Source organism: Medicago sativa, chromosome 3, assembly GCF_051527215.1.
Source record: "Medicago sativa cultivar Bolivia chromosome 3, Bolivia_mono, whole genome shotgun sequence".
Taxonomy (NCBI): domain Eukaryota; kingdom Viridiplantae; phylum Streptophyta; class Magnoliopsida; order Fabales; family Fabaceae; genus Medicago; species Medicago sativa.
The window spans coordinates 98,156,542-98,228,630 of record NC_140751.1 but is presented as its reverse complement, the minus strand read 5'-3'; the positions used below and the strand labels follow the sequence as shown (position 1 = coordinate 98,228,630).

General features: G+C 30.8%; 4 protein-coding genes, 1 long non-coding RNA gene and 1 pseudogene across 31 annotated transcripts in view; 3 read left to right on the top strand and 3 right to left on the bottom strand.

Annotated features, from left to right (window-relative positions):
• Nucleotides 1–10,779, top strand: part of LOC146942659 (uncharacterized) — a 13,670-nt gene extending 2,891 nt beyond the window's left edge. For 2 of the 22 annotated variants that reach the window (XR_015032815.1, XR_015032817.1), the window contains 3 exons: nt 7,225–7,302; nt 7,441–7,498; nt 10,083–10,779. Coding sequence is in view for 1 of the 22 variants with exons in the window: in XM_085756723.1 (XP_085612849.1) it covers nt 1–1,515 (1,515 nt within the window). In the remaining 21 variants the exon portion in view is untranslated. Of the gene's footprint in view, nt 3,016–3,246; nt 6,565–7,224; nt 7,303–7,440; nt 7,499–8,008 lie in introns of those variants that run through there. The other 20 variants (XR_015032812.1, XR_015032814.1, XR_015032809.1 and 17 more) reach the window with 16 other exon arrangements.
• A 9,733-nt stretch (nt 10,780–20,512) lies between these two features.
• Nucleotides 20,513–22,172, bottom strand: LOC146942658 (tRNA (guanine-N-7) methyltransferase). Of its 2 annotated transcripts, none has more exons than XM_085756687.1 (2): nt 22,064–22,172; nt 20,513–21,539 (listed from the first exon to the last, which is right to left on the bottom strand). In XM_085756687.1, the coding sequence occupies exon 2, from the start codon at nt 21,522–21,524 to the stop codon at nt 20,757–20,759; it is 768 nt and encodes a 255-aa protein (XP_085612813.1). In that variant the 5' UTR covers nt 21,525–21,539; nt 22,064–22,172; the 3' UTR covers nt 20,513–20,756. The 2 variants fall into 2 exon arrangements, with proteins under 2 accessions (XP_085612813.1, XP_085612814.1); XM_085756688.1 differs by having other exon boundaries at nt 20,513–21,526.
• Nucleotides 22,173–25,234: 3,062 nt separating this feature from the next.
• On the top strand, nt 25,235–28,492 carry LOC146942657 (uncharacterized). 2 transcript variants are annotated; one of them, XR_015033559.1, is made up of 6 exons: nt 25,235–25,473; nt 26,056–26,307; nt 27,314–27,387; nt 27,495–27,552; nt 27,678–27,753; nt 28,123–28,492. It is a non-coding gene; the product is annotated as an uncharacterized LOC146942657 (long non-coding RNA). The 2 variants fall into 2 exon arrangements; XR_015033560.1 differs by lacking the exon at nt 27,314–27,387.
• Nucleotides 28,493–33,647: 5,155 nt separating this feature from the next.
• Nucleotides 33,648–38,146, top strand: LOC146942656 (protein CUP-SHAPED COTYLEDON 3-like). 2 transcript variants are annotated; one of them, XM_085756720.1, is made up of 4 exons: nt 33,648–33,884; nt 34,129–34,333; nt 34,509–34,780; nt 37,346–38,146. In XM_085756720.1, the coding sequence occupies exons 2-4, from the start codon at nt 34,129–34,131 to the stop codon at nt 37,946–37,948; spliced, it is 1,080 nt and encodes a 359-aa protein (XP_085612846.1). In that variant the 5' UTR covers nt 33,648–33,884; the 3' UTR covers nt 37,949–38,146. The 2 variants fall into 2 exon arrangements, with proteins under 2 accessions (XP_085612846.1, XP_085612847.1); XM_085756721.1 differs by having other exon boundaries at nt 33,650–33,884; nt 37,349–38,146.
• A 1,245-nt stretch (nt 38,147–39,391) lies between these two features.
• On the bottom strand, nt 39,392–45,668 carry LOC146942655 (uncharacterized). Of its 3 annotated transcripts, none has more exons than XM_085756718.1 (15): nt 45,378–45,668; nt 44,984–45,111; nt 44,748–44,819; nt 44,556–44,669; nt 43,802–43,870; nt 43,644–43,700; nt 43,253–43,306; nt 43,106–43,168; nt 42,894–42,956; nt 42,496–42,660; nt 42,266–42,421; nt 41,501–41,581; nt 41,343–41,404; nt 41,064–41,196; nt 39,392–39,716 (listed from the first exon to the last, which is right to left on the bottom strand). In XM_085756718.1, the coding sequence occupies exons 1-14, from the start codon at nt 45,526–45,528 to the stop codon at nt 41,112–41,114; spliced, it is 1,320 nt and encodes a 439-aa protein (XP_085612844.1). In that variant the 5' UTR covers nt 45,529–45,668; the 3' UTR covers nt 39,392–39,716; nt 41,064–41,111. The 3 variants fall into 3 exon arrangements, 2 of the variants coding, with proteins under 2 accessions (XP_085612844.1, XP_085612845.1); XM_085756719.1 differs by having other exon boundaries at nt 41,064–41,193; XR_015032796.1 differs by lacking the exon at nt 41,343–41,404.
• A 22,640-nt stretch (nt 45,669–68,308) lies between these two features.
• Nucleotides 68,309–69,176, bottom strand: LOC146942654 (nuclear/nucleolar GTPase 2 pseudogene; annotated as a pseudogene).
• Between the last annotated feature and the right edge of the window lie 2,913 nt (nt 69,177–72,089).

The following is a 72,089-nucleotide window of genomic DNA, read 5'->3' as shown; positions in this document are numbered from 1 at the left end:
ACTTCAAACAACAACTCCATAAATTGTCCCCCATCTTTCAATGGTGAAGGGTATGGTTATTGGAAAGAGAGAATGAAAATTTTCATTGAGGGAGTTGATTGTGATATTTGGGATGCTATTGAAAACGGTCCATTTATTCCCACTCATTTAGTCAATAATGTTGTGATGAATAAACCAAGATCTCTTTGGACCAAAGATGAAAAGAAAAAGGTTCAATATAATTTGAAAGCTAAGAACATTATCACCGCTTCATTAAGCATTGATGAGTTCTATCGTGTATCAAATTGTACAACCGCTAAGAAAATGTGGGACACCCTTAAATTGACCCATGAAGGTACTACCGAGGTCAAAAGGGCTCGAATGAACACATTGACTCATGAGTATGAATTATTTAGGATGAAATCGGGAGAAAGCATCCAAGATATGCAAAAACGATTTATCCATATAATAAATCATCTCAGAGCTCTTGGAAAATCTTTCAATAACGAGGATTTAATTAATAAAGTTCTTAGATGCTTGAGTCGAAGTTGGCTTCCAAAAGTGACCGCGATTTGTGAATCTAAAGATTTATCTTTTATGTCTTTGGCTACTTTGTTTGGAAAATTGCAGGAACATGAGCTTGAATTAAATCGTCTCATTGATAGTGAAGAAGGTGAAAAGAAAAAGAAAGCTCTTGCTCTCAAAGCTAGAATCGATGAAAGAACTTCCTTCAATCCAAATTGCAACAAGTGTGGTGAAAAGGGTCACATAAAATCCAATTGTCCTTTAAGTCAAAAGCGATATACAAACGGAAAGAAGGCTTATATCGCTTGGGATGACAAAGATACAAACTCATCTAATGGATCGAAAAATGAAGTAGCATATTCATGTTTCATGGCAAATCATGAGGAATATGAGGTAAACTCTATTGAATCTGAATATGACTTAACTTATGATGAGTTATTTACTATTTGTAAAGAATTAAATGATGAGTCAACTAAGCTTAGAAAAATTGTTTCTTCCTCTAAGAAAACTATTTCTACTCTTGAATCAAAAATTGATATTTTAAATAAGGAAATAGAAATTCTTAAAGAGAAACAAGTTTTTGTAAGTGAAGTTTCTTCTTGTATCTCTTGTGAAAATAAAAAGGAAAATATTTTAAAGTGTGATGATTGCAATATTTTGAAAATTGAAATTGAGGATTTGCAAAACACACTTGCAAAATTCACAATGGGAAGAGAAAACTTGAACATCATTTTGGCGAATCAAAAGGGAACTTATAATAAAGCCGGTTTGGGCTATCATCCAAAAAATCATGAAAAACTTTTTAGAAAATTCTTTCGTCCAAACAAAACATCAAGTTCTCCTTTTGTTAAATGTTTTTATTGTGGAAGAGAAGGTCATACATCCTCTATTTGTAATTTAAGAAAGAACAATGATATGAATGGTAAATGGAAGTGGATTCCAAAGGGCACTTTGCCTAATGCTAACTCTCAAGGACCCAAAATGTTTTGGGTACCAAAAGCGAAAATTTGATTTTGTTTTGTAGGTGTGCTTGAAGGCCAAGAACTAAAATTGGTACAATTATTGATGCTATTCAAAGCACATGAAAGGGGGGAGAAAAAGAAGTTCTCCTATTATTACAAGAATATTGGTTATGCATCATATGGTGACCTTATCAAAAGTTCTTCTCAAAAATGAAATTGCAAATTCAAGAGAAGCAAATATGGTTTACTCTTTTCACTTAATTCTTTTTTGCTTATGCTTTAAATTTTCTTGAATATATGCCTTGCCAAGATTATTTCTTTCCGGCTTTTTGATAATGCCAAAAGGGGGAGAGTTATGTGATTTGCATGTTTCAGGGGGAGTGGATTTTAATTGTTTGCATATAGTGAGGGGGAGCAAAATTTGCAGATATCTCTGTCATATATTTTATTATTTGATTATTATTGTACTAACCCTTTTATTGAGCAAATCACTCCAATAGATGTTTGTCATCATCAAAAAGGGGGAGAATGTGAATATATGCCTTGACAGGAATACTTTGGTTTTGATGATTGACAAAACAAGTCCTAGAAGAACAAAGATGCAAAAAGCGGAAAAGAAGATTCAAGCTTTCAAGTCTTGGATTTTATTTTTATTTGTATTAGAACTTTATGTAAGTAGTAGAAAAAGCTCTCATGAAAATAAATCACACACTCACAATGATTTTCATCTAAAGTGATTTTACATGAAAATATTTTTTGCATGAAAAGTCATATTTTATTTTGGAATTTGCATAATTATTTTGAACATAAAAACAACGTTAACATGCATTTGATTTGAACTCTATTTTTGGAATAACATGACTCTACAATGATTTATGTCTTTATGACTACAAGTTGACCGAGTTATAATACATTGTTTCATTTGGTAATAAATCATTTTCATACCGTTGGAAACATTTTGTTATGTATTAGTGGATTTAAAAGATTCAGCCTATTATTCATTTATAAGCAACGGCTAGTTTCTTTATGTTAAATGGCAATGACTATTTTCATTAAGAGTCCAACGGCTGAATTATTTTCAATGCATCTCATATCATTTTTCACTATAAATAGGTGCATTGTTTTAGGTCTTGGAACAACTCTCTTTTGCACTTAACATTGTCAAAAATATTATTCATCACTCTCATTATTTTCACACTTGCTAATTTATTTTATTGAGAGCTCTTTTATACTACATAGTTTATCTTGTAGTTCTTATGCTTCAATTTGTTATATCTACACATTTGGTGTATTATTTAATTATTGTAACTCTTATTTGTATTGGGTGCTATCCCAAGGTTTCAAGAGAGGTGATATCTCTTGGTTTTAGAGACTCTTCTACAAAGGATTGTTTTGTTTGGAGAGTGCTCGTTATTTGTAAAGGTTACCAGCTTATCCTAATTAAAAGCTAGAGCAGTGAAAATCTCAAGGGGCTTTTCCTTGGGGACTAGACTAGGCCTTGTTGTTTTAGGCCGAACTAGTATAAACTTCTTGTGTCTTTTCTCTCTTCCCTTATCTCTTTTATTTTTTGTTGTTATTTATTTTACCTTAACATCTTTATTTTTCGCATTTATTAAAAACTTCTATAAGCACTTTTTTTCTACTTTGGTTGAAATATTTTTTAGTGCTTATTTTTTAAAACTTTCTAAAGAACGCAATTCACCCCCCTCTTGTGTGTTTGAAGTCACTTGTTCAACAAGTGGCATCAGAGCTTGAACTCTTGTTAAGGACTAATCGTCTCAAGAGGCAAGATGACTTCAAACAACAACTCCATAAATTGTCCCCCATCTTTCAATGGTGAAGGGTATGGTTATTGGAAAGAGAGAATGAAAATTTTCATTGAGGGAGTTGATTGTGATATTTGGGATGCTATTGAAAACGGTCCATTTATTCCCACTCATTTAGTCAATAATGTTGTGATGAATAAACCAAGATCTCTTTGGACCAAAGATGAAAAGAAAAAGGTTCAATATAATTTGAAAGCTAAGAACATTATCACCGCTTCATTAAGCATTGATGAGTTCTATCGTGTATCAAATTGTACAACCGCTAAGAAAATGTGGGACACCCTTAAATTGACCCATGAAGGTACTACCGAGGTCAAAAGGGCTCGAATGAACACATTGACTCATGAGTATGAATTATTTAGGATGAAATCGGGAGAAAGCATCCAAGATATGCAAAAACGATTTATCCATATAATAAATCATCTCAGAGCTCTTGGAAAATCTTTCAATAACGAGGATTTAATTAATAAAGTTCTTAGATGCTTGAGTCGAAGTTGGCTTCCAAAAGTGACCGCGATTTGTGAATCTAAAGATTTATCTTTTATGTCTTTGGCTACTTTGTTTGGAAAATTGCAGGAACATGAGCTTGAATTAAATCGTCTCATTGATAGTGAAGAAGGTGAAAAGAAAAAGAAAGCTCTTGCTCTCAAAGCTAGAATCGATGAAAGAACTTCCTTCAATCCAAATTGCAACAAGTGTGGTGAAAAGGGTCACATAAAATCCAATTGTCCTTTAAGTCAAAAGCGATATACAAACGGAAAGAAGGCTTATATCGCTTGGGATGACAAAGATACAAACTCATCTAATGGATCGAAAAATGAAGTAGCATATTCATGTTTCATGGCAAATCATGAGGAATATGAGGTAAACTCTATTGAATCTGAATATGACTTAACTTATGATGAGTTATTTACTATTTGTAAAGAATTAAATGATGAGTCAACTAAGCTTAGAAAAATTGTTTCTTCCTCTAAGAAAACTATTTCTACTCTTGAATCAAAAATTGATATTTTAAATAAGGAAATAGAAATTCTTAAAGAGAAACAAGTTTTTGTAAGTGAAGTTTCTTCTTGTATCTCTTGTGAAAATAAAAAGGAAAATATTTTAAAGTGTGATGATTGCAATATTTTGAAAATTGAAATTGAGGATTTGCAAAACACACTTGCAAAATTCACAATGGGAAGAGAAAACTTGAACATCATTTTGGCGAATCAAAAGGGAACTTATAATAAAGCCGGTTTGGGCTATCATCCAAAAAATCATGAAAAACTTTTTAGAAAATTCTTTCGTCCAAACAAAACATCAAGTTCTCCTTTTGTTAAATGTTTTTATTGTGGAAGAGAAGGTCATACATCCTCTATTTGTAATTTAAGAAAGAACAATGATATGAATGGTAAATGGAAGTGGATTCCAAAGGGCACTTTGCCTAATGCTAACTCTCAAGGACCCAAAATGTTTTGGGTACCAAAAGCGAAAATTTGATTTTGTTTTGTAGGTGTGCTTGAAGGCCAAGAACTAAAATTGGTACAATTATTGATGCTATTCAAAGCACATGAAAGGGGGGAGAAAAAGAAGTTCTCCTATTATTACAAGAATATTGGTTATGCATCATATGGTGACCTTATCAAAAGTTCTTCTCAAAAATGAAATTGCAAATTCAAGAGAAGCAAATATGGTTTACTCTTTTCACTTAATTCTTTTTTGCTTATGCTTTAAATTTTCTTGAATATATGCCTTGCCAAGATTATTTCTTTCCGGCTTTTTGATAATGCCAAAAGGGGGAGAGTTATGTGATTTGCATGTTTCAGGGGGAGTGGATTTTAATTGTTTGCATATAGTGAGGGGGAGCAAAATTTGCAGATATCTCTGTCATATATTTTATTATTTGATTATTATTGTACTAACCCTTTTATTGAGCAAATCACTCCAATAGATGTTTGTCATCATCAAAAAGGGGGAGAATGTGAATATATGCCTTGACAGGAATACTTTGGTTTTGATGATTGACAAAACAAGTCCTAGAAGAACAAAGATGCAAAAAGCGGAAAAGAAGATTCAAGCTTTCAAGTCTTGGATTTTATTTTTATTTGTATTAGAACTTTATGTAAGTAGTAGAAAAAGCTCTCATGAAAATAAATCACACACTCACAATGATTTTCATCTAAAGTGATTTTACATGAAAATATTTTTTGCATGAAAAGTCATATTTTATTTTGGAATTTGCATAATTATTTTGAACATAAAAACAACGTTAACATGCATTTGATTTGAACTCTATTTTTGGAATAACATGACTCTACAATGATTTATGTCTTTATGACTACAAGTTGACCGAGTTATAATACATTGTTTCATTTGGTAATAAATCATTTTCATACCGTTGGAAACATTTTGTTATGTATTAGTGGATTTAAAAGATTCAGCCTATTATTCATTTATAAGCAACGGCTAGTTTCTTTATGTTAAATGGCAATGACTATTTTCATTAAGAGTCCAACGGCTGAATTATTTTCAATGCATCTCATATCATTTTTCACTATAAATAGGTGCATTGTTTTAGGTCTTGGAACAACTCTCTTTTGCACTTAACATTGTCAAAAATATTATTCATCACTCTCATTATTTTCACACTTGCTAATTTATTTTATTGAGAGCTCTTTTATACTACATAGTTTATCTTGTAGTTCTTATGCTTCAATTTGTTATATCTACACATTTGGTGTATTATTTAATTATTGTAACTCTTATTTGTATTGGGTGCTATCCCAAGGTTTCAAGAGAGGTGATATCTCTTGGTTTTAGAGACTCTTCTACAAAGGATTGTTTTGTTTGGAGAGTGCTCGTTATTTGTAAAGGTTACCAGCTTATCCTAATTAAAAGCTAGAGCAGTGAAAATCTCAAGGGGCTTTTCCTTGGGGACTAGACTAGGCCTTGTTGTTTTAGGCCGAACTAGTATAAACTTCTTGTGTCTTTTCTCTCTTCCCTTATCTCTTTTATTTTTTGTTGTTATTTATTTTACCTTAACATCTTTATTTTTCGCATTTATTAAAAACTTCTATAAGCACTTTTTTTCTACTTTGGTTGAAATATTTTTTAGTGCTTATTTTTTAAAACTTTCTAAAGAACGCAATTCACCCCCCTCTTGTGTGTTTGAAGTCACTTGTTCAACATTAATAATCTTCCATTTTCCTTTCAAGTTCTCCCTCAACTACAAGCAGTGCATGGTTGTCCAATAAGCTTTTATACTGCACTATAAAGGACTTTGTAGGAAGGTAAACAGAGAAAGTGATTGATAATGAAATGAATATATTTATGCATAGAGATAAAAGACATCAGGCATCCAAATAAACCAAAGGTTACATAGAAAATTTTACTAGCATAACCATTAACATATGATTCTAAACTTAAGAAGTGATTTTAATAATATCCAAGCTTGCAAAATCTTAGAGCAGCAGATTTTCATCAATAAACATAAGCAGTGATATATTGCAAAATATATTACAATACAATGAATTAATCAAAATCCAAGTTAGGCAAGGTTTGAACAAGATTATTAAAAAATACAAGCTTATGTCTTTCATAACATTGAACTTATCAAAGTACACAGCAGAGTATATACCCAACTATGACATTTGTGGTCAATTTCTCTATTCCATTCCAAAGATTATGAATCCTTTCATCTCTTCTTGATCATTTTCTTTCTTTAAAGCATTCTTTTTCTATGCAATCTGTCCAATAAAGAAGAAAACTTCCACTTAAATACTTTATTCATAAAAATATGTTATAACTAAATCTGTAGAGAACAAAAATTACTCATAAAGAGCTATATCTACACTTATATTGTTGGACATGTATATGTTATAACTATTGATTCAATTGCTCCTACAATGAAATTTTTACTATACATTTTCAATTGCTTGATTGTCCTGCAGGTACCATGAAAGATTAGATATGAGATCTTGCCATGAAATGACTTGCTCTTTCTACAACTTAAAAAAATGAAAGTATTGGTGAGATTGCTTACTACATCTAACTATACTATTTAACCTATTTAACATCTTCATTTTCTGATTTTTGCATATTCAAAGCTATTCATCAGATTTCAAATATACATCAAATTTCAATTATCATCCTATTCATTTATGCAGATGGAAGCCCGTATTATGAAGGCATATGATAGATCCTCTCTAAATTGACAAGTTTAAGGTATAACATCTTTTTTGGACAGATACTGTTAACTCTCTCTTGGTGATTGATTTCACATTTATCTTTTTTCCTACAAGTTTCCTCCCCCGAATAACCAAATCACCTAAGACAATACTCTACCATCTTTTCTACATTGAGAGTTACCTCTATTTTATCTCTTAATAATTATATTTCTAATTATACTTTGTAATTGTCTTATGCAAAGACTCATCATTCATAACATTCTTAGTGAAAAACAGAGTTATATGGCTAAATATGCATGTGTGCGTGCGTGTATGCGTATATTATTCAGTGCAAAAACATGACATGCATTATCCTGTTCTCCATAAAACAATCAAAAACCATATTCAAGCTAAAAATAATAAACTTTCTTTAAATTCTTAAGAACAACTTAAAGTTGAATGATAAAGTGAATGAATGAGAGAGAACTCAAAAGAGGAAAGCCAGTATTTTGTTTATCTAAACAAGAGATCAAGTTTTACACAATTGTTTTCATTTTTTTACTTACAGTGATACTGTGTATTTGGACAGCAGCCCATAACCAAACACTTTGACAGTTTCTCAAAGTGTTTAGATAGCAGCCAGGCAAGCATGTAAGCAAGCATGTCAACAGCAACATGATCACCCGCAAATTTTTATAGATTAAGAAAGTAGTATCAGCCATAAGATGTCTCGAGAAATTATGATTTAAACGATGTTACTAAATATTTATCTAAAATAAAATTAATTTTTCAACAAGCAATTATAACATATGACGTTACCATCTTACTTATCTTTGTAATACAAGCAGCACAAAGCCAAGAGCGAAACAAAGTACAGTATTAACAAGACTTTTAAAAAAACAAAAGTAGCACAAAGCCATATATCAAAACAAATCAAAAAGCATATCAAGTTATTCACAAGTTCTATTTGTCTTTGTAATTTTCTTGAAGACCAAAAAATCTCAATTGATAAAACAATTTCTACTTAAATCAAGTACAACTTAGATACGCATATTAATGCAAAAAAGAAAAGTAAAAGGTTTGACATGAAAAATGGTTACTTTGAACACAAGGAATTCACCCAACTGAAATTTACAAAGGAATTAGAATATTCAACATGTCATAGTAAGTTTAACCATTTCTCCCACATCAAAAAAAAAAAAAACAAAAAAAAAAACTTTCTTCAAGAATATTGCAACAAAGAAGAGAGAAAAAAACTTAATATGAGGGTAAATCATTATCATTAATACATACTAATTCATTTCCAAGTTCAATGGCAGTATCTTGATAGCTACTCGCAAGGACTACTTCCACAAAAACACCCACCCTCTTGAACTTTGTCTCATTATTTGTCTTCATTCGTATTTGATAACCTGCTAAAAGTTTCACAAAACAAAATTTAGAAATACTCATGGTAAAAAATTGTAAATGTTTTTAGCCAAAAGTAATTGAAAATAACACAACAAGATTTTTACCTCATGAAAGTACTTCCATTAAATTGTCGGGGTCAAAAAACTCTTCATGAATGGCAAGCGCATCTACCAAAACAATCTGATCTGGCATGTGGTAATCAGATCTGGCACGTGAATTTATTGATTGAACAAGAGTTTGCATGTCATATTTATATACAAATGGTGTTGTATTGCAAGCTACAATGCACTAACTAACAGCTAATGACTATTAAAATATTGTATGGTACTTACAGTTTAGGAAAACACAATGAACTAGCTAGCTAAGACCATATCCTCCTGCCACACACACACATCATGAATGACACAATGGACAAAATGGTGATCTTCCTAGCAAAGCGAGATGGCATGATAAGCTTGTGAAGACATTCCAATATGTTTCCAAGCTTACAAACCCTGGAAGCCACTCACCCATATATATCCTAGAGGTTCACAAGCCAATTAGTTAAGTATAAAATTCAACCCTAACTACATAACCTAATTTGAATCAAGCATAAAGAAATGCATTTCATCAACAAAAAAAAAATATTAGAAGTATGAAATGCATACAGTGAGTAACTCAGTTTTCCACCTACCATTATTTTCATTCTACAGATTTATTAAAAGAAATTGAAGATTAAATCAATTTTTCGATGCCTCTCAAATATCCAATTACAAACCAAAATACAAGTAAGTCAGTAAAACTAGCAAATCATAAGGTTGTTTTTAATATTTTCATACCTAAATCATACCAGAAGTTATATCTAAGTCAGTGACTAACCAAAGTTTGACATCATTACTTTTTCTTACTAATAATAATTTCACCTTTTTTCCCTTTCTATTATATATTGTAGTGTTACATAACCCAATAACACTCATAGATTGATCAAGGCATTGAATGTTTTATATTGAAAGACATGATTTAGTGTAGTCTATTCTTATACAAGATTTTACATTGCTAAAAAAATCTGCATTATGTATCTTAATTTTGACTCTCTTCCTGTAAGCATTGGTTCGACTCTTAACCTCAAAATCTTGGAACAACCGATTTCAGATTTCAAGGACTGGCTTACTTATTCTATTATTAATTTAAAAGAGGAAGTTCTTATTCAAATAGCTTCCGTTGTTTATAATATTTGGCAAGCTCGTAATCAGAGCATTTATGAAGGGAAATTCGTACCTGAGGAAGACATTATTCAGCGTTCAAGTAGATGCGTTAGTGACTTCATTCAAGCTAACTCTCCAGATCTGGATCTTAACATGCAACATCATCCTGGACAGCATCTTTCCCGACCGGTGCGTCTCTGCCGCTGGATACCGCCGTAAGCTGGGACTTTCAAAGCTAACAGTGACGCGAACCTTCAAGTTTCCGGTTGGTGGGGATTAGGTGCGATTATTCGTGATGCTCAAGGCTTGGTTCTTTCTGCTGCTACTTGGAGGACGCGAGGATCTGAAGATGTAATGATAGTGGAAGCTTATGCTCTTCTTCTCACACTTCGTTTTGCCGTTGAATGTGGTTTCAGAAAAATGACTTTTGAAGTGGATAGTGAGAAAGTGTTTCGTTTGGTTTACAATGAGAAGAATGAAGATAGATCATATTTAGGAGAGATTATACATGCAATCCGCAACTTGCAATGGCATTTTGACAGCTGTCAAGTTAGCTTTTATCTCTAGGAAATGTAATAACATGGCTCATACTATGGCCCAATTGGCTCATTCTAGCCCAGATAGAGTCTGGTTAGAAGAGATTCCCCCAGAAGCTTTAGGGGTGTATCTTCATGATATTTTGAATTAATAATGTTCAGATTACTTTCAAAAAAAAAAAATAATAAATTCCTTTTAAGAGACTAAACTGCCATAAACTACCAAAAAGTAACTTCAATAAAATTATACATAAACCAATTATTCTTATGACAAAAATTTGTATGCAAAAAGGATCTAAAATGCTTAGACTTGGGCAGAGAGGAAGGATATTATTTGATAAATGAACAAAATAACAGTACTTTTGATACCCAGCAGAAATTAGAGACAAAAATAATAATATTAATTACTTTCCAACTTTGGAGTTTCTAACACAAAATAACTTTATCAATGGTGTATTTACAGTCTAAAATGGAAAAAAGGGAGGAAAAAAGTCTTAAGTGCTCCTCTATGTTGGAGAAGCAATTTCAAAGAAGGTAAAACATTGAATAGATATTAGCAAACTAATATTCGATGCTAACATCATATCCTTGGTTTGATTGAACATGGGTTTTGACATTAATAAAAAATAATCCATTTTGATGTTATAGGAGCTATATAAGAACCTCTTTACTTGAGTGTCATATAGTGTACACTCTTTTTTCTTCAGCGTTCTGTCTCTGGAACATCAATTGTGCCAAGAACAATATCAAAAAAATTCTCTTTATAGCCAATCCATAATCATGTCACAGAATGAATAAATCAGACACGTTATACTCTTTTACAATTTTAAAAAACTAGAAAATAAATTTTGAAATAGAAGTTGCTTTTTTATTGATGGATTATCCTTTCCCTTCAAATTCAAAAATCAGTGAAGACACAACATAAATTCATCAAGAATGTGTTTTTAAGTGACCCGCAAAAAATACCTTAGAATAAAACCCTACTTTTATAGGTCTGAGCACGTGTTCTGATAATACCCGCAAATTTAAATGGGTAAGGGTACTATACTGCCCATCCCCGCAACCCCGCATATACATATTATTTATATAATATCATAAATAATTTATTGGGTTAATTATGTTTCTAGTCCCTATAAAATGGCGCCTTGTAAGTTTAGTCCCTACTTAATTTTAATAGCATTTTTAGTCCCTAATTTTGTTTTTCTGCACTGAGTATTAGTCCCTACTCAATTCAAATTTGTTTAATTTATGCTTAAACTCTTAAATTTTTGAACAATTTTTTGCAGACATGTTTAGAACATTACTAAAAGTTCGTCCGCAAAAAATTATCGCAAAATTTGATTTCTACATCCAGATTTTATTACTTTTTATCTTTAACTTTTGTCGTTTTAAAAAATTCATATTTAATTCATTTCATGTCAGAAAATTCTAAATTTTAGTAACGAACCTTTCATAGTGTTCTAATCTTGTCTCAAAAAAATCGTTCAAAAATTTAAGAGTTTAAGGATAATTAATCAAACTTTGTTTTAGCAGGGACTAAAATTATAAGTAATTTTTTTTTTATAGGGACTAAAAATGCTATTAAAATTAAGTAGGGACTAAACTTACAAGGTCGCTATTTTATAGGGACTAGAAACATAATTAACCCTAATTTATTTACTTTTGGTGTATGATTAATTTATTTATTCAGATATTTGAGCCTAAACCTAAACCTAAACCAAAAATCTTCTTAATACAATAACAACTTCATCATGCCGATGTACAATTTTTTTGGGATATTTTGGATGTTATCTATTTGACTAAATACTACGATTCGTAACATTTTATGAGCTAATTTTAAAAAATTTGAACCATAGTTTTATTTCAATTGTGATGTTTTTATTGTCTTTTCATATTTGAAGTGCTGGTAATGGATGCAGGTATGGACACTTAAGTACCTATAGGGTATGGGGAATGACACTAAAGTTATTGCCCACAAGGGTACGGGCACGAGTACGAGTATTTTTTACAAATGTGGGTATGGGGAAGGTCACTGTAGTACCCTACCCATAGGGTATACCCATTGTCATCCCTACATGTTTTTGTTGAAAAAAAATCACTATAAAAATGTTTTTTAAAAAATCACTATAATGATGTATATATAAAAAAAATGGAAACAATGTATTATAAGATATGTACCCAAAAAAAATTATATCTAAAATAAATAAAGGGTTAATTATGTTTTTGGTCCCTACAAAATTGCGACCTTGTAAGTTTAGTCCTTACTTAATTTTAATAGCATTTTTAATCCCTACAAAAAATTTCTGTACTCAATATTAGTCCTTACTCAATCCAAATTTGTTTAATTTATGCTTAAACTCTTAAGTTTTTCAACAATTTTTTACAGGCGTGTTAAGAACGTTATTAAAAGGTCCTCCGAAAAAAATCTCGCAAAAATTTGATTTCTACGTCCATATTTTTATTACTTATATCTTAAACTTTTGTCGTTTTAAAAAATTCATATTTAATTTATTTCATGTTAAAAAATTATAGATTTTAGTAAATGAACCTTTCATAGTGTTCTAAACTTGTATAAAAAGAATCGTTAAAAAATTTAAGAGTTTAAGGATAATTAAACAAAATTTATTTTAGCAGGGACTAAAATTATAAGTAAATTTTTTTTTTGTAGGGATTAAAAAAGCTATTAAAATTAAGTAAGGACTAAACTTAGAAGGTCGCCATTTTATAGGGACCAAAAACATATTTAACCCATAAATAAATAAATACTTTTGATTCATAAGTGTAGTTCAATTTTGTGTCAAAAAAAAAATAGCGTAGTTCAATTTGTAACTATCAGAGACATTATGTGCATAGTCTGGGGTTGAAGCACTGATTCCTCACTTCTCCACACTTAATATGTGTGAATTCAGTCACTAGACTGCTTGACCAAAACATAATAATTTAACCCTTCAATTCTAAAGAACGGTCTCCACTAATTCAGAGTTTGACTAAAAGGTAATTAAAGTTCAATTATAAAAAGATGGTTACTAAGGAAGGTTTTATCCAAAAATAAATAAAATTAGGAGTTAATTGTTGGTAAATTTTAGAATTGCCTACATGAAAAGCTAATTTGGAAAACGATATTAGTATGTCATGGGAGATTTTCTAATCCAAAAATATTTAACTAAGTGTTTGTTTGGTTAAGTGTTTTATGCTGTTAAAGAATGTTACGGAAAAATGGAAGGGACGCGCAGCAAGAGAGAGGAAAAAGATTTCATTTGATGGTTTTTTTGTTTTTTTTTACTATTGTGTTTGATTAGAATGTTTCTTTAAATGTCCCCGTGAGCTTAACTCAGTTGGTAAGGACAATGCATAAAATATGCAAAGGTTTGAGGTTCGAACCTCATACACCACCAAAAAAGAATCATTACACTTTAAAATTAATTTTGATTCAAACTATGTAAACACTAAAAATTAAAAGGATAACTTAATCATTACACTTTAAAATTAATTTTGATTCAAACTATGTAAACACTAAAATTAATTTTTTTTTTACTATTGTGTTGGATTAAAATGGTTTTGTCTTTTTAATGCATCCACTTGCTATATCTTCCCACAGTTCCGTATAATTTGGACCCATGCAAAAATTGGTCCAACGTGGACCAATTTTTTCCACCCTTAGATTAGATGGTTCCACAAATCTTATCATAGTCCACCAACACTAAATCAAACCTACATCACTTCCCCTCTCTTTATGTTCCTCAGTCTTCAGCCAAAACAACTGTCTTGTTCCTCACAATTACAACACCATAGGACTTATTTGATTGTTTAAAACTTCTGAATCAACTTCCTCACAATATATTTTTATTTGGATCTCAATCTATCTAGAAAACACTTGATGATGTACAACGTTGGTCTGAGAACGAGGAATCAAGGAGCATCTGACTACCATAGAGTTGGCAACTTTGCATTAACTTTTTTTCCTCATGTATTCTTTGAACATTTAGGGTTTAGGGCTGGGGATTAGGGTTTAGGCATCATTTGTCCAAGGCATCACTTTTTCAATCCAAACCAGTTATTAAAATTTAACATTTAAAGAATCATTGATCTTTTAAATTCAAATAGTATACCCTCTAAACATTTTTATATGAATAAAACAATTTTTAGGTTCATTGAATAACTAATGTATCTGGTCAATAAATTTGACAAGATATGTTTAATGTTTATTATTCAATAAACCTAAAAATTTATTTATTTTTGTTTATAAATGTGACTGCAGAGAGTACAAGGTATCTCTTTTTCCGATAAAGGCAGAATAATTTGATGATTATTAATTTGATTCAGCTGTTCTTTTTTGTTTGTATGCAAGAATTACTCCTCTATTAGGTTTTTGCTACACTTATTTACGAGTTTTAATAACGTTGATTTTTTTTATAGTGTTTCTACTTTAATTTTTAGATTAATTTTTTACTTTTTTATGTATTTCATTTTTGTACTAAACAACGGTTAGTTTTACCTTGTCTTTTTGTTCACTGAAAAACCAAAATAAATAAATTACTTTTTAATAACTATGTGAGTATTTTCCTTTAACTATAGCATTGGCCTTAGTGTTTGTTTTGATTTCCGTCTCTTTTACCCAAACTCACATTTAAAATTATAGCAACGCAGAAGTTGTATGTAGTAGCTTTAATCATTAAGCGGTTAAGATGCATTGGGACATGGTATTGACCCGAACAACACTTGTCCAAATATAACATTGGTGTAAATCAATTTTAGATGGTAGTCATTGTATCCTATGGTTCAATTCAAATTTATACAAATAAATATTGTTAAAAAAGATTAAAAAAAAAGATTGAGTCTTACGAATGAATCATTTGATTCAATATGATTTAGTCATATAGTTCCGTAAGTGAGTCAATGGTTCAACTGTTAATCAAGAACTCATTGATTCAAATTTTAAAAATTGAATGGTGTGTGAATTTAATGGTGATGATTTTTTTATATGTTGGAAAAAATGTAGGGTGTCCATTAAGTAGAAATGACTATTTTTTTAATATGTTACTCATTAATAAAAGATATACAGGAAAATATTTTGTCAATGATAAATGGCTTAATTGAACATCCGATCTCTTAACTTAATTCTCTGTTTTTTTTTTTAAATTGGTCACATAACCATTCAAATTTGCATTGTGATCCTTTACTTTTGTTTCCGTGAGTCAATTTGGTCCTTTGTTAATTTTAGTCCCTTAATAAAAGAGGTTGTTGGATAAAGGAGGTCTATCAGATCTAACAGTGTATCATCAAAATCTAATTTATTTTATTTTATTTTCTTCATCTTCTTCCCCATTTTCATCTTCATACAACCTTCATCATCTTAAAAAAAAACCCCAATTTTTTCTTTAAAAAATTCATCATTCCAACTTCAACAAAAACTTCATAATCAAACTCTTAAATCTAGAATTAACACCACCACCGTCATCTAACTCAAAATTAAAACTAACACTCATGTATCAAATTCATCACCTTCAACCATAAATCTAATCCATCTTAAGGAAATTGATGAATCTACACATTATATTTTGGTGATGGTAATGGCTTGGGGAGATCGATCACTAACTTAATAATGATAAATAAAAAGAAGAAGAATTGAAGAGAAAAATAAAATAAAATAAAAAAGAAAAGAAAAAAGGATAGTTAGTACAGAAGAAGTGTGGGACCAGAGAGTTGTGGGATTGTTCCAATTAGTTGGAGGTGGACTATAATTCATTTTAATTTTCGAAAATGTCATTTTGCATCTTATCCATATTTAATGTGTGGATACAATTAATGACAATTTAATTGTTGAACCTTATGTTTTATTTTCCACAATTAAGTTTGGATGATTTTCTTCATATTATGTATTGTAAACTTTGTCGGTTGTTGGTAGTTTGCGCTTTTGTGTTGCTGACTTAGTTTGTAACTGGAAGTTTCGACTATATTGTTGTTACGTTGAGTTAGAAAAAAAATTACGTGTTCTTATTCGTATTATTAACGTTTATGTTATAATACTTAATCTTTACGTTCAATGTTCATATATGTTTACGTTTGTCATTGTTGAAGAAGGAAAATTATGTTCAAATAAATAGATGTTCAGATACATGAGTCCTCACACATTTATTATCATTGATGTTGTTTCTTTATTCAATTTTAGTTAAGGAGTGTAATTTGAAGAAATATTGTTATTTTTAAACTCAAGATACCTATGTATTTTGTATCAAAATATGTATTTGAATGCGCATCACATTTTGAAAAATCACAACAAATAGCTTTTATTGTTACTTTAATTATGGAACTCAATTCCAATGTTTACACCCCAAATTGAGAGAAAGGAAAACACGAGGATTGAATGGAATGAGATGAAATGTGTTCCATTATGCTCCATGCCACTCAATTCGTTTTTTTGCAAATCCAAACAATAGAGTCAATTAGTTAACATTTCATTCCATTCCACTCCATCATTTTTCATCTATCCAAACATAACTTAGAAGTAAGATCGTTTGATGAAAAAAATTATAAAATCTAACACAACTTTCAAGTGTTTTGTTGTTATGAATCTACTATTTAAATTTAGAATAAATATACAATGTAATGTCTCGTAATTTACATCCTATTCATATTTAACATGTGAATATGGTATTTGTTGAAAATTTTGTATTAAAACTACAAAAAAAAATATATAAATATGATTGATGTTATCGTTATATTTTATAATACATGATTTTTTTTTAGGGAATAACACATCAATTTTAAACAATTGTCAATCACCAATCAATCAATTAAAATATAATCTTGCGTTGATTTTGTGGGATGTCATATCAATGTAAAAAGTATCGGTTGATGAAAGGGCATGCCTTTGTTGATCTTTCAAACTTTAATACATTTGAATGTTATTTCGATTCATCATTTTATTTGACTTTTGGTGATGAATAATTTTTTCTAAAATAATAAAAAAAATTCTACATATTTGATCGTAGCAATTTTAAAAAAATCAAAATGATATATATAACATATGACTATCTTCCCAGTATAAGGTGTACATTCGAAGATAGCCTAAAATACACAGAGTTTAATAACAAGTAGCAAAATCAGCCAAATACCCGCACATAAGAAAGGGTTTTGGCACCAGTTATGAAAACTATAATGAAAAACCGCAACATTAGCTTTAAACCACCAAAAGGGAAGAAACTTTACGTTTTCCAGAAGTTGTGCAAGAGAACTTTGTTTACCACGAAATTTTTTTCGTTCATTTCCTTCCATATAACCCATGTAGTAGCAAACCAAATCAAACACATAAGCGAGCATCTAGATTTTGCAAACCATGTAGAGTAACCAAACTGATGGAAATGATCCACAATAGGAGATGGATCCGCTGAATTCAGTGGCGGAGCCAGACAAAAAAGTTTGTGGTGGCTGCCATAAAAAAAAAAACTAAAATATATAAATCATATTGCATATAACACATTTAAGTCATAATAAACCAAAAATCGATCATTCAAAATTTAAACTACATCTATACTAATGTTTTTCCTTCAAAAAAAAAATCTATACTAATGTTTTTAAAGTCGGGCCGGAGATTGAACCGGTGAGACCTTCGGTTCATGGTTCAATCGGTTCAGCTGGTTAAACCGTTATGAACCGTTATTGAACCGGTTAATGAATAAATAAATATTGATAAAATAAATATGAAGATAAATCAAGAAAAACCTCTAAAGATTTTATTAATTTTCATATTTTTAATGCAACCTACTTTATTTATATGGATATTAATCCATTTAGTTGACTCATTGGGCTCAAGTCCAAATCAAAGTATCCAACCCTAGATATAAATTAGTTGTTGTATCACATTGGTTGGTAATATTTCCTAAGCCGCCGCTAACAACTTTCTCTTTCGTTCTACTGTAGTTCATGTTTCTTTTTTCCTTTCCTTATTCCTTCTCCTTATTTCTTCCTCATGCTTAGAGACCACAATTTCTACAAAAGCAAACTAAAAGCTTAAGCCTTTTCATCAAATTTGAAAGACATCGTTAACATCAAATTTAAACTGGCTCATTAGGACAGAAAAAACACTAGAAGCAGTATCTAACTTTATTTATTTATTTTTAGGATGGGGTGGCGGTGGCTCCCCCTTGCCACCCCCCAGTTCCGCCACTGGCTGAATTAACACCAAGCCAGTTCCTAACAAGCTGTCAAATATTACTGAAAAAATCACAAGACAAAAATAAATGATCTGCTGATTCCTGAAGACCGCAGCCAGTAACACATAGTTCAGCCTCCGATGGAATTATGCTTCGACAGACCAAGTTTGATTTAGAAGGTAATCTGTTTCGAAACAAGCGTCAAGCGAACACCGAAACCTTCAAAGGAACATCCCTCCTCCAAAGAACAGCCACATGTACATGGACATGTTATGGCGTCACAGCTCTGAGCAACCGATAGGCCCCACTAACTGAGTACCCGTTGAATGCATCATGAATCCACTCCACCTATCGTCGGTATCAACCTGCAGCATAACAATTAGTAATAAATTCATACACTCCACTACAATCTCCTCTTCCCACGCCCACAACCTCCTACGCCACTTCCAAGTCTCCCCTCCCTCAATCGAACATTTGCGCCACAGTAGAAAATTTATTTTCAGATAATTCATACAAGCGGCGAAATTTATCACACAGAGGGACATCACTAACCCACCTACCCAACCAAAACAATGTACTTACACCATTACCAACCTTAAGACGTAAGTTGTTAGAAAACCAACTACCCATCACCGAACCACCCCCGTTACGAATGCTAACAATCTTTTGTATAATTCAATCAAATGTAATCTTAGCCGTGCATCGCACGGGTTATGATATCCTAGTTCAAAGTCAATTGAACCCACAACAACAACCTACTTCAACTAAAAAAATTATATATAATGTCAAAAAAAAATGTCAGAAAAGGATTTGGTGCAACCAAGGATATACGGGCATGAGAGAGAAAACAACTTGCATCTTAGGTTCCCTATCTTTAATCTACACCATTGGACTTTATTTATAATAAATCAATGGTTTATATTTAACTGGTCTAAGTTGGACCCAAACTTTAGGTGGTCCAAATTAAAAGAAACCTAAAACTAAATGTGGTTGGTATCATGGTGGGTTTACCAAAATCACACTGATTTTGCAAAAGCTAAACCTTCACCATAATTTCGATAAACTCGTTGTGATACCAAATGCTTCCTCCGGTCTCAAATATAAGAAAATATTCCTTTTTTAGGTTCATTGAGTAGTTAATGTATCTGGTCTACATTGAAAAGCAGATACATTAATTATTCAATGAACCTAAAAAAGTAATCTTTTCTTATATTTGAGACCGGAGGGAGTATGTCCTGAAGCTTCTCCGCAAAGTAATACTGCAATGATAGATTGATATACCCATTTATTGGCTAATAACGTTGACCACTCCACTCTGCAGAATGGAACCAAGATAAACCGTAAAAGGATTGAGTTTTGGTGCCCAATATTCTCTTAACAAAAATTGTTAGCTAAATGTCTTCGGTTGTTGCTTTCAAAAACATTTAAACTAACATAGCAATAACTATAAGGATGATTATACTAGCATAGCAATGAGCTGATTACCGATAACATTTATCAGATACCTAATAGTCTAATACACAGCTTAGATTCACCAGAAGACACAGGCAGGTGGAAGAAATATTAAAATGCTGTAGGAAATAGTACACTGATAAACAGAAGGCAAACAGACTTCAAGTAGTTAATTAAGGAATAAACAAATGAATGAAAGAATAAAAATTCCTTTTAGCTTCTATGAGGCTTCTTTCCATTCTAATTGCCTTAACCATTGGAAATTCATAAGGCGTTAACATTGCAAAAGTGAATAATCATATTGATGGCACCATTGGAAATTCATAAGACGTTAACATTGCAAAAGTGAATAATCATATTGATGGCAAATATAAATGAACCAAAATTGTCACTGGCAACAAATCAAATAGGTTGAATCCTGAACTACACTCTGCATGATAATTTTGTTTTCAACATCGAATAGGTTCTATTCAGCATGAAAATAAGTACATATATAGCAAATAAAAAATGCCAAGACCATATGATTCTTCTGTAGCAACAAATTTCTGCATTCCCAGCACATTAGATTAAGCAACTAAAATCTAGGATATTTGATCAGATGCTGCAATGCGTCTGTATACAGCCTGGAAAGTTTGTCCCTCGTTTCTAGCAACCTTTTGGCCTTCTTCAGTGGCAGAGCTTAAAAGCTTAACAGCCGGATCTGCTTCAAGTTCTTTCTCAGTCAAAGGTTCAAACAACGGGTGATTCTCCAAACAAGATTTCATCCAGTCCCCAAGTTCTTCCACATCTGTTATTGTGTATATAATTCCACCAATCTCAAGAACAAAAGCATACTCATCTAGTAAGAATGGGCTGATAACCCGACGGCGATGGTTCTTCTCTTTAAAATGAGGATCGGGAAACAGGAAAAACATCTTTGAGAGTTGTGCTTTCTCAAAGTGATTGGGAATGTACTTCATGGAGTTAGTCCGCACCACAGAAACATTTTGGTATTGACCTGGATTTGCTACCCTTAAAGATAAAATTCGTTCCTTAACATACTCGGACACTTTATCTCTAAGTTCCATTCCGATCATCAATGTTTCTGGGAACAGAGTGGAAAGACTGATGAGCAACCCTCCAAAACCACAGCCAATATCGGCAAACTTAATCTTTTTGCAACTATCAGCTTTCTCAGACAAGGGAAAGAACTGAGGGTAATGGAGGGAATAGTCAACATGACTGGGTGATAACGGCACAGGGAAATGAGAGTCACTGAGCGGGTTGCTGTGTGCTCGTGCTCGATAGAAGCGCTTTCGAGGCAATCCTGTTGACTTACTGAATGTTGAATTTCCACCAGTCTCAGGCATGTCTGTTTATTCAAACTACAACATAATTCAAATTATGAACCTACTTTCATCTAACCAAACAAGCTGTTAAATTTGTATATGGACTCAATATAAAAGAGATAATCAAAAAAGAAATGCAGGTTTAAGTATAACATTAACAGCCGAAGCAAAGAAGGATTGAATAACTAAGAACTAACTAAATTCATTAGAAGGTCAAGCCATAACTAATTCTAATACACTAGGATTTCTTACAATTATAAAGAAACCAAATTGGTTCCAATGCTTTTTCTATTCTGTTATAGTTATTGATAACAAATCATAGAATAAATTTGGACAACAAACTAATGCAATAAACTATGAATAAGTAATAAAAAAAAAAAACAAAAGATATAGTATATTTGAAGAGAACATCAATAATAAAGTAGCAACAAACATTATATATAATTGATTAGCAGCAAAACAAACCTTAAATTCATCCTAATTCGAAGGAACAAAAATCCTACGCAAATGGTTAGAAAGATTAATAATAGATCGAGAACAAAAAAGGTTAAGTAAGTTACCTGGTAATAATAGTAACGGAAGGATTCGGAATCCTTCAAAAGCAGCTTATAGGGAACGAAGTCGCTTTGCGGAGCTTCAGGGGTAGCAGCGGTTCTAACGGCGACGAATGAAAGAAAAGAAAGAAAAGAAAAGGAACACGAACAGAGTAATATATTTGGGCTAATCTTGCATTGGGCCTCCAATCTAACTTAATGTAAACTAACATTTGCTGATTGCTATATAAATCCCCTCAACATCTGAAATAAGCCAACCAGGAGTTACGTCTCGGATCTAAAAAACAATGATCAGATCGTAAATCCTAATAGATTTTGTATGATCGAGAGTTATGATCCGAGAAGTTTGAAGGGCTTTCAAGAAATGTGAGGGGCCAATAAAACAATTACGGGGACATTTTTTGTGTGTGAAAGTACTCTAGACATTTCTTAACTTAATTTAAAGTTACAAATTTTTTTATTTTTTTTTATTTTTTATCTTTCTTTGTCTAAGTTCGTTATTTTTAAGTATTTAAACTACAATTAAGTAAAAAACAAATTCATCATTTTCTATATATTGCTGTTGTTAAATTTTTAATACTTAAAACTAACTCGGTCAAAAAAAATGTTTAAAAGACTACTTTAACACTTTTTTATACTAAAGAGATTAGATTGATATAAAAGTTTAAAATGTTAATATTTTGATACTTAAACAATCAATTCGAAATATTAAAACAAAAACAACTTCAAAACTTTAAATGTATATAAGAGACCCTATTGAATAATTTTGCCTTTAAAATATTAATTTTCGCAAAAGACCACATAGAAACCAATAGAGATTGGTCCAATTCATAAGAGATTGGTATGTCCTTTGTAAAATTGTGGGTCCAACTCTTGTTGTTAATATAAAGACCTCGTTTGTTGGTAATCTAAAAATATTTTTGTCGACGCTCTTGAGATCTGCCATAAATTATGACGAGTTTTGTGATCCAACTTTCCTAAACTTTGTATCACCAGAAGAATATACCCGTTCAGTCACATTTATAAACAAAAACTATATTTTTAGGTTCATTGTATAACTAATGTATCTGACCTATATATAGATCAGATATGTTAGTTATTCAATGATTATAAAAAGTTGTTTTTTGCTTATAAATGTGACAGGAAAGAGTATACCACAAGTGGTTAAAAAAGATTGTGCGGATTGTAAAAACATGGGAGTAAAAGATGAAAATAAAAACAATAATGATATCTGAACAATTTTTAACACTCATTCAACATATCATTTTACCTCTATCTATTTTTTTTTATTACATTTAACACATCATTTTCTATCTATCTCTTTCAAAGATTTTTCAAAAAATAACCTTTACAAACACGAAGTAAGTGGGTATTTCCCTTAAAAAAAGATTAAATTGGGGTATTTAATGATATGGTGAGTGTTTATATTTTGTTTTTTATATGAGAAAATAGAGTTAATAATAATAACAATAGGTGTTAAGTCTAATAGAAGGGTTAGACTTTTACAGAGTGAACTAAGTTCGATTCTCAATTGAGATGGTTATTAAAATTTAATGTCCTATTCGATTCTAATAAAATTAACTCTAGAATTGGAACATATGAAAGAAAAAAAATGTAGTCAGCATAAAAATAGAGATGTGAAATTGTAGCGTATGTCATTATTTGGAAGATTTTTTAAATTTTATTTGTTGCACCCAAGAAGAATGCCTCAGAAAAACAGCAAAACTATATAGAACTACGTTATGAAATTAATCTAGTCTTTGAATTCATTCTTTTGGTTTAATGTTCAAGTTTCCTATTTTGTGCCGATCATGTTAAAGAATTATAAAATAATGTCTTTTCATATGCTGGTGTTCCTTTTGTAAGTTTTCTTGCGCCATATTATCAGATATGTTAGGTTAGAAAATATTATTAAACCCCTTTCCCACCTGTACTTCTGGTTGGACTTTGTAATCTTAGAGTCTGCAGGAACAAAGGGTGAATGATGGTATATCTTTGCATACAGAATATTGTATTTTTTTTCAATTCTTTAACATCTATAAATATATTACGTGCAGGAAAAATTATTTTGACTGATTATAAAATTGAAGGTTTAGCAATCTACAATATATTCTGCACAAATTGAACGCAAAACAGAAGAGTTTTGCAGTTTGAACAATTAAATGCAACAACAGCTCATGGGTTTTGCTAAGAGTTACTGAACTCTCTTAATTAATATTAAATATTAATTATGATTTACTTTAATCCATCTTAAAGTAAGCACCCGTGGTTTTAAATACTCCAATGTTCCGCAGTTGTGTCCGCAATATAAAGGATTTTAAAGTCTCAGTAATGGCATCGATCACACGGGCAATTTTGAAGTGTCGACCACATTTTGCACTTTTTGTCGCAATATAAAGGATCTCAGTGCAACAGCCACAATTTAAACCATTTTAAGCAGATCAATTATCAATATCATGCCATGAAAATTTTTATATTGTAGAAGCGTCTCAATGAAAGTTTAAAATATCTCAAATTTAAAGTTCAATGCATGTAACCGCAACGAATTTCAATTATTTTCTGAGTTTGCAGCTTCATTGTAAAGATTGGTCGACATTTCCAGAACAGGTAAACATGATAGAGACTATTATAAATTAGATTATTTGAAGTGAATGTTAAGTAACTAGTGATTGTGATATTCCCTCAAAAAAAAAAAAAAACAAGTGATTGTGATATAAAAGATTATGGATATTGGAACATTTGTTAGAAGCTCTGAAACACAGTTATAAGAGTTTGATAATTTAATGGTAAAGCTGTGAATCTTTCCAATATCATAACACTACAAGAAAACTATGATTTAGCTTCAGAAATTTTAGCATCAGACCATTTCTGATGCTAATAGTGTCAGTTTAGCATCCATAAATTCTGATGCAAATACATTTTTTTCAATTCATTATTTTTATGCAATTTAGCTTCAATCGGGTGGATGCTAAAAACAATATTTTTGGATTCTAATGTTTTTTAATTTAATTATTTATTTAGAGTCCATATATTTTGAAGCTAAATTTTTTAGATTTTTTTTTTCTTACTTTACTCTTTTTTTTTCCACTTTAATTTTAATATTTCCCTTATCCTTTTCTTTTTCACTACTTTTTCACATTTTCATTAAAACCTTCAGAGCCAAAACTTCACAAAAAAATCGCAGATCCAATAAAAATCTCAGATCCGTAAAAAAATAAAATCGAACCAAAACGTTCTCCGCCGTTAAGAGCTTCTTTGTTTCACCGTTCAGAGGCAAATCGTTCGCTGCTTCGTTTAGAGACAAAGCTTTCATACCCAAAATTGTGTCTGTCGGTGCTTCGATTTTGGCCCTTCGTTGTTCGCTGCTTCGTTCGTTGAAGCTGTTCAGAGCCAAAATCGTTTCTGTGTTTGAATAGGTATCTTTCTTTTCTCTCTCTCAAATCCGTTGTTCTCTACTCTTATGAATTGAATCGTTTCTTCTCTATATCTGTTGGGTTTTTCTATTTATATTCGTTAGTTTTTAGGGTTTCTGATATTTTTTGGGCATTTTGTTCGTGATTTCTGATGGTCTCTTATTGTTTCTTAGGGAATTTTGTTTGTGTACTCATGATAATCAAAAATAGGGATAAAAAAGTTAGGTCTTTGGTACTGAGATTTACAGGGCATTTTTTAGGGAATGGGTTTTAGTAATAATAACATGTTTCGGATCTATTTTTTGTATTAAGCAAATTAGTATTCTTCCTCTTTTTAAATTGATCTGTGGATTTGGTAATTTGTAGTCAATACATTTATTCCCTTCCAATTGTTTATAATCTGTAACAACCATATATTATAAGCCTGAGCTCTATCAATCTAAGGTTCTGGATTTTTATGCTAGCAATGACTTTGGTATTAATGTGTTTGGACAAGGACAAGGATAATATCATGTAAAAATTCACAACAAACTCTATTTTTCTATCTGCTTCACTATAATATTACTCTGTTTTGAGTTGTCACAGATTTGGAATGGAAGTTCATTTATGTTGGATCTGTTGAGGATGAGACTTATGACCAGTTATTGGAGAGTGTCCTGGTTGGTCCTGTTAATGTTGGAAACTATCACTTTGTTTTACAGGAAAGCTTATTTTTTAATTTTGTGCTGCCACTTGCAATTTCTTATAAATTCAAGCTTATCAATTCTGTTTCCATAGCAAGCAGATCCACCAGACCTATCCAAGATACGTGAGGGTTGTTGTTCCTAATCTGTGAAGGTTTGCAGCTTCGCTCTCTGTAATACCCTCCTATTTTAATTTTGATAAAAATATTCTTCTAAGTTATTGATGGACATAAGACTTTTATGCAGAAACTTAAATTTTGTACGGTGTGTAATATTAAATTTCAATTTTAGGAAGATTGTATTATTTGTATGTATATATCCAAATAAATTTTGTATTTTATCTCAGAAAGTCATAGTTCAAGAGTAACAACAATTTATTAATGCATACTTGTATAAGTAAATGTATGTATAATATCATATCTAGTTTTGTAGAATATAATTATATATAGGGTACTAGTAAAGAAAATCTAATATTAACATATTTAATGATCTAGAGGGCCTCACATGATGCTTATAGGGTAAGCCCACTCTGCTGAAGTGTTATAAAATAAAATAAATAAACATAATAAAAAGAGGAAGAAGGGAAGCATCTAGAAAGAAGGGAAAAGAAAACACGTTTTGGGAAGGGGAAAGGAAATGGAAAAGAGGCAATAGGGGACTGAAGCGAAATTGAGAATACGAGTATAGGTTAGGCAAACACAAGTCTCAAAAACTCTCTTTCTAAACAAGAAATTTTCATCTCCTCCAAATTTCTTTTTCATCTAGTTTCTCCATTCATCTATTCATCTTGTCGCGCTTGCTGCTTTGCTCACTCTGTTAACTGTTATGTTTTTTTTTTCTTTCTACTTCAGCTTATCATAGGGTGGCGCATATCCATGTTTCCTCGTCATAGATTATGGTTGACTAGATATTGAACTGTTGTGTTTAAATTTACAGTTTCTGTGTTTGCTTATGAGTTGTGTGTTATCTGGCATGGGCCATCGCTTTAATTACTTGAAAATTGGGGTTCAATTAGAGGATGAGCATGTTGGAACACTTCATGAATAAATGATAGTTAAAATATTTGTAATTCCTTTTAAATAGGCCTGAGATACCTTTACTTTTTGAGTTCTTGTCTTTCCTTTGGATAGTAAAACTTAATCCTAATTCGTTTTACATAGGCCTGGGATACCTTTACTTATTGAGGCTCCATTGGGCCGGTGTTTTTTTCATCTAGTTTCAACATGCCTGACCGGTTAGTATGGTTTGAATTTCAATAAACTGCATTTGCATCTTTTAGCTGTAACATTTAAGCTCTTTTTTTAATGTTTTGCCGAACAATTCATGCTTTTACATTTTCAGATTACTCTCAAAGAATGGTCCATGATGGTTTATATACTATGATTTTCAGATTCGAGAGGTCAGTTTGTTTTTGTTTAATTCCAAATATACATTTGTTTATTTAGATTATAATTATTTCTGTTTAAAGATTTGTATCTAAATTCTAAGTCTAGATAGGAATGTGAATATTTTTGTTTTTATTAGGCTGATATATTGAAACAAACTTATGCTTTCAACTCTTCACCGGAGAAGCATGCCTTAGCCTAGATTGAGTTTGCTGGTAAGTTTATGTTGTCCAATTTTAAGGCCATATCTTGATAATTCCACTTCTTCAATATGGACTAGCTCATTCTTCTATTCTTTTGAGCTATCATATATACATCATTATGTTCTTTAAGACCTAAGGCCAATTTCTTTTATTTTTAAATCATGTGTTAGTTTTGAATGTTGATTCCAATCTATAGGTTGTTGGAAATAAAATAGAATGTTGGTGATTCCTACTATGGATTATCATATGGACTGAGATAGTGTTTTCTAGATTATCATGCAATGATGCTTCTTAGTTATTTAATCTTGTTGACAATAGATTTTGTACAGGGAACAGAATTTGTATGTACTCATAAGTAACTCTGGTCATGATGTCCCACAGGTATGCACTTCCATGCGAGTTTGATCTTCAAAAAGTGGGTCATGGTGCTGCTATTGAATTATCATAAGGGTTGTTTCCTTAAACCTTTTTAGACGAAGCTCCAACTATGGTAAAATTCTATGTCTTAGTGTTATACTCTAGAGATCAGTGACTATCATAGATAATAAGCCTTAACGATAGGTTTTTTGTATTTGGAATGATGAATAAGGTTTGTTGGAGCTGTTGAATTCAATTTAGCGAGTGTCGGTTTTATGCAACACATGAATAATTGTTTATCTTAAATCAGCATGTCTCTCCAAAGGATAGATGTCTTTTGAGACAATAAGTAACAACTATTAAGTCATTGGTTTTTGTTTGTTTGTTATTTCAATTGATGGGGAACTTTAAGTGATGATTTTTAGTAAAATGTTTATCGTTTATTTGATCACCAGTATATATGTAGTGAGGAAATTCATATTTTTTTATATTTTTTTATAAAAGGACTTTTTAAGTCGGTTAAAAATGTAACTGATGTCATTGTTTTAGCGTCCATGACTTGTGAATGCTAAGTAGCGTCTACATTTATATACACTTTTAATAGGCATTAGCTTCAATTTTAGCGTCCACTTTTGAAGATGCTATTTTAGCGTCAGTAGGAAGCTAGTGTTTAGCATCCAAGCTTTTACTGTCGTCAATTTTTTGGACTCTATACTGACTCTAAAAGGCTATTAGCATCCACAATTTGCCTTTTAGCATCCATTTTCCTGCTGAATCTAAAACACAATTTTCTTGTAGTGTAACTACCTAACTTTGAAAAAACAACAACAATCAAAGGATATACTGCAAATAATTAACCATCCTCCAGACAATTCAAATAACGTATGAAACAAGTAATGCACCTTCTACATTCAAAGACAAGATTAGTTATAAATCACAAAACATTACCATGTTATTGTTTAATGAAATATATGTCTTATGAGTTTTTGCTTCTGTATCACACGTAAAAATCCTTGCTGTGTCCATCTGGCTGACTAGAAAATGACAAATTTACATGAAACCAATTAAGTAAATCTAGAAGCATTAAAATAAAGAAAACTTTAATTTGAGCCTCCAATTAATTTAACCATTTACTGAAATGGAACGACTTGTTCGTTATTGTTAGGGGCGGGAGAAAATGCAGATTGGTTTCTTGAAGGAAATATTTAGAATGATTACTATTCGATTCTTGAATTCAATTTTGTTTTGGAAGGATATATATTGGATTTTGAGTTTTTTTTTTTTGGCAGGAGCTCTTTCCAAGGCTGTTTTTGGACTTCAAAAATAAATATAATTGAACAGCTGATTAGGGCTATTGGGTTAATAATGTTGGGTTTGAGAGCTGAAATGAAACATAAAAATTTTCTATTTTGTAGAACTGTAAAAAAAAATTATGTGTGAACTTGCTTTGCTTATAAAACAACTCGAATGCAACTTCATAATTTTTTGTAAAATATGAAACTAACGTATCTTTTTTGAGGGAATGAAACTAACGTATCATTATTTTGATTATTATGCATATCAAATATCATATGCTAATTTTATGGCAATAAATATATGTTTTTATATATCAGTCAACAAAATTTATAGAAAAATATTGGTAATTATTTTGTTAGGGGAAAGAAGTACTAACAACATATATCAAACTTTGAACTTCGTTCTTAATATTTTCTTTGATGTATCGGCTCATACCATTGAGATACACCTGCCGAAATTTTGATAGAAAATATATTATGTTTTGTCAAAAAAATAATTATTTATTTATGTTTGATAAAACATATTTATATTAATGTTAGTCCAAGTGAAACTATTTATATCAAAAGTTTGAATCTTTTGAACAATGTCTTGCATTTGAGCTTTGTGAACGAAAGAAAACGTAGTTGAGAGGAGATACAAACTCCAAAGTATATTGTTAGAGCAACTCCAGCGGTATCTTTTCAAGTTTCGTCCGCCAGATGTAATATTAAAATCACAACATTTTCATAAGTTCACCATTGGAGTTCGACATGCTAGAGTAATCGTTACTTTCTGAAGTAACGTTACTTTGGATTAAAAAGTATTAAAGAGTGGGACCTAAATTACTTGGGTCAATCACAAAAGTTATGGTAATATTAATATGAATAAATTATTGATATATGAACTAAAATTGTGGGATTCAAATAAGTTTTTTAGTGTTACACCATTGGAGTAAAAAATGAATGCGTTGTTTTAAGATAATGTGGCTTTAATAGGTTCTCTTAGTCTGTTTTTAATAATTATTGACAAATACGTAGAGTACATGTTTGTTTTTTTTTTTGTTAGAACAGTACTATGGTCTATTTCTATTAAAAGCTTTGTACCAAAAAAAAAAATTAGCGGAAAAATAATTATTTTGAGGCTGGAAAGTAATTACCAAAATTATAGCCGCTGCTATTTTTATTTTGAGATGAAGGCTCTAATTATATGTTCTTGTTTAATATGGTGGTGGACGTTATATTAGTGGGAATGATCTGCTACGACAACCAATTTTATTTGTGTTATTAGTAACAACCGATACTAACTTTTTAGTAACAATAAACATTTTTTTTGTTCCTTCAAGAAAAATAACAATAAACATTTGAATTAGTCTGTACCAAATTAACTTCAGCGATATGCCTTCATAAAAAAAAAAAAAAAAATCTACATGATTCGTATCAAAAGCCGATAGCTACCGTGTGAAAAGTGCAAACTCATTCAGATTTAGATACCTATTCAAGTATTAATTCCACTGTAAAATAGTCATTGAATGACATGTATTTAGTCATGTCCCAACTCTAATACACTAGTATAATTTCGAATTGGTTGCAACTTCTTCTACTTAATTTGTTAAACAAGATTTCACGTACATTGGGTTCTCGAGGACGAAAAAGCTTTAATTCAAAGCTGAAACCGTTGGAGAAAAATTCACTACGAACGGTAAACGGTCAAAACACGTACGTATCTTCAAAATTTAACATATAGACACAAGTTAATATATACATTTGTAGCCTAGCATTTGCAAACTAATATAGACACTAGTTAAGAAAATGAATGCATATGTCGTTGTTATTTTTTCCTTTTAGGTTCCTTAATAAAATAAAATAAACAATGTCTTTTTTTTACAAAGGAAACAAACGTCAAAATTTTGTCCAGGATGCTGGCGACTATGTTATCATGTTTTTCGCTTCCGCTTTCTCTCTACCTTCTAGCACAAGCAAATCTCATCTCATGACTATAATGCCATATAGTATACATTAATTATTAAGTAAATTTAAATGCCCTATATGTGTTCTTATTCTGATCACCTTATAATTAAAGCATGGCCAGTATTTAGTCTTATCCTGCCTCAACAAAAAAGAAAGTGTATTAATCTAACTGGAATGTAGTGTAAATAATAATAAAAATAAAATATAGAGTTAGCAAAAACAATTAATTGAGTGTGGAAGGTAATTAACTGGAGCTAACAAGTTGAAAAAAGACAACAGGATTTCTGGAAACTGGCCGGGAGGAAAAGAAACGGTCTTCCTTGAAATAATTATTAGAATATATATTTTGGTGGTTGGTTCCTTTTTTTTTTTGACAAAAATGGTTGGTTTCTTAAGGAACCATCCATCCATATTCATGTGGTTTTTGTTCTTCTTCGTCATAATATTCCTATTCCTCGGGCATTTTGACTTCTTTGATTCACATGGGCTCCACTACAAGTAACGTGGCTGTTTTTTATTCGTGATTGTAGATTCATTCATGCTTAGAAAAGAAGGACCTACTACACGTGTGCATGCGCGCGATTTGACTTAAATTAGCTCTGAAATCCCCGTGGCTGTTTTTTTTTTTTTTTTTTTTTGAAGGATATGCCTGTTTTATTTTTTTAACAAACAATGTTTATTCATTTAAATAAATAAAAACTCTTCCCTTCCGTCTTATTTATAAAAAAAATTACAACTTTTAAGATTTAGTTATTGTTTAAAATACCTTTTTAATCCCTCATTTAATGATTCTCTTTTTAAAATTAGAGGTAATATTTAATGTTTCACAATTTTTTACGAGAATATATTTGTAAAAATATTCAAAAAGTTGCATTAATTAATAATTGTATTGATATGATTGTTTTTTTTGTTTTGTTTCTTATAATAAGGACCGGAGATACATTGATAGATAACAATACATATATAAAAGTCGTTGAAAAATAATGGATTAAAAGAATGATTTTGTCTAAGTGTACTAATAAATGATTTTGTTCATAAAAAAGTTGTTAATAACTCCTTTTGTTTCGTAAGGGTTTGAGTACCCTTGTTTTTACTTAACAAAAAGGAAAATCAAGCATGATTATTAATAAATGTAAGGCTCATATTTGCTTGATGAAAAGTTACGATAAAAACTAAGATTTCATATTTAATAAATGAGAGAAAAATTGGAAATATAAAATTAATTATGTCCCCTAAAAAAATTAATTATGTAATGAAATGACGAAGCGACACTTAATTTGCTAAAATAATTTTTTTTTTAAGGATTGCTAAAACAAATATTAAATTAAAGTAGATGGAGTATAAGACCATTTGTTACGAATTAAAAAATGAGTTATTTTGACATTTAATCATTTAGAAATTATTCTTTAAAAAATTTATAAAAAGTAAAATCTATTTTATGTTTATCTATCATAATATAAATCATTTTGAAAAAAAAAATTTGATCTAATTTGTCTGGAGACAATTATATAAAAATGTCCCAAAAAATTTAGTTAATTGTTTGGATATGTAAAACTCTTAAAGTGATTTTTTAAAATAATTGTTCGTTTTTTTAAATACGTAGTAATTTTTTTCCTTAAAAAAAAAGCCTGGTATATGCATGTGGATGTGATTGATTGATTGATTAATTAAGGGAAGAGTAAAGAAACTACTCTTATAGTCTTAATTATGAGTAAATATGTTTAACTTCACATTATTTTTTTATAGGCAAATGTTAGTTTTTATTGTTGACAAATATATGCAATTTTTTTTTTTGAGAGAGACAAATATATGCAAATGTTAATTGTTAGTATGGTTATGTTAGTTTATGTGGATCGAACTCAGGATATGAGCTATTTACGTCGGACTAGTTTCACATTAATTAAAATATTTAGTTAATTACAATTAGTTAATTTTTAATAAAAGAATATTTCTGAAATTTCTTTTGATGAAAATTTGTTGTGTGAGAATAAATTATTATTGAAAATAAAATCTATTTTTACCAAAAAAATTAATTCAAAAAAGAGTATTTATTGAATTGGTAATACTACGGTGACATGTGGTGGTCTAGACAAGATCTTTACTCTCTAAGACTCAAGTGTTGTAATTCGTTTTAGTAGTCATGCACTGAATTTTAAGTAGACACCTTGGGTTCGATTCTGAAAAATTAACATAGTAGCATTTAGTTACTAACATTTGCCTAAAATAATTAAATAATAAACTCTAAGTGATTTAAATTTTACAACTAGCAAGCTGGTCTATATATAAAACTTGAAGGTGAAGACCCACATTTGGTGGAAGCTTCAAAAACACACTCCTCCACTGTTTTCTTCTTTGCCTTAATACTTAAATTCCTCATCTAACTTCGTATGCATTATTAATAGTAACTAGAAAGCTCTCTACAACTTTGCAGTATCCCTCAAGTTACTGTTAATTTCGTTTCCTACTGAATGACTACCACTCAATATATATAAAGTATCAATACCTAATTTTAAGAAGAATTTGTCTTTCTCAATCCATGCGCAAGTAAGCAACTTCTTTATTCACATTCATCTCACTCACAATTCCTAGTTTTCAAGGACATGCATGTCTTATTAATTTCTCTATAATATGAAAAACAAACTCTATATGTATTAATTTTATCCCATGAATGTGCTAGAGTGAAATTTTATCCCATGAATGTGCTAGAGAGTGAACTTAGAACATATGCATGGTTTAAACTAATTAAGAAATATATGATTATGTAACTTTTTGTGTGGTATACGTACAGATGGAGAATGAGAGGACCAGGGATATAGAATTAATGGAAGAAAGTGGTGGAAAAGAGGAAACCCTACCACCGGGATTTCGATTTCATCCTACAGATGAAGAACTCATCACTTGCTATCTCATAAACAAGATATCAGATTCTAGTTTTACAGGCAAAGCAATAACTGATATAGATCTCAATAAATCTGAACCATGGGAGCTACCAGGTATGTACACACACGCCACGCACTAGTGTATGTATGTGTTTATATGATGTTGATATTCTCATTAAACAATTAACAACAAAAAAAAGGAAGAGTCTCAAGACTAGCTAGCTGAGGTTTGTGTATTTTTAATTGTAACTAATTTAAAGATTTAATAGTTCGTGCATGAATATTTTAGGGAAGGCAAAGATGGGAGAAAAGGAATGGTACTTTTTCAATATGAGAGATCGTAAATATCCAACGGGTGTGAGAACCAACCGAGCAACAAACACCGGATACTGGAAGACCACAGGAAAAGATCGAGAAATCTTTGACAGTGTTACATCGGAGTTGGTTGGAATGAAGAAGACTTTGGTCTTTTACAAAGGCAGAGCTCCTAGAGGAGAGAAAAGTAATTGGGTCATGCATGAATACCGTATTCACTCTAAATCCACCTTTAGAACAAACAAGGTATGTAGTATAATATACAGGCATAGATTTAGGACAATAATTAAGTCCTTAGCTTACTAATAATGTGGTTGAATTTTACATCTGTGTTTTCTTTATCTTTTTCTCTACATTTATGAAAGCTTGCACGTCATCCTTATTATAGTCGTATTAATTGTAAGAATGATACTCCTTCACTAATTACAGATGATGGAGTTTTACATATATATGTATTTATAACTATCCTAGGATATGTGTTGAGGGTATGAAATTAAGTATATGGTCTAAAAAATATTTATAAGTGGATGACATATCTAACCATCAGGGCCGTTCCTGTAAAATCGGAGGCCATGTTCAAATATTAAAAATGGGCCGCTATGAAAAAACTAAATTTTTTAAGCAATAGTAATCATCTATTTAAGTTGTAAATAACATAAAAAATAGTCATTCTTATTAAGTAAAACTAAGTTTGTATGGGAAGGACTAACTAACTTGTATTGAACTTCACTACCCACTAATTGTTTTAATATTAAAATTTGGGTTCATATTTCATAATAAAAAGAAACACCAAAAACTTAAAAAGAATCATCACTTTGTTTAGTGCAAAATGAGTCTTAAGTATATTGGTTGTTGTTGCTTAAATAAAGTATCTTTGTTATCTAAATAGTGATAAACTAATACTAATATCGGAAAAAAATAGTAGCAAATTAGTACTAGCATGCATGATTAAACTTAAAACAATAGAAAAAATACTAATTATGTAACGGATTTAATTTGCATTGTTAATGGAAATAGATGACAAAAAATTCAAGATATATAGTAGTTTTCTACATTCGTAGATAACTCTGAAATACATTTTAAATTGTAATAGCCTAGTAGTTGTGTATGTAATTGAGACTTTTATATTTGGTTCAAATTCACACAAATGCTCGGGATTGAACCTCAAGACCGAAGACTCAAGTGCATTCTATTTTACCACTAAACTATTCCAAGATGTCTATCGATTTTTTATATTTTGTTATATATACCTAACACTTTTGAGTGCTATATTAAAAAAAAAAAATTTGAGGCTCCTGAGATTGCGAGGCCCGGCACCGTAGCTCACCTTGCACATGCCAAGGGCCCGGCCTGCTAACCATACAAGTGGAATTGTAAAGTTGAGTCTATTGAATCCAAGATTTAATGGCAAATTCTATAGTACACCAAATATTTTGAGCGTATCGGTACACCAAAGCATTAAATTAATAATTAAATTAGTTGTTTTTTTGAAGAAAAAAAATTATTTTCTATCATTGACAATTATAATAATTAAATCTTATTTACCAAAAGCGTTGATGAAATAAAATTTACTTTTTTTGAATTTTTATTGCTCATAATAAAGAATATTGATTATTTTTTATGAGAAAATGTTAAAAATTTAATATAATTCTTATAAACAATGAAATGACGTTTTTTCTTGTGAGATGGTGTTTTCTAAAATATAAATATTGACAAATAACTATTTATTTCAATTTGTGAGGTGTACCGTAGAAGTTCCCAAATTTAATATATTATTATAACCATCTTATCGAAATCCAACCTTCGTAAGAGCATCTCCAACGTTGTTCCATGCACGGTCCTTGAGGTAATAAGAACGTGCTCCTACTTTCTAGCCGGTTCGAGAGGAATGATGTGGATGCCACTTTGGAGAAAAATTTTCCCTCAAGAACGCCCAAGAACCTGTTATTGCAGAAATTGTGGGGACCGGCAAGTTATATATATTTTAACCAATCCATAAAGCAAAAATTGTGGGGCCATAAAGCAACCTATGCATTGAAGTGAAAATGAGAGTGTTTTACAATCTTACAATCTTATGTTGCAGTTATGGATCCATAAAAAGTAACTTAGAACATCAACATCGATTTAGCATTGTAGATGCTCTAAGTTATTCACCGGTATGCATGACCAATTTTAAGACATATGAGACAAACATGGGACCCATTTTGAGCTTTTTTTTTGTTAGCTTATCATTGGAGTAATTAAATTTCTTGTGTTGCTTTAAAGTGAGGTGACTATATGAAATCCATTTAAGCAAGATCAAGTTTATGTGCAGTCAGAGACTATAAGCGTTCAAGGATATGTAAATGTCTGATTGTGATCGGATGCTCCAATTTTATAGCATTAAACTAATGAAAAAATTGCTTTAAGATTTGAAACGTCTAATTTTCATCGGACAACAATATCGAGATGTTGAGTGCATCTAAACCAATTCCAATTTAAGCAGCCTTATATGACTTAGTTTATGCGAAAGAAAAAGAAAAATTTGTGAAGGAGTTTATGTGAAATTGATTGGATTACATGCTCTCAAAACAACTTGAGTCATGTTCTAGATGTCCAATTTTTACCATGTTAGATTAGATGAAATGTAATCTGAAAATGTGTCGATAAATCATCATTCACCTTTTAACTCGATTTCTTAACATTGTGCTAGACTAAACCAAAAATTCAATATGATGCCTGCTTGCTCTTTACTAGTATATTTAATAGTTGCATTGCATGCCTTTATTTTGCAAAGAAAATGAGCAAACTAACTAATTGTGACATGTGCAGCAGGATGAATGGGTGATCTGTAGGATTTTCAAGAAGAGTGGCAGTGGAAAAAAGTACCCTTGCAATTCCAGTTCCAACAATACAAGAGCAGGATTGAATCCTTATAGCATGCAGGAAATAGGTCCTAATAACATAAATCTGATATCGCTGCCACCACCAATGATGCAGTATCTGCATGAAGATTTTCCTTCTGCTCCTCGTAATTTCCTTTACGGACGGAATCAGCATAATAATAATTACATCAACTGTAATTCTACTGCACCAACGATGCAATATTCCCAGTTGAACTACCCTGCATTTTCAGCAACAGGAGGAGAAGGATTCAGCATTTCAGGGCTTAACTTGAACCTTGGATCGGGCGGAGGAGGAGCTGCCATTACAACACAAACCACTTTGCGGCCAATGCAACATTCCCCACATTTTGCTCATGCAACAATGAATATGGGTGCAGACAATGATTATGTTGATGCAGATCAGAATATTATTAATAATATTGGAGTACTAGAAACCATGAGCAACGGCAATAATAACTCAAATGGCAATAGGTACATGGGAATGGAGAATTGCATGGGTCTAGATACTTACTGGCCTAATTCCTACTAAATTAATTATCGTTAGAAGACCGGTAATTGGTTAGACTTGAATATGAATAAATAATATTTTAAATGTGCTTTCGTGCGGGCTGGGTTACTAAAAAAGCAGTAGCCCAGTGATGTTGTGCCCTTTGCACTAAATAACTTTTTTAATGTTATTGTTTACCTTGCCTATTTTCCAATTTTATTTATCTGCGTTTCATTGATTTTTTTTCCCATTTTAATTGGGGCTAATAATTAGAATATCTTGAGAAAATTGTCTACGTCATTTAATCCTTCAATAAATGCAAAATAGAGAAAAAAGAACAAATTGAGAGATAATAATTAAAATAGGAAGGGAGGGAGTAATAATGAGGATATACTAAGGTAAAAACTAAGGAAAACTAACTAATTAGAATATTATACCAAAAATAAGGTATAATAAGAAGAAGAAAAAATTCAAAATTCAATTCTTTGATTGAAGAGCATTATTCTAAAACGACATTTAAAAAAAAAACAAAAGAGGTAATAATGACTTCAAATCCGCGGTCCTTGTAAAGTTTGAGCTATAGAAAGATAAATGATATTTGAACAAAAAAAATTGACAACTTATGCCACAACCATAGACATACAAAGCAATGTGATTTTTTAATCATTTTTTGCTTGCTTTGATTTGTGTCAATATCCACATTGTCTTGTATATCTTTGGTTGTCCAAAAATAGTTATTCAAATAAGACACCTCGCCTTTTTTTTGGGACGTCTTGTTAATCCCATCTCTCTTGACAGAAATATGTATATGAAATTGAGAGACGTGATTGCACAACTCATCATTTGGTTAATTGCCTAAACCGATATTTAGGTCAGTAAACAAGACGGCTACTAGCGCAAACATATCCCTCACGCTTGTAAAATTTACATAAACCGATGAACAAAGTAATTAATTAAAAAGTTAGGATCTGTTGTACTTGCAAAATATGATAAAATTGCTCAGCTGCCTCTTGTAGTTATATTCAAAATACGATCAATGGCAAATAAAAATGTTTTAACAAATAACTTCCAGAAAAAATTGCCGTAGATACAGGTGACAAGTATATCCAAACGAAAATTTTGCTCCCATTGCCCACACCCAATCCAAGCAAAGGATGTATTTACAACAGAGGCTCAATGCATAAACTGCATAGCAGCATGTATTAATAAATCAAAAGACACTTCAATTTCTTAGACACGGAAGAAAAATGTTATATGTTAGCAAAAAAAAAATTGTAATACTTAAAATTCTTGGATGAAGTGAAAAAGTGCACTTAAAATTCACAGTGCGTCTTAACGTCATGAAATTGAAAATGGTACTTTCGTCCACTGAACCACAAATCACCAAGTTAACTAAACAGTATCATTACACAATTTTCAGAGGACATTTCAACAGACTTGATTAACAACAAAGAATAAACCAAATGAAAAAGGGAAAACATGAAGTTCCAACAAAGAATAAACCATGAATCAGTTTCTGTGTGATAAACTTATAGTACAGACAACCGGAATAGGCGCTCTAAATCTAATAAACATATACTTGAAAGTGGAAATGCTTTTGCTAGTGTCTATAAATTTAAATAAAAAATCAACATAAAAGAGTGAGTACCAGGTTTAATAACAAATATAACAGCCATAATACATGAACACCCAAACAATATTGTGCGCCCAACTCTACAGTGAAACGTCCTAAATTTACCTAACCCAAAAAGAAGTGCAATATTCAAGCCCCACGTTCAAATAAATATGTAGCCCCACATGTGCCAGCCATCTGCAAGATACAGAAAGTGTTTCAGTGCTATATTGAACTATGATTAGTGAAAAACAGAAACATAGAAAGCTAAAAACTATAAGGGTCTTGTTAACTTGTGCCCTAAGGGCACATGTTAAGCAATCCCAAAATAGAAATATTCCATTAATATTTGTGCATTCAACTCATTAAAAGTTAACAAATTAAATGCAATACACGAATTCCAACATAAAGTTTCTACATTTGACTCATTAACTTGTGCCTTGAGGGGCACAGGTTAACATTTCCCAAACTATAAACTTATTAATGAAATGCTACATTGTCGAAGTTAATTCATAGTTTCATTACTTCATATTTCTGTATAATAATCAATGTCAGAAGCCAAAATTCAATGTCCAAACTCCAATACTCTCAGTTCTCACATTTCAAAGTCAGCAATCAACTAAGAGACTGCTCGGTTTGACAAAATATTGTATTTTAATTTTGTTTCCTTTTTCAAGGATTTTCACAAACCTATTTAAACAGAGAAGATGAAATGGTGCTTTTATAGTTAAAAGGAAAGAAAAATTAAAACATAATATTTTTCTCAAACGTTTTGGACCTAAATATACTCTTCTAATCAAATGGAGAAGTATAGGGTGTGTCCTCTGAAATCTATGTTTTTGAAAAGAAAAAAAATTCAAAGCATCTAGTCGGATATGCGCATTTAAGATCACACAAGGCATCCTGAGTCCCACTGTGGAGACAGTTAATGATTCCTGGTTTTCACAAGTTTTTAAGATCACGCCAAGTCCCACTGCTGAGACAGTTAACGATTCCTGAATTTCCTCCACTTTAGCTACCCTTCCCTCTACCAATAAGATGCTCACTCAGACAATGCCAATGCCACCGGTCAAATATGCATATTTAAGATCACACAAGGCATCCAAGGGTGTGCATGATGTATAATGATGTAGATACTATTTAAATCGCTGAATAAAAAATTCAAGGTGACAAATGAGTTTATTGTGTTATTTACAGATCAACCCATACCAGACATAAGCTTATGCATTACTCTCTGTTTTACTTTGAGACATGTTTCGTAAAAGTCGGATATGCACATTTAAGATCACACAAGGCATCCAAAGGTGTTCAATTGAACACCCAAAACAGTTTTCCCCAAATAAAAAATTAGATCTACATGATATATGATGAATGATGTAAATACTATTTAACTTGCAAAATAAAAAATTCAAGGTGACAAATGAATTAATTGTATTATTTACAAAGCAACCCATACCAGACACGCATGTCAATAACATAGCTTATGGTAAAAAAATATCAAAGCATGCTAGGGATCATGTATACTACAATAACAGAACAACATACCTAAACTTCTCTCCGAAAAAAATAAACCAGGAGCCAACTTCATGTTATCTACTTGTCTGGATGACCTCGCTTAGCTTTACGACGAGTGTGGTGGGTGTTTCCACTTCGAGCGGGTTTACTTGCCTTTTTGCTGCTGCAGATGATAAAACGTTTGTAACTATGTGCTCTTTTTTTCAATACAAATACAACTAGAAATATCAGGAGTAAGTGCATATATGGAAAGGAAAAAAAACAATTCAGTATGGGTTTAAAGAGAAAAAACAAACATCTAAGACTAACCAGAAAATGGCAGAAAAAACTCTAGCTATTAAGATAATAGGCAAGGCCAGAAGGGCAGAGGCCTGCATAATTTCAATTTGATATGTTTGTCAAACCACCTAACCATATTTATATTTTAGTAATAATATTTAGGATATAGAATATACTCCAATACATACCGCAAACCATTCCAATTCTTTAGTAGCAAGAGGTCTAGTAAGCTCGTGCTTTTTCAACGTCTCTTGGACAGTAGCTTGGACCTTGAATAACGAAAGACAATTCAACACTCAAAAAGGAGCTAAGAAAACTATTATATAGTGAACTATTAAAAAACAAACCGTTCAAGATCTGGAACTAATAAGAATTTCAAAGAATAAGCAGTGAGGGAAATAAAATCAAAATCGTAGTTTCACATTCCCATCACAAAATGATAAGCAGAAAGGGTAACTGCCATGTCTATATCATGTTGCAATCTCCAAAAAGCATATCATGAAAAGAAGACACACAGCCCCCTACGATGAGGAAACATTAGTATGGTGATGTCATAATATCAAGTTGGCTTTGACTACATTTCAGATTGTGGGAATAAAGCAGCTGTAACTTTCAAAAGACAGAGACAGCCAACTGAAGATTCTATTTTCAATTATCTGGTGTAGATATACAGTATGGAGGAGATATACAGCATTAAATAAAATCACACATTGCAGGCCTTGCTAACAACAGCAGCAGCAGCAACAACAACAACAAATACAAGAGGATCAGGAGGGGTTGGGTAGCTCAACTGGTTTGAGCTAAGGGATAAGGAGTTGGAGGTCCTGGGTTGAAACCCGGATGAAGGAGAAAAAAAACTAATCTAACAACTAATTACTAACATTTGCCATTCAAAAAAATAATACAAGAGGATTAGCAGAAATATATAAATAGTAGGAAAGTAAAGTCTGAACCTGGCGATGATATGCAGTGGCTGATTCCAAGAAATTCCCATAAGCGAGAACAACCTTCTTTGTGTAGGGCTTCAGAACCACTTGTATATTCTCAACATGAGGCTTAGCCGCAGTAGCGACCTGATCAATGTATGGCTTGCTAAACTTTCGAGCTTCCTGTCAACCGGTTGAGAATACCTCAAGAAAAACATAAACAAACAAACCATACAGTTCAATGAAGAAACTTATACCTGATAATAAGGATCTACACATTCTTTTGCCTTGTTCAAGTGGGGAGCAAGTGCGTCCTTTGAGGACTTGTAAACTTCAACAGTCTTTGAAGTCAGTGCTTGCACATGAGGTTCGGCCTTTGTTTTCACCACAGACCACTGTTCTTTCACAGCTGGAACCCATTTCTTCAGTTGAAAACAGGGAAGAGTGAGAAATAATATAACTTAATTTGCCCAAGTATTTAACAAACTAGGAGCTTTCTGCCAATGTTGAAACTCCTAAATGGTCAACAAGCTATCAGGACCACGGGTAAAACAAACAAATTGTGTATGAAGCAAATCCACCATCTAACCACAGGGCACAGTAATTGCAGTAACCTAAAGATCAAAAGTATGAAAGATAAATATGATAGACTTACGGTTTTAATCGTTTCCACGTGAGGTTCAGCCCATTTTCCAGCTTGTGCCTTTTTCTCTAGGGCCTAGAATGCATAGGAAAAGCGTTAAAATACAGAAATCAATACGACTAGTGTGTGCTGAAGAAGAAGAAGAATTAAACCTGGATCTATAATTTATTGAAGTAGCAGAAGAAAACATAAGACTAATAGCCAAAATAAATATCATATAGTACCTTTTGAGATATCACTTCCAACAGAGGCTTCCCATGTTCATTCCAATGACTCTCAGCCACGGACTAACAAAAAAGAAAAGAAAATTATTAGATGATGTGAATAAGGCTATTCTAACAAACGTCACAGAGCACACAACATAAACTCACCTTACTACGAATATAGTGTACAGCAAGCCAAGGAGGAAGCCAAGCACCATGAGTCTGATCATTAACACCAGTAAGCATCAATTAATAAAATTTGAAATCCACAATACACCTTGTCTGATAGTTTATTTTATAGTAAACTATCAGGAATAGAACCAATTACCAATATCACATAATATAAGGAATTTTTTTACTAGGAGAACTATTTATATTTGTGCAAGCTTTCCTTCATTCATCTATATACAAGAAAATGGCATGAATTAAACAATTCTTTTCAGTTTTAGATTGAAGCCACACTGTTGCTAATAATCATGGATAACTTTTAAGGTTTTCTGGTGGCTAACAACATTTAAAAAGATTACATGGTTTAGGGGCTCAACCAATAAATTATTACCTCGCTCAGCTCTTTTGCTTTGGTAGTTGCCTCTAGCTTTGCCTTCAACATTTCTTCCTAAATAAGAATATCAATAGAAAAACAAAAACTTTCATCAAAATCACCACCATCCTACACAACATTGGCAAGAAAATGTATGCACTCACAGTCTCACATACCTCGGCAACTTTAAGAGCACGTTCAGTTTTGCGGATTTGTTTCTTTTGATCCTCATTTATCTTTTGAACCTGTGGAGAATACACTACTCAAGTCAAATCATCCTAACAAAATTATGTTTTGATAATAAACTGACATTATTAGATGGTTATAGATGAATATTTTTTAAATAAATATAAACAATAATATCTTAATTTTTTTTCATTAAGTGGTTAGGCCCATAGCGGCCACGAATCATTACACCTCCACATTTGGCTAGTGATGATGATTTTGAGAACCACAGCAATGACCCAAAATAGGCAATGTGAAAGTTGTGGGAGTGTAGTAAAGGTGGGCTGAATTATACAGATAAAAAAAGTTAGCAGAGGTAACTTCTGAGCATGCTGATCACAATCAGAATGTGTTTATAATCCAGCAACTTTCAGCAGAAACCACCAAGACAAGAGGGGAAAAGAAAAGAAGACACGTTAATAAAGCAATGAGGACGATGCCCTTCCAGGCATGAGCATTGAGCATGGCAAGGTTTACTTAATAAGCATCTCATTTTGCAAAAAGACAAGAAATAAAAAGTAAAATATAAATGAACTAAGTATAAGTATTTTTCAAAAGAGTAAATTAAGTTACATGACTGCAAAAACTTCTTTTGCAATAATACACACACACACACACGCACACAAACAAGAATAGGAACTAGCCATAAAACTCAGATTTACTTCAAAAACATAATTGAACAATCTAGCCAAGTGTACAACTTACATCCTCTAGTTTTGAGTTCAAATCATGAATCTTTTTCTCTAACTTGGCTACCCGAGATTCCCAGTTCACTTTCTCACTGTTTTGTGCTTCGAGTTCGCTTTTAAGCTTGTCAACCTGCATTAAGAATTTCAGACTATGCACAAAGAATAACAATCAATGCATAATATATCAATTATCTCATTCATACATGACCTGCTTCTGTAGTTCACCGGCACGTGCATGAGCCTTTCCAACCTGCTCCTCGGCATCCAATGACCCTTTTTTCTGAGGAAAAAATAATAATTTTGAAGGGTTTAAGCAAATAACAACAAGTGGTGAGTATATGATCTCATCAATTAAGTGATCCAAAATGCTTCAAAAATAATACAGTGTACAATTCCTAATGATTGAAAAATCCCTAAAGAGGGTCTAGTGAAAAGTGATCTCACCTGAAGAGAAGCAACCTCATTCTGCAAGGATTGAATGCTACTCAACTTATCTTGGAAAAGTTTTTCTTTTTCTGCAATTACTTGATCCTTTTTCTTCAATTCTTGTGTTTTCTCACTGATTTGAGACTCTTCAAAACAAAACATGTATTAGCCACAAAAATCACGATTCACAAATATAAAAGTTCCTAAATTTGTAAATTACTAGCCACAAAAATTTCCTCAGTAATTTCAACTAATTGAAAACGCTAACACCACAGTAACATCGATTTAGGAAAAAGAAGTTCATAAAAAAACTTGGTTCAATCGACTACACAGTGTAATTAACTACTAAAATTGAAAGTCGATGAATCGAAATGAAACAAAAATTATGATAACTGAGATTTTGGATTGATACCGAGGAATTGGATCTTGGAATTGAGTTGATCTAATTGGATCTTAAGAGCAGAGGAATCAGAATCTTCGATGGAAACATCGACCTCGGAAGTAACGAAGGAGAAAATTAGGGCAACGGAAATAGCGAAGACGAAAAGCTTCGTAGGCGCCATCAACACCGCCAACAAAGCTTCGTTCGGAAAAGCGAAGAAGAAGAAAATAAGTTAACTGTTATTCTGATATTTATTACACCATTGCACTGCTCAAAAACCAAAGGGTTTGGTATCAAGATTTTCTCTCTTTTTTTGTTCCTTTCTTTTTAGATGATTTGAATGAATTTATATGATCAATATTTTTTAAGTTTTAGATTTTTTAGATGCATGACTAAAATTTCGATGAAAAAGATGTGTGATTAAAAAATTTATTATTAATTGAATAATATAATTAAAAAAGGAACATATAAAGGTGGTGGATGTTGGTTGATTCAATTTTGTAAAAAAGAGTGTCGTGGCTGAGGGAGAGAGAATCTGATAAGTATAGAATAATCTTTCCCCTCAAAAAAAAAAAAAAAAATATAGAATACTCTTAAAAAATAAAGTGAGATCTAAACATGTGGCAAGCGAGGCCCATCAAAATGTAATAACTTTGTTGGTGATATATTGATGATGAAAGATAGTTTTGTTCACCGTCAATATTCAATATTCAACAACTTGTACTCACCAAAGATAACTTACTATACAAATATTTTTTCAAATGTTTCCAGGGCATCTGAATTGTGAAATATTCCAAGTCAAAAAGCTAAATGTGAAATATTCTAATTCTAATACTTGTAAAATAATTATTTGACTTTTAAAATAATATGGTCTTTGTTATCGTCGGTAATTATGAGAGATGTGGTTGGGTAGCTGTGGTGTGGTGTGGTGTGGTTTGGGTAGGTTGGTAGGTGGTGATAGCCCATCACTGCCGTCGAGGAAGGTTTGAAAATGGCATCGGCAAGGACCAAAAGTAGTTGAGTTGAATGATAATAATCTACATTTACTCTGTTTGGTAAAAATAGCGGATAGCTGATAAGGTAGATGATAGCTTTTAGCTGATAAGCTAGCTGATGACTGATGACTGATAAGCTAGTTGAAGTGTTTGGTAAAATTAGCGGTTTAACTAGCTGATAAATGTAAAATGACAACAAAGGACATTCTTAATTTATATTAAATTTATATCAATTAATAAACTAAATGTAGCAACATCTTTTCTATTTTCTCGACAAGATGCTATTATCTATTTATTATCATTTGTCTCTATTTTATACAAAGAATAGACATTACCAAAATGTATTATTATCTATACGGGACGACATTACCAAAATGTATTATTATCTATATGGGACATTTTGTAAAAAAAAAAAATCTATATGGAATATTATATACCATCTATATGTGTTATCAACGACGGATTATTTCTCTAAAAAAAATTGATGGATGATTATAAAAAAAATAACTAAACAGTTATCGTAAAAAAAATGGACAATTGCACTTCTTTTTTGACAAGGAACAATTATACTTTATTAATACCCTGAAAAAACATCCTAGAATTATTCCTTTTATTGTTTTAATCTTTATGGCTGCATTTAATACATATAAATTATAATAAATAAAGAAGGGGTAAAAACGGATTTACATAAAACAAAAAGGGTAATAATGGAAGAAAAAAGAATAAGCTATAAGCTATAAGCTCAAACGCTACTTGGAATAGCTTCTGAAAAATAGCTTATAAGCTCGTTGAAATTCGTGAAATAAGCTATGGCTCTGTTTGGTAAGGCCACCAAATGAGCTTATAGCTTATAGCTTATAGCTTATAAGCTCGTTTGACAAAAAAAGCTCTGTTTGGTAACGATCTTTTACCACGAGCTTATAGCTTATTTCACGAATTTCCACGAGCTTATAAGCTATTTTTCAGAAGCTATTTCAAGTAGCGTTTGAGCTTATAGCTTATAGCTTATTGTATTTTATTCCACTTTTGCCCTTGCTATTTTATCTAAAATCCCTTTTTACCCTTTATATTTTATTACAATCTGAAACATGTTACGTTAATGCTGAAACAATTTTCAATCCCATTTTTTTGTCACATGATTTTTTTTCATTTAGCAATATAAGTAATTTTTTTGAAAAATGCTAAATAGTACGGAACTTGTGGCCACGAAAATTCACGGACAGGATAACTGCGGCACTTTTTTTTTTTTTTGAATAGTAAGTGATTTAATTAACTTTTTGGTTCTGATTTAATTAACTTATAAAAGAGAGTTTAAAGGTAAGTACTCTTTTTATTTTATTTTTTTTCGTGAAGGGTTAGCACTCTTTAATCTTTAACACTATTTTTTTTTGAGGGAATTAATCTTAAGCAAACGGTGCAACAAATTGAAACGGTGCTGACCACCTTTTTCTTTGGTTGAATTGCATAACAATAAAGACATAGTGCATAATAATAGATACCGTTCAGGTTGCTTATATGTTCAAGCGTCCGTGAATTTTCGTGAAAATAAATCCCGTACTATATAGCACTTCTCAATTTTTTTTACGTAATATGAATCGTAAATATAAGTAATTTTTTTTACGTAATATGAATCGTAAATTAAGTATTTTGACCAAAAAATAAAATATTAATTTATTAATCTATAAAATATATATTAAATTGATTAATTTAAATTATTAAATATCTTAAATATTAATTTATAGTAGTATAAATTTTATATGAATTAATAGTGTCCTTTTATGTAATTTTACATTTATCAGCTAGTTCAACCGCTATTTTTACCAAACACTTTAATTAGCTTATCAGCTATAAGTTATCAGCTAAAAGCTATCAGCTAGCTTATCAGCTAAAAGCTATCAGCTAGCTTATAATCTATCCGCTATTTTTACCAAACAGAGTCTATAAGCTCATTGTAAAAAAAGTTACCAAACAGAGCTTTTTTTGTCAAATGAGCTTATAAGCTATAAGCTATAAGCTATAAGCTATAAGCTCTTTTGGTGGCCTTACCAAACAGACCCATTGTACTCTATCAAGACAAGACGGTGCATCGTGTGGGATGTTGTTCACATGATATCCTTAGTTAGCCCTATAGATATGTTGGCATTGCCCATTTTTTTAGGTCGTAATTACGAATCCAACTTACTTGATGACACTAACAAAAAGTTTTTTTTTTTTTTGGGTATTAGTCACTTTAGTCCCTGAATGGGAAATGAGTAGTCACTTTAGTCCTTGAATGCAGAGAAATTGCAAAACAGTCCCTGAATGTAGACTCTGTTGGTCAATTTCAGGGACTAAAGTGACTAACGAAGTCTACATTCAGGGACTAAATTGACTAACGGAGTCTGCATTCAGGGACTAAATTGACTAACAGAGTCTACATTCAGGGACTATTTTGCAATTTATCTGCATTCAGGGACTATTTTGCAATTTATCTGCATTCAGGGACTAAAGTGACGACTCCTTTCCTATTCATGGACTAAAGTGACTAATCTCCCTTTTTTTTAATAAGCTAAGTTAGTTTATCAAGATTGACATTGCGGACAATCAAACCTGAGATCATAAGCAGGAGCGCATTTCCAAGTCTCAAGTCAATATTATCATATTAATCCGAGTGGGTTAATGCACTCACAAAAGTATATATCAATCTTTATTTAAAAAAAACAATATATATTAATCAATGTTTTCAATAATAATATCAAAAAATTGATTCTTTTATTTCTATATTTTTCCATTTGTAAATGTGTTTAAACTATATAAATTTAGAGTTGTGATATATTGACATCTATTTTGTGATAACTTTTCTAACAACCTAAAAATAAATACCCTTAGGATAAAATGATAAATTGACATGGTGTTTTAGAGTTTTTTTTCTTTTACTTTTGCAAAAATACCTCTATATACATAGAATTGTCGAAACAATTGTTGCAAAAAAGATGTTCAAATATTATTTCTCATAAATTTATGATCGTGACCACGTAAGTATTATGCCTTTATGTTGGATTTTATTAAAGTTGAAATTAAAATACAATAATATTTTTGTAGGCACGTCTATTTGCAGAAAATTATTTTAAAATTAGCCGTTCAAAAGGTTGTTTATTTTCTAGTACTTTCCACCACCTTTGAAATGAACCTTACTTTTATTTTGTTTATGAGACTTGTTATTTTTTAAGGTCTTGTTAACTAGTGTCTCTGGAGCACTAGTTAAGAAAACAAAAAAGAAAATATTTGTATTGAAAACATCATTATTTACCCTTTTTAAATTTTGACTACATAAGTTTCAAGATACTTATACTATATTTGATTTTCTTAACTAGTGCCCAACATTTTCCTATTATTTGTTAGTACAACCATTTTAGAGAAAACTATGATTTTATGTTGTGTTTTAGTTTCTAATAAGAAATTGAGACATGTATGTGAGTTTTAAATACATTTTTAGAAGCAATGTATCATAAACATCCAAAAGGAGTGGTTACTATTTACTAATGAAGATCTTGCAGTGAGAGAAGATACCGGTGATGCTTCTCCAAACTCGTTGCATCATCTTTGTTCACGACATTTACATCAAAACACTTGTGATAATGTGAAGTAAAATGAAATATAGCAAGTATGATACATAACTAGGAGAAAAAACAAATATTTAAGTCATATTTAAAATTCAAGGCATTTAGATAAGAATTTCTTCCTATCAATATGGTGCACCTCTAAGTAGAGGGGCGTGAAAACGCCGTGGAGACTTTGACCTCTCTTGCAAAATTTGAAGAATTTAAAATAACACCTAAATTACAAAAATTGTAAAATTCTCTGTCATTTAATATTACACGCCTTTCACTCTCTTCTCTCGCGATTCTAACTCTCTTCTCTCGCGATTCTCACTTTCTTCTCCTCGTTGTGCCTCTCTCCTCACCACGGTGGTGCTTCTTCTCCTCGATGTGCCACTCTCCTCACTGTCGTCACAGTTATCTCTCTGCTCGTCTATTCTTCAGATTTCTTCTTCTTCTTCAGATTTTAGCTCAGGTATCTATGTTTTTGCTTATAATTGATAGATCTCAATAGAACCTGTTGATTACGACATTTGTATGCATATTTCCGTCAGCATTTATATATGTCTATTACATGTATTTTACACACAAACCATTAATTTTAGTTCATCAGACAACAAATCATTAAGTATACATCTAGAAGAATCCATCAATTCAACTCCCGTTAACCTGTAAAATAAATAATAAGCTTGCGACTGTCCTTTGTAAAACAAAAATGAGTGTAAGATGCAATTTATAAATGATAAATTATATTTTATCATTGCCTTCTAATTAATTGTGGAGGATGCATGTTATAATTAACTTTGTAGTTGATTATATTTTATTATTGTCTTCTAATTATGGAGGATACATGATATAATTAACTCTGTAGTTGTATTGATTATTTGATTGTTGTCACCATTTATATTCAATGTTGACATTTTGAAGGGGTAAAAGGTGAATGAGGTTGATGTTGATGAGAAGAAGAACTGGCATCAAAATAGTAAGAAAAACGAGAATGACGAAGGGAATTAGCATGGTGAGAACGATGTGATTTAGAGAAAGAACCGTGAGAAGAACCTGACTGAACCATTATTGGTGGAAGGTGCGTCTTTGTAGTGAGTTTAGAGATGGCAAAAGTTATGGTGCATAAGGAAATCATTATGCACCGTGCATAAACACTTCACAACCATCAGATCTAGTGTACACGTGTAATAATCACAGGCTTCTCAAACTACATCAAATCAAACTTCATTTGCTTCAAGCATTTCTCTCACTAAAACATAAAGCTCTCCCTCTCTCTTTACAATTTAGATGAGTCTTCATCTCTTCCGGCCACACATGATGATTCCGGCACAGTGGTCGCCGGCCAGAGGCGGCGGCGGCGCCGTGCTGGAGAACCAAACTCACCCTTTTTAAAAACTAAAGCCATTTTTCAACATCCATTTTCGTTTTAAAGCCAAATCCGAACTCGGATCGCGCAAAAACACAACGAGAAAGAGTAGATCTAAAGATTAAAACTGGTTCGCTCCTCTTCTTCCCTCGCGTTTTCTTCTTCTTCTTCTTCGATCCAGTGGCGCTGTGTTGATTGCTATATGTTACTGTTTCGTCACTGTTTGTGTTTACGGTTTCAGATCTAAAGTTGTTACTGGATTCGAAATCTTTGTGATGTTAGAGGGATTTATGGTTGGGAAACTGCTGGAAATCATTAAGTACATCTAATGGTTTTGGAGTACAACTGTTGGAAACCATTAAGTACATCTAATGGTTTTCCAAAGCAAAATGGTTTTGGCATTCCGGTACGGTGATGATGATGAACGACGGTGTTGATGATGAGATTGAAGATTCTCGAAACCATTTTCACAACAAAGTGGTTTTGGCATTCTGGTACGGTGATGATGACTGTGATGATGATGAACGACGGTGTTGATGATGAGATTGAAGATTCTGGAAACCATTTCCACAGCAAAATGGGTTTGGAGTACAACTCATAGAAACCATTTCCACAGCAAAATGGTTTTGGCATTCCGGTACGATGATGATGATGAACGACGATGTTGATGATGAGATTGAAGATTCCAGTGGTGATGAAGATGAACGACGATGATGATTCAGTTTGTTTCCGCGTTTGATTCATAAGAGTAATAAGGATTTCCTTATGATGATGGGATTTATGCACGGTGCATAAGGATTTCCTTATGCACCATAACCGCTCCCTTTAGAGATTAACAAGATCGTTGGAGCTTGAAGGATGCATAAGGGTTTGAATTCTGCTCTTCTCCCAACACAAAACATTCTCGCCCAACTTAATTTCCATATATACCCCTGCATGAGTTAAGTCACGCTGCGTGACTTAACTCACGCATCTAATACAGCTCAACGTGATTTAACTCACACACCACTGGCTCGTACGCGAGTTAACTCACACATGTTGGCCGGTTGGTCAGAGCTCAAGAACACACGTTTTTTGGACTTTGGTCAAGTGATTTTAATTGATTTTGCACGTTTTTTTACTATGTTTTACACGTTTTTTTGACTATATTTATGGTAGATATAACCTATGTTGCAATCTCCCCCTATAAATACACTTTCAAACTTCCCCATTTTCTCACACCATCTCACTCTCCTCCTCACTATCTCCCCCTATGAATCTCTTTCTTCCCCCTGTGAATCTCCTTCTTTTCCTTCTTTTATATCTATTATTTTTAGGGTTTGGTGTAAAAAGAGGTCAATCTTGGGGTAAAAGAATGATTGGTGAGAAGCCTTCTTGGGGCAAAACGAATCAGATTTAGTTTTACACCAAGGGTAAAACTAAATGTGTAAATTTAGTTTTACCCCAGGAAGGCTGGTTTTCTTGTGGATTTCTTTTAGTTTTACCACATGAAACTAGGTTTTCTCGTGGTTTTTTTTAGTTTTACCACATGAAGCTAGGTTTTCTGGTGTTTTTTTTTTAGTTTTACCTCAGGTAGGTAGGTTTTCTGGTGGTTTTTTTTTCTTCTTCGCATATTTAGTTTTACCCCCATCGTAAATGTAATGAGAATTATATTAATAAAATGATATTTTATACCTTTTTTTTTTGTTCCTTTATTTTTGTTAATTTTGGCATTTATTTTAAGATTGCGTATTAGAATAAAGTAAATAAATTAATTTGAATAAAGTGAATAAATAAATTAGAATAAAGTAAATAAATAAATTAAATAAGTAAATAAAATAAATAAATAAATAAATAAAGTAAATAAAAGAACTTTGCGCTAATTAACTCACGCAGCGTGACTTAAGTTGCGCAGATATTAACACTTGCGTTAGTTAACTAACGAAGGGGTATTTTCTGTATTTCAGTTGGACGCGAGCAAAATGTGTTGGAAGAAGAGCAGAATTCGAAGGGTATGTGTTGTGCTTAAGGTAATTTTTTAGGATAATGATATTTAGACACCTTAAATTGAATCATACTCATTCAATATCCCATATCCTTTTTTTTTTTTTGACAAATTCAATATCTCATATCCTATTTATCTCTCTTTTTATCATTTCAATTTCTCTATTTCTTTATCTCTCAATTTAGGTTGAAAAATTAAAATAGGTAAAATTTATTTGGTGGTCCTTTAAATTTGACCATTTTTTAGATTGTATTTTCTCTCTCCCTTCACCTCCTACTTTCTTTATGACAACTTTCTCTCTCATACTCACATTATATTATTAATCTCTCTCTTCCTTTCTCTCTCTCTCTCTCTCTATTGTTTTGGACCAATAGGAAGAGAGCAAATAAAAGTTGTCATCAAGGTTATCACATATGGTTGTACAAATATCACTACTCAAAACATAATAGTATATATTTTTTGCATTAATATCTTATTCAGGAGCAATCATTCAAATTTATGGACCCTAACTAAAGCATCGTTCATCTCTCTGTAAGACGTGATGAGTGGACACTTTAATATTGCACATTTTTTATAGTATAATTATGGCTTAAATGTATTTTTAACCCTTAACTTCTAAAAAGTTGTGATTTTGACCCTAAAAAAACAATTTTGCCCCCTATTTATAGGAAAATTTAATCTTTTGACCCTCTATTTTTAGGGAGATATGCTCTTTTAGCCCCCTATCTCTAGAGAAATATGCTCTTTTGACCCCCTTGAATTTACAAAAAGTTGCAATTTTGCCTCTCTTGGGACATGTGACGTCTTCACAATAATTTTGCAACATTTTGTAAAGTTAGAGCATCCACATTGGTAGGGTATTTGCCGTTTAAGACCCGGTACTTAATAGATACCACCAATGTGGAAAAAAAATTGGGGGTCTCTTAAGACTCAATGTCTCACTTAAGACCCCAAATCTTAAGTGGACCCACACCACTTTTCAATAAAATAATCATTATTTGAATTGCTTTTGTTGTTTTTCATTAATAAATAGTTTGTTGGTGGGACCCATTTAGACCTTTTGATAGATGATCTCCGTTAGAGTGGTTGAGTAACTACTATTAAAAAATAATAAAAAAAGTGATGTGTCCATGTTAGACCCGTTTAAGACCTCAAATGTGAGGGTCTCCATTGTGGATGCTCTTAGATAACAAAGTTGTTGTTTTCTTGGTGGACCAAAATCGCAGATTTTTAAAATAATTATTGTACATCTCTAGCGTGGAACAAAATATGATTCAAGAAACAAGTTTCATTTTAGACCGATATCCTTCGTTGGATAATTCAGTTGTTTTTTTGGTTAAGTAGCCTAGTGGCCGGAGCTCACACATTTTAATATTGCACATCTTTCTTTTTTTGGTACAAAAGAGGGCCAAAGCCCAAAGAGAAAGAAAACTAAGAAATTAAACGGATGTTCCTAGGCATGCAAGCCCCGGAAATATCATCAAACAAAAGACTCTGAAGCTCATTAGGGGGATTCTCCAGAATATGAAAATCTAGAGAATCCATCGAAATGCTGAAATTAGCAAACCAATCTGCACTTCTGTTGCCTTCACGCCAAGTATGGGTAATTTTGACAGTCCAACTCAAACTCAAAAGTTGTCGAATACGCTTGACCAAGGTAAGAGTCGTTCCACCAAAATTGCAATTTTCAGTAATCATGTCGACCAAAATTGCAATTTTCACCAATATTGCACATCTCTACTGTGGAACAAAATATGTTTGAAGAAAAAAGTTTCATTTTAGACTAATATCCTTCGTAGGATAATTCGTTTTTTTGTTTGTTTTTTAAGTAGTCTAGTGATTGAAGCTCACACATTTTCAATGTGAAGAAGTGAGGTGTTCGAAGTTCGAACCCCAAACCCTATATATATTATGTATTGTCCATACCAACTGAGTTAAGCTCGTATAATTTGGTTTTTGAGAGTACTCTATTGTTCTAAGCACTTCTATTTACTTTTTTTAATTATTTTGATTGCAAATATAACTAACCGTTTCTACCACTCTCTTTCATTCCTCCCACCCCGCACGGGTGTGGTTATGGTGCATAAGGAGATCCTTATGCACCGTGCATAATTGCTATCTACACCCAACATAATTGCTTTCTACACCCTAAGTGAAAGCTTAATTCTAAAAAGTATAGAGCCCCAAATTTCAAAGCCCACTTAAAAAAGCTCCAAGCCCACTAAATTAAAGCCCCATATTATAATTTTTTTTCTTAGCAATTTATTTATGCAAAATAGTTTATTCGAAATAGTTTATTTATGCAAAACAACTTATTAGAATGATTTTTTAAAAACCGCTTATTCAAAACAACTTATTTATGCAAAACAGCTTATTTGTGCAAAACAGCTTATTTAAACAAAACAGCTTATTCCGATTTCATTTTAAAAAACAACCTATTCAAAACAACTTATTTATGCCAAACAACATATTTATGCAAAACAACTTATTCAAAACAGCTTATTTATGCAAAACAGCTTATTCGAAACAACTTATTTATACAAAATAGCTTATTTGTGCAAAACAGCTTATTCAAAACAACTTATTTATACAAAACACCTTATTTGTGCAAAACAGCTTATTCAAAACAGCTTATTTATACAAAACAACTTATTCCGATTTCATTTTAAAAAACAACTTATTCAAAATAACTTATTTATGCAAAACAACGTATTTATGCAAAACAACTTATTCAAAACAGCTTATTTATGCAAAACAGCTTATTCGAAACAACTTATTTATACAAAATTGATTATTTGTGCCAAACAGCATATTCAAAACAACTTATTTATACAAAACAGCTTATTTGTGCAAAACAGCTTATTCAAAACAACTTATTTATACAAAACAGCTTATTCCGATTTCATTTTAAAAACAACTTATTCAAATCAACTTATATATGCAAAACAACATATTTATGCAAAACAACTTATTCAACACAGCTTATTTATGCAAAACTGCTTATTTGAAACAACTTATTTATACAAAATAGCCTATTTGTGCAAAACAGCTTATTCAAAACAACTTATTTATGCAAAACAGCTTATTTGTCCAAAACAGCTTGTTTATGCAAAACAGCTTATTCCGATTTCATTTTAAAAAACAACTTATACAAAACAACTTATTTATGCAAAACAACATATTTATGCAAAACAAATTATTCAAAACAGCTTATTTATGCAAAACAGCTTATTCAAAACAACTTATTTATACAAAACAACTTATTTGTGCAAAACAGATTATTTAAACAAAACAGCTTATTCCGATTTCATTTTAAAAAACAACCTATTCAAAACAACTTATTTATGCCAAACAACATATTTATGCAAAACAACTTATTCAAAACAGCTTATTTATGCAAAACAGCTTATTCGAAACAACTTATTTATACAAAATAGCTTATTTGTGCAAAACAGCTTATTCAAAACAACTTATTTATACAAAACACCTTATTTGTGCAAAACAGCTTATTCAAAACAGCTTATTTATACAAAACAACTTATTCCGATTTCATTTTAAAAAACAACTTATTCAAAATAACTTATTTATGCAAAACAACGTATTTATGCAAAACAACTTATTCAAAACAGCTTATTTATGCAAAACAGCTTATTCGAAACAACTTATTTATACAAACTTGATTATTTGTGCAAAACAGCATATTCAAAACAACTTATTTATACAAAACAGCTTATTTGTGCAAAACAGCTTATTCAAAACAACTTATTTATACAAAACAGCTTATTCCGATTTCATTTTAAAAACAACTTATTCAAATCAACTTATATATGCAAAACAACATATTTATGCAAAACAACTTATTCAACACAGCTTATTTATGCAAAACAGCTTATTTGAAACAACTTATTTATACAAAATAGCCTATTTGTGCAAAACAGCTTATTCAAAACAACTTATTTATGCAAAACAGCTTATTTGTCCAAAACAGCTTGTTTATGCAAAACAGCTTATTCCGATTTCATTTTAAAAAACAACTTATACAAAACAACTTATTTATGCAAAACAACATATTTATGCAAAACAAATTATTCAAAACAGCTTATTTATGCAAAACAGCTTATTCAAAACAACTTATTTATACAAAACAGCTTATTTGTGCAAAACAGATTATTTAAACAAAACAGCTTATTCCGATTTCATTTTAAAAAACAACCTATTCAAAACAACTTATTTATGCAAAACAACATATTTATGCAAAACAACTTATTCAAAACAGCTTATTTATGCAAAACAGCTTATTCGAAACAACTTATTTATACAAAATAGCTTATTTGTGCAAAACAGCTTATTCAAAATAACTTATTTATACAAAACAACTTATTTGTGCAAAACAGCTTATTCAAAACAGCTTATTTATACAAAACAACTTATTCCGATTTCATTTTAAAGAACAACTTATTCAAAATAACTTATTTATGCAAAACAACATATTTATGCAAAACAACTTATTCAAAACAGCTTATTTATGCAAAACAGCTTATTCGAAACAACTTATTTATACAAAATTGATTATTTGTGCAAAACAGCTTATTCAAAACAACTTATTTATACAAAACAGCTTATTTGTGCAAAACAGCTTATTCAAAACAGCTTATTTATACAAAACAGCTTATTCCGATTTCATTTTAAAAACAACTTATTCAAAACAACTTATATATGCAAAACAACATATTTATGCAAAACAACTTATTCAAAACAACTTATTTATGCAAAACAGCTTATTCGAAACAACTTATTTATACAAAATAGCTTATTTGTGCAAAACAGCTTATTCAAAACAACTTATTTATACAAAACAGCTTATTTGTGCAAAACAGCTTATTCAAAACAGCTTATTTATACAAAACAGCTTATTCGAAACAACTTATTTACATAAAATAGCTTATTTGTGCAAAACAGCTTATTCAAAACAACTTATTTATACAAAACAGCTTATTTGTGCAAAACAGCTATTTTGCACAAAATAAGCTGTTTTGAATAAGCTTTTTATGAGTTAGAGAGAGAAATGAGTATGGATTATGAGTTTCTTTACTGGAATGTTGTTTAACATGTTATACACTGCAATTATTACTTAAACCATAATTATGGTTTAATGGTTTTGATAATCATGTATGTGAAACCAAGATAAATGTGTAATGATTTTTAATGAAATTATTATTGTTAGATGGTTTTGAATAATGATTAAGATGTTATACACTGAAATTATTACTGAAACCATAATTATGGTTTAATGGTTTTGATAGTCTTCTATGAGAAACCAAAATAATTGTCTAATGGTTTTGCTATGGCTATGGTTTCTGTGAGTTGTACTCCAAAACCATTAAGTACATCTAATGGTTTTGGAGTACAACTCTCATAAACCATTTCCACAACAAAATGGTTTTGGAGTACAACTCACAGAAACCATACCCATAGCAAAACCATTAAACAATTAGTTTGGTTTCGTGTAGAACACTATCAAAACCATTAAACCACACTTATGGTTTCAGTAATAGTTTTTATTTAAAATCATTTGTCCATAATAATTTTCACTATTCTTTTATTTTATTTAGCATTTGACAATTATTTTTCTTTCACATACAAGTCTATTAAAACCATTAAAGCGCGATTATATTTAGGCAAAGTCAGAAATTCGTTTTACAATGTAAGAAATAAAAGAGAGATGACGAGGCTTTACAAAAAAGTGGTTACTTATTGATTAATTCACATTAGGTTATAAGTGTGTACTATTAAGTGGTTACTTAATAATGATTTAAATGTTTATCACAATTTTTTTATTACAAGACCATTTTCACTGGAATTGGGAAATGATTCGATGTGAAATCTGTTGGTATAAGCTGGAATTCGGATTTGATGAATTATTGAGAATGTTGTGATGAATTGTGTTGTTTATGATCAATCCGGTTCGGATTTGGTGTTAGCATTACTCACGGAAACCATTTTCACTGCAAAATGGTTTTTGAGTACAACTCACGGAAACCATTTCCACAGCAAAATGGTTTTGAAACCAACTCACAGAAACCATAGCCATAGCAAAACCATTAGACAATTATTTTGGTTTCTCATAGAAGACTATCAAAACCATTAAACCATAATTATGGTTTCAGTAATAATTTCAGTGTATAACATCTTAATCATTACTCAAAATCATCTAACAATAATAATTTCATTAAAAATCATTACACATTTATCTTGGTTTCACATACATGATTATCAAAACTATTAAACCATAATTATGGTTTCAGTAATAATTGCAGTGTATAACATGTTAAACAACGTTCCAGTAAAGAAACTCATAATCCATACTCATTTCTCTCTCTAACTCATAAAAAGCTTATTCAAAACAGCTTATTTTGTGCAAAATAGCTGTTTTGCACAAATAAGTTGTTTTGTATAAATAAGTTGTTTTGAATAAGCTGTTTTGCACAAATAAGCTATTTTATATAAATAAGTTGTTTCGAATAAGCTGTTTTATATAAATAAGCTGTTTTGAATAAGCTGTTTTGCACAATAAGCTGTTTTGTATAAATAAGTTGTTTTGAATAAGCTGTTTTGCACAAATAAGCTATTTTGTATAAATAAGTTGTTTCGAATAAGCTGTTTTGCATAAATAAGCTGTTTTGAATAAGTTGTTTTTGCACAAATAAGATGTTTTGTATAAATAAATTGTTTTGAATAAGTTGTTTTTTAAAATGAAATCGGAATAAGTTGTTTTGTATAAATAAGCTGTTTTGAATAAGCTGTTTTGCACAAATAAGCTGTTTTGTATAAATAAGTTCTTTTGAATAAGCTGTTTTGCACAAATAAGCTATTTTGTATAAATAAGTTGTTTCGAATAAGCAGTTTTGTATAAATAAGCTGTTTTGAATAAGCTGTTTTGCACAAATACGCTGTTTTGTATAAATAAGTTGTTTCGAATAAGCTGTTTTGCATAAATAAACTGTTTTGAATAAGTTGTTTTGCATAAATATGTTGTTTTGCACAAATAAGTTGTTTTGAATAAGTTGTTTTTAAAATGAAATCGGAATAAGCTGTTCTGTATAAATAAGCTGTTTTGAATAAGCTGTTTTGCACAAATAAGCTGTTTTGTATAAATAAGTTGTTTTGAATAGGCTGTTTTGCACAAATAAGCTCTTTTGTATAAATAAGTTGTTTCGAATAAGCTGTTTTGCATAAATAAGCTGTTTTGAATAAGTTGTTTTGCATAAATATGTTGTTTTGCATATATAAGTTGTTTTGAATAAGTTGTTTTTTAAAATGAAATCGGAGTAAGATGTTTTGTATAAATAAGTTGTTTTGCACAAATAAGATGTTTTGTATAAATAAGTTGTTTTGAATAAGCTGTTTTGCATAAATAAGCTGTTTTGAATAATTTGTTTTGCATAAATATGTTGTTTTGCAAAAATAAGTTGTTTTGAATACGTTGTTTTTTAAAATGAAATCGGAATAAGTTGTTTTGTATAAATAAGCTGTTTTGAATAAGCTGTTTTGCACAAATAAGTTGTTTTGTATAAATAAGTTGTTTTGAATAAGCTGTTTCGCACAAATAAGCTATTTTGTATAAATAAGTTGTTTCGAATAAGCAGTTTTGTATAAATAAGCTGTTTTGAATAAGCTGTTTTGCACAAATACGCTGTTTTGTATAAATAAGTTGTTTCGAATAAGCTGTTTTGCATAAATAAACTGTTTTGAATAAGTTGTTTTGCATAAATATGTTGTTTTGCATAAATAAGTTGTTTTGAATAAATTGTTTTTAAAATGAAATCGGAATAAGCTGTTCCGTATAAATAAGCTGTTTTGAATAAGCTGTTTTGCACAAATAAGCTATTTTGTATAAATAAGTTATTTTGAATAAGCTGTTTTGCACAAATAAGCTCTTTTGTATAAATAAGTTGTTTCGAATAAGGTGTTTTGCATAAATAAGCTGATTTGAATAAGTTGTTTTGCATAAATATGTTGTTTTGCATACATAAGTTGTTTTGAATAAGTTGTTTTTTAAAATGAAATCGGAATACGTTGTTTTGTATAAATAAGCTGTTTTGAATAAGCTGTTTTGCACAAATAAGCTGTTTTGTATAAATAAGTTGTTTTGAATAAGTTGTTTTGCACAAATAAGCTATTTTGTATAAATAAGTTGTTTCGAATAAGCTGTTTTGCATAAATAAGCTGTTTTGAATAAGTTGTTTTGCATAAATAAGTTGTTTTGAATAAGTTGTTTTTTAAAATAAAATCGGAATAAGCTGTTTTGTATAAATAAGCTGTTTTGAATAAGCTGTTTTGAACAAATAAGCTGTTTTGCATATATAAGCTGTTTTGAATAAGCGGTTTTAAAAAAAGTGATCCTAATAAGTTGTTTTGAATAAGCTGTTTTGCATAAATAAGCTATTTTGAATAAGTTGGTTCTTAAAACTAATCGGAATAAGTTGTTTTGTATAAATAAGCTGTTTTGCATAAGCTGTTTTGCACAAATAAGCTGTTTTGTATAAATAAGTTGTTTTGAATAAGCTGTTTTGCACAAATAAGCTCTTTTGTATAAATAAGTTGTTTCGAATAAGCTGTTTTGCATAAATAAGCTGTTTTGAATAAGTTGTTTTGCATAAATAGGTTGTTTTGCATAAATAAGTTGTTTTGAATAAGTTGTTTTTTAAAATGAAATCAGAATATGTTGTTTTGTATAAATAAGCTGTTTTGAATAAGCTGTTTTGCACAAATAAGCTGTTTTGTATAAATAAGTTGTTTTGAATAAGTTGTTTTGCACAAATAAGCTATTTTGTATAAATAAGTTGTTTCGAATAAGCTGTTTTGCATAAATAAGCTGTTTTGAATAAGTTGTTTTGCATAAATAAGTTGTTTTGAATAAGTTGTTTTTTAAAATAAAATCGGAATATGCTGTTTTGTATAAATAAGCTGTTTTGAATAAGCTGTTTTGAACAAATAAGCTGTTTTGCATATATAAGCTGTTTTGAATAAGCGGTTTTAAAAAAAGTGATCCTAATAAGTTGTTTTGAATAAGCTGTTTTGCATAAATAAGCTATTTTGAATAAGTTGGTTCTTAAAATTAATCGGAATAAGTTGTTTTGTATAAATAAGCTGTTTTGAATAAGCTGTTTTGCACAAATAAGCTGTTTTGTATAAATAAGTTGTTTTGAATAGGCTGTTTTGCACAAATAAGCTCTTTTGTATAAATAAGTTGTTTCGAATAAGCTGTTTTGCATAAATAAGCTGTTTTGAATAATTTGTTTTGCATAAATATGTTGTTTTGCATAAATAAGTTGTTTTGAATAAGTTGTTTTTTAAAATGAAATCGGAATAAGTTGTTTTGTATAAATAAGCTGTTTTGAATAAGCTGTTTTGCACAAATAAGTCGTTTTGTATAAATAAGTTGTTTTGAATAAGCTGTTTTGCACAAATAAGCTATTTTGTATAAATAAGTTGTTTCGAATAAGCAGTTTTGTATAAATAAGCTGTTTTGAATAAGCTGTTTTGCACAAATACGCTGTTTTGTATAAATAAGTTGTTTCGAATAAGCTGTTTTGCATAAATAAACTGTTTTGAATAAGTTGTTTTGCATAAATATGTTGTTTTGCACAAATAAGTTGTTTTGAATAAGTTGTTTTTAAAATGAAATCGGAATAAGCTGTTCTGTATAAATAAGCTGTTTTGAATAAGCTGTTTTGCACAAATAAGCTGTTTTGTATAAATAAGTTGTTTTGAATAGGCTGTTTTGCACAAATAAGCTCTTTTGTATAAATAAGTTGTTTCGAATAAGCTGTTTTGCATAAATAAGCTGTTTTGAATAAGTTGTTTTGCATAAATATGTTGTTTTGCATATATAAGTTGTTTTGAATAAGTTGTTTTTTAAAATGAAATCGGAGTAAGATGTTTTGTATAAATAAGTTGTTTTGCACAAATAAGATGTTTTGTATAAATAAGTTGTTTTGAATAAGCTGTTTTGCATAAATAAGCTGTTTTGAATAATTTGTTTTGCATAAATATGTTGTTTTGCAAAAATAAGTTGTTTTGAATACGTTGTTTTTTAAAATGAAATCGGAATAAGTTGTTTTGTATAAATAAGCTGTTTTGAATAAGCTGTTTTGCACAAATAAGTTGTTTTGTATAAATAAGTTGTTTTGAATAAGCTGTTTCGCACAAATAAGCTATTTTGTATAAATAAGTTGTTTCGAATAAGCAGTTTTGTATAAATAAGCTGTTTTGAATAAGCTGTTTTGCACAAATACGCTGTTTTGTATAAATAAGTTGTTTCGAATAAGCTGTTTTGCATAAATAAACTGTTTTGAATAAGTTGTTTTGCATAAATATGTTGTTTTGCATAAATAAGTTGTTTTGAATAAATTGTTTTTAAAATGAAATCGGAATAAGCTGTTCCGTATAAATAAGCTGTTTTGAATAAGCTGTTTTGCACAAATAAGCTATTTTGTATAAATAAGTTATTTTGAATAAGCTGTTTTGCACAAATAAGCTCTTTTGTATAAATAAGTTGTTTCGAATAAGGTGTTTTGCATAAATAAGCTGATTTGAATAAGTTGTTTTGCATAAATATGTTGTTTTGCATACATAAGTTGTTTTGAATAAGTTGTTTTTTAAAATGAAATCGGAATACGTTGTTTTGTATAAATAAGCTGTTTTGAATAAGCTGTTTTGCACAAATAAGCTGTTTTGTATAAATAAGTTGTTTTGAATAAGTTGTTTTGCACAAATAAGCTATTTTGTATAAATAAGTTGTTTCGAATAAGCTGTTTTGCATAAATAAGCTGTTTTGAATAAGTTGTTTTGCATAAATAAGTTGTTTTGAATAAGTTGTTTTTTAAAATAAAATCGGAATAAGCTGTTTTGTATAAATAAGCTGTTTTGAATAAGCTGTTTTGAACAAATAAGCTGTTTTGCATATATAAGCTGTTTTGAATAAGCGGTTTTAAAAAAAGTGATCCTAATAAGTTGTTTTGAATAAGCTGTTTTGCATAAATAAGCTATTTTGAATAAGTTGGTTCTTAAAACTAATCGGAATAAGTTGTTTTGTATAAATAAGCTGTTTTGCATAAGCTGTTTTGCACAAATAAGCTGTTTTGTATAAATAAGTTGTTTTGAATAAGCTGTTTTGCACAAATAAGCGCTTTTGTATAAATAAGTTGTTTCGAATAAGCTGTTTTGCATAAATAAGCTGTTTTGAATAAGTTGTTTTGCATAAATAGGTTGTTTTGCATAAATAAGTTGTTTTGAATAAGTTGTTTTTTAAAATGAAATCAGAATATGTTGTTTTGTATAAATAAGCTGTTTTGAATAAGCTGTTTTGCACAAATAAGCTGTTTTGTATAAATAAGTTGTTTTGAATAAGTTGTTTTGCACAAATAAGCTATTTTGTATAAATAAGTTGTTTCGAATAAGCTGTTTTGCATAAATAAGCTGTTTTGAATAAGTTGTTTTGCATAAATAAGTTGTTTTGAATAAGTTGTTTTTTAAAATAAAATCGGAATATGCTGTTTTGTATAAATAAGCTGTTTTGAATAAGCTGTTTTGAACAAATAAGCTGTTTTGCATATATAAGCTGTTTTGAATAAGCGGTTTTAAAAAAAGTGATCCTAATAAGTTGTTTTGAATAAGCTGTTTTGCATAAATAAGCTATTTTGAATAAGTTGGTTCTTAAAATTAATCGGAATAAGTTGTTTTGTATAAATAAGCTGTTTTGAATAAGCTGTTTTGCACAAATAAGCTGTTTTGTATAAATAAGTTGTTTTGAATAGGCTGTTTTGCACAAATAAGCTCTTTTGTATAAATAAGTTGTTTCGAATAAGCTGTTTTGCATAAATAAGCTGTTTTGAATAATTTGTTTTGCATAAATATGTTGTTTTGCATAAATAAGTTGTTTTGAATAAGTTGTTTTTTAAAATGAAATCGGAATAAGTTGTTTTGTATAAATAAGCTGTTTTGAATAAGCTGTTTTGCACAAATAAGTCGTTTTGTATAAATAAGTTGTTTTGAATAAGCTGTTTTGCACAAATAAGCTATTTTGTATAAATAAGTTGTTTCGAATAAGCAGTTTTGTATAAATAAGCTGTTTTGAATAAGCTGTTTTGCACAAATACGCTGTTTTGTATAAATAAGTTGTTTCGAATAAGCTGTTTTGCATAAATAAACTGTTTTGAATAAGTTGTTTTGCATAAATATGTTGTTTTGCATAAATAAGTTGTTTTGAATATATTGTTTTTAAAATGAAATCGGAATAAGCTGTTCCGTATAAATAAGCCGTTTTGAATAAGCTGTTTTGCACAAATAAGCTATTTTGTATAAATAAGTTGTTTTGAATAAGCTGTTTTGCACAAATAAGCTCTTTTGTATAAATAAGTTGTTTCGAATAAGGTGTTTTGCATAAATAAGCTGATTTGAATAAGTTGTTTTGCATAAATATGTTGTTTTGCATACATAAGTTGTTTTGAATAAGTTGTTTTTTAAAATGAAATCGGAATACGTTGTTTTGTATAAATAAGCTGTTTTGCACAAATAAGCTGTTTTGTATAAATAAGTTGTTTTGAATAAGTTGTTTTGCACAAATAAGCTATTTTGTATAAATAAGTTGTTTCGAATAAGCTGTTTTGCATAAATAAGCTGTTTTGAATAAGTTGTTTTGCATAAATAAGTTGTTTTGAATAAGTTGTTTTTTAAAATAAAATCGGAATAAGCTGTTTTGTATAAATAAGCTGTTTTGAATAAGCTGTTTTGAACAAATAAGCTGTTTTGCATATATAAGCTGTTTTGAATAAGCGGTTTTAAAAAAAGTGATCCTAATAAGTTGTTTTGAATAAGCTGTTTTGCATAAATAAGCTATTTTGAATAAGTTGGTTCTTAAAATTAATCGGAATAAGTTGTTTTGTATAAATAAGCTGTTTTGAATAAGCTGTTTTGCACAAATAAGCTGTTTTGTATAAATAAGTTGTTTTGAATAAGCTGTTTTGCACAAATAAGCTCTTTTGTATAAATAAGTTGTTTCGAATAAGCTGTTTTGCATAAATAAGCTGTTTTGAATAAGTTGTTTTGCATAAATATGTTGTTTTGCATAAATAAGTTGTTTTGAATAAGTTGTTTTTTTAAAATGAAATCAGAATATGTTGTTTTGTATAAATAAGCTGTTTTGAATAAGTTGTTTTGCACAAATAAGCTGTTTTGTATAAATAAGTTGTTTTGAATAAGTTGTTTTGCACAAATAAGCTATTTTGTATAAATAAGTTGTTTCGAATAAGCTGTTTTGCATAAATAAGCTGTTTTGAATAAGTTGTTTTGCATAAATATGTTGTTTTGCATAAATAAGTTGTTTTGAATAAGTTGTTTTTTAAAATGAAATCGGAATAAGCTGTTTTGTATAAATAAGCTGTTTTGAATAAGCTGTTTTGAACAAATAAGCTGTTTTGCATAAATAAGTTGTTTTGAATAAGCGGTTTTAAAAAAAGTGATCCTAATAAGTTGTTTCGAATAAGTTGTTTTGCATAAATAAGCTATTTTGAATAAGTTGGTTTTTAAAATTAATCGGAATAAGCTGTTTTGCATAAATAAGTTGTTTTGAATAAGCGGTTTTTAAAAAATCATTCTAATAAGTTGTTTTGCATAAATAAACTATTTCGAATAAGCTATTTTGCATAAATAAATTGTTAAGAAAAAAATTATAATATGAAGCTTTATTAGGCCCACAAACAAATAGATTTTATAGTGGACCCAAATAATTCTTTTCACTTGGGGTGTAGAAAGCAATTATGTTGGGTGTAGAAAGCAATTATGCACGGTGCATAAGGATCTCCTTATGCACCATAACTTTTGCCACCCCGCACACCCAACCCCCTCCCATTCTCTGTATATCTAGGGGATTGAATCTCGCACCATTCTCCCCCTTGTATGGATCGTATTTCCAACTCTAAAAATTCACAATACTACATCTGTCAATGAATTAAAAATAGTGCACGTGACATGGACAACAATTATTGCAGGAAGAAAGGCCAACAAAATGATCCAAAAATAAGTTTAAATATTTGTTGGCACAGCAACTGAACGCGTTTTCTGTCTATCCATGATTTAAAAAATGGCTGTATCACAAATCTGATTCAATCTACAGCCTAAGATATAAATAATTTCATTTGTGACTTACCTGGGGTGGCATTTAACATGGGAAAGGTTAATCCTTTCCCACCATGGGACAATTGATTTTTATGGTGAGATTGAAGAGGAATACTGATCTTACTATAGTCTACCCACGCTCTATTTTTTGTACTTGTCTTCAACCTCTCATCCATGACAACTCAAAGAACTCTTTCTTCCAACCTCACCAATCAAAATTCTTCCCGATTTCATTCTTTCACCCTTTCACTTTTTTTTAAAGATTCCTTCTTTTTCAATTTCATCGCCCAAAACAATAAACCCATTTTGCAGCTAACTAAAGTTGCAAAAAGAGAAAGACTGAACCTTCGCCATGCAATTCTTCTTCAAGCTCAGTGATTTCTAGCAACAAAATACCATGAAAATAACCCATAAAAAATAAAATCTCAGCACCATTACCCCCTTCACCTTCTCATGATGTTTCGAATTAGTTTGAACCGAAATTCCTCATATTGAGATTTTTTTTTCTGGGTTGTACCAAAAGTTCAATGACTTTGAAGAATTTTGATTGGTGAGGTTGGAAGAATTCTTTAGGTTGTTATCAGGAAGGAAAGGTTGAAGACAAGAGAAAAAAGAAATAATCTAGTGTTAGAAGTGTATGATGAGATTGTGTTCTCAAATTAATCTAGGCTTAAATGTACTTTTGGCCCCCTATGTTTCAAATAGTTGCGATTTTGGCCCCCTAAGAAAAAAAATGGATATTTTGACCCCCTATGTTTTGGCCCTCTTTTGATTTGCTGATTTTGACCAGTCAACGCCCATGTGTCAAGTCACTTAGCTGAGGTGGCATGTAATTATTATTTAAAATTAAAAGAAAATTATTTTTGCAATTAAAAAAATAAAAAAAGGATGGAATATATAGAAACATCACGTGACCTCCTCCAAGCCATCCTTTTGTTGCCCAAGCAGGAATTAGATCGCACTTGTTCAATAAAAGCACCATGTGTTTCTGCTTGCAATTTTCTTTCAAATGCTTCTCTATCAGCTTCTGCAGCCGTACCAGAAGCATGCTTCTCTTCGAAAGCATCTTGAGAACCATCAGCTTTCTTAGCTAAAGACTCATAATCAGAAGCCAAAAGACTTGGACGCTTTCTTTTAGTCTTAGGTCCAAATGCATCCGAAAAAGGCTCTCTATCAAGAAGATGAACCCTCGATTGCTTCTGATAATCATTGAGAAGCGACAAAGGCAAATTCTTCCCCTTAAGAATAATATTGTAATTACTTGCACTATGCTTCGCCATTTCTTCTCTGAAAAACTCAAGCTCTTTCTGATTCACAACACGAGTATTCCCGAACCATTGACGATCGGGTTTGATTCTGGCGGATGAAAGATCTTTGGATTGAAACTCATTACTCAAGACATGACCCTTACGGTTACGAACGGGTCAGGTTTTGTACATCTTGAGACGGAGGACGGTGGCGGCGAAGCGCTTCTCGGTCTTGGAGTCATTGCTCCGGTTGGCGTCGTTGGAGTGCTTTGGTTTACCGGAGAGGTTAACGTTTCGCTCTTTCTTCTTCGCCATTGCAGAGAGACGAAGAATGGCCGCAAGGTGGAATTAGCAGCATCTTCGCCATTGCAGAGAGACGTGATGTTTCTATATATTTCATCCTTTTTTTATTTTTTTTAATTGCCAAAATAATTTTCTTTTAATTTTTAAATAATAATTACACACATGTATGCCACCTCAGCTAAGTGACTTGACACATGGACGTTGACTGATCAAAATCAGCAAATCAAAAGAGGGTCAAAACATAGGGGGTCAAAATATCCATTTTTTTTGTTAGGGGGCTAAAATTGCAACTATTTAAAACATAGGGGGCCAAAAGTGCATTTAAGCCATTAATCTAATGGCTAAAGTAAACTTTCCCATGGTGGGAAGGTTTTATACTTTCCCATGTTAAATGTCACCTACATTTGGAGTATTATTAAGATAAGATAAGATAATAAAAGGAAGTGTACCAAGTAATACACCCATTTGAAGCAATATTTGATTTATTTCATTTGTCACTTACATTGGAGTAATTCTTTTTCACATCTAACTAGAGTTTTTTTTTTTAAATAACTTAGTTCATTTAAATAATTATAAGTACGAATACAAGTGGGTACATCGGTGAAAATGTGAAGACTAATATTAGACGTGGTCGCTCTAGACTCATATGTTAAATTTACTATCAATGAGAGCATCCACAATGGAGACTTTCACATTTGAGGTCTTAAATGGGTCCCACATAGACACATCATTTTTTTTATTATTTTTTAATAATAGTACTTAATAGGTACTTGACCACTCCAATGGAGATCTTCTATCAAAAGGTCTAAATGGGTCACACCAATAACTATTTATTAATGAGAAACAACAAAAACAATTCATATAATGATTATTTTATTGAAAAGTGGTGTGGGGTCCACTTAAGATTGAGGGTCTTAAGTTAGACCCTGGGTCTTAAGAGACACCCTTATTTTTTTTTCCACATTGGGGTACCAATGAGGTACCGGATCTTAAATGGTAAAGACCCTACCAATATGGATGCTCTCATTGATACTCCCTCCGTCCCATATTACTTGACCTATTTAGAATATTTGCAATATTCATATAACATGCTTTGACTTTATTTTTCTACTAATATATAAAAACAAAATATAGCATATAAGATGTTGTTAGATTCGTCTCGATTAATATTTTCAAAATATCAAATTTTTGTAATTTTTTCTAGTAGATTATTAAAGAAATTTAAGTTTAAAATTGTGCATTGGCATACGTGACAGAGTCAACTAGGTCAAGTAATATGGGACGGAGGGAGTAGTAAATTTAACATAAGAGTTTGTGAAGAAAAAAAAAACCATGTAAATCGCGAATAATAGCTCCAAACTTCGTGATGTTGTTCCCTTTGCTTTTAAACTTCGAAGCTACCGTTTGAGAGACAACCTCAAAATCCACATTACTCGATCCTAGTTCTTTCACCCAAAACAACGCATGAGGTAGACCAATTGCTTGGCCTTCAACCACATCAATACAAAGCGAAAAACCATTCCGTCCTTGCTAGAACCAATCTACCTATAAATAACTAGAGATTTAATCATCAATATGGGAGTATTTTGTCTGTCTCCTTCAAATAGCTATAGTAATTCATCTGATCCTTATTATAAGAAACATTTGAATTTTTAGGTTCATTGATTAAGTAATGTATCTGGTCTATATTAATAACAAGATACATCGATTATTCAATTAATCTAAAAAGTCAAATATTTTTTACAATAAGGACCGGAGGGAGTATCAAGTTAAATTATGAATTTATGATACTTATATTTGGCTAGATTTAATTGTCAAACCCAATTCTACTAAAGGGGAATTTATGAAAAATGTGATGGAAAAGTGTCATGTGGATGGGGAACATGAGGATCGCAACGGGCATATGATATTTGTTCTTAATTTTAAGAAACTTAAATCCCTTCATCCTAAAATAAATGTCATTTTTACAGTAGTATAATTTATTCTTTCAAAGTCATTATACTTCAATTTATGTTTATTACATAAACTATTATTTAAGGATAATTCTTTGAAATTGTTATATTTATAAGAATTTTTTAATCTGTGTGAAATTTTTCTTTAAACTGACATGAATTACTACACCGTAATTCTTTTTATTTTTTAATAATTTAAAGATTTTTTTTTTTGCATTTTGGTCAAAATTATATGTAATGGAGACCATTTTTTAAAAAAAAATATTAATTAATTGTTTGATTTTTTTTTTATTCTCTTATGTTAATTAAAAACTCACCAATAAAAAAAATCACATAATATCAATGCTTTTAAATGTTCTTCTTTGATCTTCATAATTAGACCTCTTAAAAGTACTCCATCTGTTCTAATTTTATATGTCGTTCTAACAAAATATGCTTATTCCAAATTACATGGCATTTGTCCTGAATTATATGTCATTTTACAATAATAATGAAAAATTAATCATGTTTTTTCTATTATACTTTTTACTATTTATTATTCTACTAATACTAATGAAGAACATTTTTGTAAAGTGATTCATAGTTTCTTTTCTCCCAATAATATCAACTACATTTCTTAATTGATGAGAAACCTTTTAAAGTGACATAATTTGACAAGGATGAAATATTATTTTAGGTCACTCAATCAATTATTTCGATACCAAAGTTAATTACTACAACAACTGACCAGAACATACATAAAATACAAATTGTAACCTGGATCTGGTGCTGATCAATGAAGACCACTCACTGTGGAGTGTTGGTGGACAAATATTACACAATCCTATCTTTTTTTTTTTTAAGTAATCTATAGGCTAGAATTCATTTTTTTTTAAGGTGAATAGGTGGGGTGTCCGAGGTTTGAACCCCGACCCCTGCATAAAACAATGCATGTTCCTACCAACTGAGCTATGCTCATGGGGACACACAATCCTATCTTTAGTACTAATGATTACTTCTCAGTCATATTATCAATTTTCCATGCCTTGGATACAATATAGTAAACCAAAATTCATAATACATCTAATCTAATACTGCTTACACTAATGCATGTATTATGCACTTAACACATTCAATTGATGTGCCAGCTGCCT

What these genes read in the sequence shown, in the direction of transcription:
- LOC146942658 (XM_085756687.1), bottom strand. Translation starts at nt 21,524, where the DNA reads ATGCCTGAGACTGGTGGAAATTCAACATTCAGTAAGTCAACAGGATTG.
- LOC146942656 (XM_085756720.1), top strand. Translation starts at nt 34,129, where the DNA reads ATGGAGAATGAGAGGACCAGGGATATAGAATTAATGGAAGAAAGTGGT. An exon ending in TGAACCATGGGAGCTACCAG is followed by an intron (nt 34,334 to 34,508) that starts GTATGTACACAC and finishes TGAATATTTTAG; the next exon opens with GGAAGGCAAAGATGGGAGAA. An exon ending in CCACCTTTAGAACAAACAAG is followed by an intron (nt 34,781 to 37,345) that starts GTATGTAGTATA and finishes TGACATGTGCAG; the next exon opens with CAGGATGAATGGGTGATCTG.
- LOC146942655 (XM_085756718.1), bottom strand. Translation starts at nt 45,528, where the DNA reads ATGGCGCCTACGAAGCTTTTCGTCTTCGCTATTTCCGTTGCCCTAATT. An exon ending in ATGAGGTTGCTTCTCTTCAG is followed by an intron (nt 44,820 to 44,983) that starts GTGAGATCACTT and finishes TTTTTTCCTCAG; the next exon opens with AAAAAAGGGTCATTGGATGC. An exon ending in AAGAATTGGAATGGTTTGCG is followed by an intron (nt 41,405 to 41,500) that starts GTATGTATTGGA and finishes GAAATTATGCAG; the next exon opens with GCCTCTGCCCTTCTGGCCTT.